This window comes from Salvelinus namaycush, chromosome 25 (assembly GCF_016432855.1).
Source record: "Salvelinus namaycush isolate Seneca chromosome 25, SaNama_1.0, whole genome shotgun sequence".
Taxonomy (NCBI): domain Eukaryota; kingdom Metazoa; phylum Chordata; class Actinopteri; order Salmoniformes; family Salmonidae; genus Salvelinus; species Salvelinus namaycush.
Window position 1 is genome coordinate 38991547 of NC_052331.1, and position 70673 is coordinate 39062219.

General features: G+C 42.7%; 7 protein-coding genes across 8 annotated transcripts in view; 4 read left to right on the plus strand and 3 right to left on the minus strand.

Moving 5' to 3' along the window:
• The first annotated feature begins 539 nt into the window (after positions 1-539).
• On the plus strand, positions 540-8362 carry LOC120020710 (zinc finger protein 2-like). The gene is made up of 2 exons (XM_038964430.1): positions 540-784; positions 6893-8362. Exons 1-2 carry the CDS (start codon positions 619-621, stop codon positions 8209-8211), a joined length of 1485 nt encoding a protein of 494 aa, XP_038820358.1. The 5' UTR covers positions 540-618; the 3' UTR covers positions 8212-8362.
• A 1997-nt stretch (positions 8363-10359) lies between these two features.
• On the plus strand, positions 10360-22035 carry LOC120020711 (dnaJ homolog subfamily C member 1-like). Its single transcript, XM_038964431.1, has 12 exons — positions 10360-10669; positions 11906-12007; positions 17077-17123; positions 17517-17682; positions 18218-18315; positions 18559-18652; positions 18876-18975; positions 19497-19669; positions 20068-20187; positions 20363-20411; positions 20810-21255; positions 21562-22035. Exons 1-12 carry the CDS (start codon positions 10514-10516, stop codon positions 21628-21630), a joined length of 1620 nt encoding a protein of 539 aa, XP_038820359.1. The 5' UTR covers positions 10360-10513; the 3' UTR covers positions 21631-22035.
• Positions 22036-25178: 3143 nt separating this feature from the next.
• On the minus strand, positions 25179-34652 carry riok1 (RIO kinase 1 (yeast)). The gene is made up of 17 exons (XM_038964433.1): positions 34525-34652; positions 33384-33582; positions 33045-33135; positions 32240-32309; positions 32075-32117; positions 31346-31438; positions 30894-31006; positions 30353-30433; positions 29084-29170; positions 28480-28617; positions 28053-28156; positions 27451-27557; positions 27174-27239; positions 26915-27034; positions 26637-26690; positions 26240-26359; positions 25179-25855 (listed from the first exon to the last, which is right to left on the minus strand). The coding sequence occupies exons 1-17, from the start codon at positions 34578-34580 to the stop codon at positions 25745-25747; spliced, it is 1653 nt and encodes a 550-aa protein (XP_038820361.1). The 5' UTR covers positions 34581-34652; the 3' UTR covers positions 25179-25744.
• A 10207-nt stretch (positions 34653-44859) lies between these two features.
• lyrm4 (LYR motif containing 4) lies at positions 44860-46708 on the plus strand. Its single transcript, XM_038963500.1, has 3 exons — positions 44860-44961; positions 45665-45785; positions 46193-46708. The coding sequence occupies exons 1-3, from the start codon at positions 44876-44878 to the stop codon at positions 46262-46264; spliced, it is 279 nt and encodes a 92-aa protein (XP_038819428.1). The 5' UTR covers positions 44860-44875; the 3' UTR covers positions 46265-46708.
• Positions 46709-49297: 2589 nt separating this feature from the next.
• On the plus strand, positions 49298-59560 carry rpp40 (ribonuclease P/MRP 40 subunit). Of its 2 annotated transcripts, XM_038963430.1 has the most exons (8): positions 49298-49529; positions 49764-49908; positions 50032-50100; positions 51598-51693; positions 51845-51970; positions 52234-52432; positions 58670-58804; positions 59184-59560. In XM_038963430.1, the coding sequence occupies exons 1-8, from the start codon at positions 49413-49415 to the stop codon at positions 59380-59382; spliced, it is 1086 nt and encodes a 361-aa protein (XP_038819358.1). In that variant the 5' UTR covers positions 49298-49412; the 3' UTR covers positions 59383-59560. The 2 variants fall into 2 exon arrangements, with proteins under 2 accessions (XP_038819358.1, XP_038819359.1); XM_038963431.1 differs by lacking the exon at positions 51598-51693.
• A 6222-nt stretch (positions 59561-65782) lies between these two features.
• LOC120019937 lies at positions 65783-69885 on the minus strand. Its single transcript, XM_038963348.1, has 4 exons — positions 69868-69885; positions 67693-68885; positions 67127-67604; positions 65783-66996 (listed from the first exon to the last, which is right to left on the minus strand). Exons 1-2 carry the CDS (start codon positions 69883-69885, stop codon positions 67968-67970), a joined length of 936 nt encoding a protein of 311 aa, XP_038819276.1. The 3' UTR covers positions 65783-66996; positions 67127-67604; positions 67693-67967.
• Positions 69886-70494: 609 nt separating this feature from the next.
• The window catches only part of LOC120020062 (chromodomain Y-like protein), a 9819-nt gene continuing 9640 nt past the window's right edge, over positions 70495-70673 (minus strand). The window contains exon 7 of the mRNA XM_038963498.1: positions 70495-70673. This exon is cut by the window's right edge and continues 331 nt beyond it. The gene's annotated coding sequence lies outside the window, so the exon portion shown is untranslated.

A 70673-nucleotide genomic window follows, 5' to 3' on the forward strand; every position in this document is an offset into this window, starting at 1 on the left:
GTTGGGATAGAGAAGGCATCGTGTGTCAACTGGGGATCCGAAGTGCCCTGTGAGGAAGCGACAGGTTGAAATTGCGAGAGTTCGAGAGGGGCAGAACGTTTCCTATGCTGAGGCAGTGAAGAGAGTTTAAGATAGCCAAAGGGTGAGTGATTCGCCTGGGAGCACCCCAGTGAGTAGGCCTGAAGAGAGACATACAGGGAGGATAAGTTTTTAGTAAGGTTGAATTTCTTGCGTTTATAGCCATAACATCAACTTTACTGCACTGATGGAGCGGAAATCACAGAAGATAGCTTTGTTAGTTGCAGCAGCAGAACTATTTGGGTGTGAGAGATTGTAGTGCAGAACGTCTACAGGGAGTTTTGAGAAAAGGAATTCCAAAGTAGTTGGATGATGGGGTTAGATGTTGGTGCAATTTAAGATTTTCCCCATTTTTGTGACCAAATACTTCATCCGCACTCCGACCAACGAAAGGCAGCACCGCATCTAATCTGCCGGAAAAATCACACAAAGAAGAAGACAAACACAGGATTGTGGGAAATTTCGCACCTTGCGAAATGTAGGCTACATGCACAATTTGAACGGAATATTACATATTTATCGACTTTCATTTCTATCAAAATGTCTAAACTACAGTTGTTCAATGCGTATCTGACTGAACGTTTAACAGCAGCTGCTACAGAGATATCAGTGGCAGTAGAGAGAACGATAACAGATTACCAGGAAGAGAACGAACGTCTGCGTCGATTACTTGATTTGTTAACCAAGCCAAAGTTTAACAGAGCAGGTCTGTATTGAATCAATGGGACAGCTAACTAAATGTGGTATCATAACATTTTAAATAAGGCACACTGCCTATGTAAGCTAACGTTAGCTAGCTAGACCCAATGAGGCGTATTAACCCTGGATTGTTGATGCTATGAATTGGACAATGACGGGCTTTGAAGGGTCATGGCTAGAAGGGATCCAGGTTTTGTTGAAGGGTCACGGCTAGAAGGGTTACAGGTTTTGTTCAATTAACGTCAGATTTTCGTACCAGGTTAGGATAACTAACGTAGTGGGTTAGGATAATTGGGTTAAGGTTAGGGATAGCCAAAATGCAAAAAAAAAAATTCAACGTTTGACCTTAATTTGTCAAAAGCTGGATCCCTTCTAGCTAGCCATGCTGCTGGCTAGAAGGCCTCCCCTGCTGTTGTTATCCCAGAAGGAGCAGTTCTCGAATGAATGGAATTCTACATTATATCAATAAAAATACATTACATGTATTTAAGTATTTATTTGTTGTAGTGGGGACAGTAACATTACTACTCAAAATAACTGTTTCAAAGAATAGGTTTTTATATATATTTTTTTTTAAATAACATTTTAATGTTAAGTTCAATTAGGGCTCAGACACAACAATAGCATTTGCTGGCCGAGAGTACTATGCACCTCTGAACGTAACTTGCGAAACGAGTGCACACTGATTTTTACATGTAGAATCGTGTGAAAATTTCGGCAGTCGGTGGTCCCTAAAACACAGCGCGCTGAACGATCCGCAGACGCCAGAATCACATTCGGTGCGATGTGTAACTGTTACTAGCCTTTAAAGGCGCCCACCAGAGGGCAATGCTCAAATCAAATTGTATTTGTCACATGCGCCGAATACAACAGGTGTGACCTTACAGTGAAATGCTTACTTACAATCCCTTAACCAACAATGCATTTTTAAGAAAAATACAACCAAAAAAAGTAAGAAATAAAAGTAACCAATAATTAAAGAGTAGCAGTAAAATAACAATAACGAAGCTATATACAGGGGGTACAGGCACAGAGTCAATGTGCAGGGGAACGGGTTAGTCGAGGTAATTGAGGTAATATGTACATGTAGGTAGAGTTATTCAAGTGACTGCATAGATAATAACAGAGTAGCAGCAGCAGCAGTGTAAAGGGGGGGCAATGCAAATAGTATGGGGGTAACCATTTGATTGGAGTCGTATGGCTTTGGGGGTAGAAGTTGTTTAGAAGCCTCTTGGACCTAGACTTGGTGCTCGGGTACCGCTTGCCGTGCGGTAGCAGAGAGAACAGTCTGACTAGGGTGGCTGGAGTCTGACAATTTTCAGGGCCTTCCTCTGCCTGGTATAGAGGTCCTGAATGGCAGGAAGCTTGACCCCAGTGATGTACTGGGCTGTACGCACTACCCTCTATAGTGCCTTGCGGTCGGAGGCCGGGCAGTTGCCATACCAGGCAGTGATGCAACCCGTCAGGATGCTCTCGATGGTGCAGCTGTAGAACTTTGGGGCAGCAGGTAGCCTAGTTGTTAGAGCATTGGGCCAGTAACCAAAAGATTGCTAGATCAAATCCCTGAGCTGACAAGGTAAACATCTGTTGTTCTGCTCCTGAACTAGGCAGTTATAACCCACCCTTCCCCGGTAGGCCGTCATTGTAAATAAGAATTTGTTCTTAACTGACTTGCCTAGTTAAATAAAGGTTAAATAAACCTGTTGTATTCAGCGCATGTGACAGATAAAATTTGATTTGATTTTAAATCAGTATCTCCGACTTCTCCATCTATTGTTATCTCCAAAGTTTTAGCATCTTCCATAAGAGACATGCGTTTTTCTACATTGTAATTGACGGTGCAACCTTTGGTAGGTAGGCTGCTGGCAGGCTGCGGTACAGCAAAGCTAAGTCAGCCCGATCTCATGGTTCTCACAGGGGAGGTGAAATGATAGGCTACAATGACTTTGCTCTTGATGCACGTCACAAATGACATGAAACAACAACCCTGAGTGCATCAGACACAACAAAATAGATAAGTTCCTTTAATTTTCTTTCGCGGTACCTGTTCATTATAGGATAGACACCTTGTGGTTTAGCTGCACTAATCAAAGCAGTGAAGCGTGTGAGTGAAGCAAGACTTTAATGATCAAAACCATTCATCTTGGGGCGACGGGTGGAGCAGGGTTGCAAAATGCAATCATATCACGCAATTATAGTATTTCTATAATGGTTGTGTGTGTGTGTACACACACACACACACACACACACACACACAGAGAGTATACAAAACATTAAGAATACCTGCTCTTTCCATGACACAGACTGAGCAGGTAGAAGCTATGATTGGGGGTTGCACATTTTGAGGAATATTCAGCGATTGAAACTTTCCATGGGAATTAACGGGAATATATGGGAATTAACGGGAATATATGGGAATTAATATTAATACCATTTAAATGTAGATGTTTTTTTGCATTGGATATATTTACCATGTCATATGGAGACACAAACCTTTTACCTTATCATAAGTAGACAATTGCAAATTATTAAATCCTTCCAATAGAAATCCAAAAAACAATTTAGTTACGAATTGAACTTTAATTAAATGAGTTGACTCTTCACATGGGATGATTTCACTGAACAACAAAAGAAAGGGGAATATTTGAATGATGCCCAATAATCCATCGCATCTCCCAAAAACATTTTCAACGTACAGCTGTAAAATGATAGTCTAGAAACTAAAGCTTTGGTTGTCTTCCTCTCAGGCTTCCATGTCTTCTCCCTGGACCTCCTCAATGTCCACCTCTTGAACATCAGACTCTGAGGCCTCATCTTCATTGTCACTTTCCAACCTGGTTGAGGATGTCTTGTTGTCAGGCTCAAAAAGCCTCAAATTTGCCCGGATGGCCACCAATTTTTCAACTCTTGTATTGGTCAGCCTGTTGCGTGCTTTGGTGTGTGTGTTCCAGAACAAGGACCAGTTGCGCTCTGAGGTGGCTGATGTTGGTAGGATTTGGAGGATAATGGAGGCAACAGGGGAAAGAGCCTCAGATCCACAAAGTCCCTTCCACCAGGTGGCTGATGAGATATGTTGGCACGACTGCCAAGAACCTTGCCCTCATCCATGCCTTGTTGGTCTCTGCACCAGACAGGATGCTCTTGCCAGCATACTTGGGGTCCAACATGTACGCTGCGGCTTGTATGTGCTTCAGGCAGAAGTCTTCACACTTTTTGATGTATTTCAGAACTGCAGTTTCCTCTGCTTGGAGCAATAGTGAAGTGGGCAGGGCAGTACGGATTTCTACTCTTACATCTGCAAGCAGAGTCTGAACATCAGACAGGATGGCATTGTCTCCCTCAATCTGTGCAATGTCTACTTCTATAGATTTTAGGCTGCTTACCACTCTCCTAAAATACATCATCCAGGAGGATCCTCTTGATGGGGCTGTCTATATTGGCAGACTGTGATATGGCCATTTCTTGGAGAAACTCCTTCCCCTCCAGGAGACTGTCAAACATGATGACAACACCACCCCAACGGGTGTTGCTGGGCAGCTTCAATGTGGTGCTCTTATTCTTCTCACTTTGCTTGGTGAGGTAGATTACTGCTATAACTTGATGACCCTTCACATACCTAACCATTTCCTTGGCTCTCTTGTAGAGTGTATCCATTGTTTTCAGTGCCATGATGTCCTTGAGGAGCAGATTCAATGCATGAGCAGCACAGCCAATGGGTGTGATGTGAGGGTAGGACTCCTCCACTTTAGACCAAGCAGCCTTCATGTTCCCAGCATTGTCTGTCACCAGTGCAAATACCTTCTGTGGTCCAAGGTCACTGATGACTGCCTTCAGCTCATCTGCAATGTAGAGACCGGTGTGTCTGTTGTCCCTTGTGTTTGTGCTCTTGTAGAATACTGGTTGAGGGGTGGAGATGATGTAGTTAATTATTCCTTGCCCACGAACATTCGACCACCCATCAGAGATGATTGCAATACAGTTCGCTTTCTCTAAGATTTGCTTGACCTTCACTTGAACTCTGTTGAACTCTGCATATAGCAAATTAGTAAATAAAGCATGTTTGGTTGGAGGGGTGTATGCTGGGCAAAGAACATTCAGAAATCTCTACCAAAACTCATTGCCTGTGAGCATCAGAGGTGAACAGTTACACAGCTCGAGCAAGACATTCATCAGCATTTCTCTGACTACGTTCCTCCATTGAGTCAAAAAAACTTCTGATTCCAGGAGGACCATGAGCGGTTGCTATCGATAAGGTGTCTGATTCATCATTTTCACCTCGAATAGAAGTAGAGGGACTTATGTCAGAGGTTGCTTGTTGTGAGCGATGAGGGAACTTTATGCACTTGGCCAGATGATTCTGAATCTTTGTTGCATTCTTCACCTATGATTTGTCACAGTATTTGCAAATGTACACAGCTTTTCCTTCTACATTAGCTGCAGTGAAATGTCTCCACACGTCAGATAGTGCCCGTGGCATTTTCCTGTAAAGATTAGGAAAAAAATACAATTCCATGTATAGATAAATAGTTAAGCAGTTAGATTAAACAACTCCTTTGTAAGAAATGTTTTAAAATGAAACATGCAAGCTAAAACACACATGGTAGCAAAAACTAACTAGCAGAAATTGTTAACAAGTTAGAAAGGATTTAAACACACTTTGCTGTAGGCTACTATATACTAGTTAACAAAAAATCATGTATGTTATATAAAATATATACACCCCACCCTGTATTGTAATCAAAACTTACCAGAAAGCATGTAGTCCTTGCCTCAGACAGTGTAGAAGTGTGGGCTCAATAGCATCTCATTAGTGTGCAAGATCGTAAGAATCAGCTGCACATTTGGTGGAAGAATGCACTGCACATGCAGAGGGTTGCAATTCCATTGAATTGGGGATAGTTTAACCAAAATATGCCACAAGACCTAGAATTGCTTTATGTGTATCCCACAAAAAAAGGTTCACTGTTATAAATTCCCGGGCTTATCTTCCCATGGAAAAATTCTGGAAATTTACCGGAAAGTTTCCGAACCTTTGCAACCTTAGCTATGATCTCTTATTGATGTCACCTGTTAAATTCACTTCAATCAGTGTATATGAAGTGGAGGAGACAGGTTAAAGAAGGATTTTTAAGCCTTGAGACAATTGAGACATGGATTGTGTATGTGTGCCATTCAGAGGGTGAATGGGCAAGACAACAAAATGTAAGTGCCTTTTTGAACGGGGTATGGTAGTAGGTGTCAGGCGCACTGGTTTGAGTGTGTCACGAACTGCAACACTGCTGAGTTTTTCAAACAGTTTCCTGTGTGTATCAAGAATGGTCCCCCCCCCCCCCCCCCCCCCCCAAAGGACATCCAGCCAACTTGGCACTACTACTGTGGGAAGCATTGGCGTCAAAATGGGCCAGCATCCTTGTAGAACGCTTTCGACACCTTGAAGAGTCCATGCCCATGTTAATAAACAATGCCATGCTGATGGGTGGTAACATTAAAATAAAACTCAGTCCTGAACAGAAACGTCGACTGAAAAGTATTAGCGTGTCATATGATAAGGGAAACACCACATTGACACACACACAAAAAAAAAATCCCCACTCGGATTTCCCACTTCAAACCCAGCTATATCATACTCTGACTAAAACAATGACTTATTGACTTCAATCTTTGTGCAACGTCATGGGTAAGCTCTGGGGATCATCTTTCAGTGGGGGGGAAAAAGTGAATTTCTGCTCTTGTGGTACCTTTAATATAATTGTAATGTATGCATTAAGGTGTCTAGTAGAATACACCTGTCAAAAAAAGAAGGTAGACATTAATAAATGCATTTCAATAGCTTCCCAAAAACGTTTTTTTACAATGGAGTACCTAAAATATTATTAATGTATGCATTCAGTACTGCTAAATGAAATGGCTGCTAAATGAAATGGCTGCGAAATGATGTCTGTCCGGTTAATACATAGCATTGGCTACACAACTAGCTAGCTTACAGCTAGCTACAGACTGTAGTGATGGCACTAGTACATTTCTTCTGCAGGGCATAAGGGAACTGGATGATATACTTATTATATTTTAAAATATGAAATTATACAGCAATATTTCCCGTCTGTTTTCTTTTCAGACCCCCAGCAACTCACTCTCCTTGTATCTGAAGAGGAGGAACACTGTGAGCAGGAGTGGAGCCCAAGTCTGGGGCAGGAGGACCCAGAGCCCACACACATTAAAGAGGAACACGAGGAGTTCAGGACCAGTCAGGAGGAAGAGCAGCTTCAAGGGCTGGAGTCTGACACCAAAGACTCACTTTTCACACAGGCAGGAGTGAATGTTGACTGCAATGATCAGGGCCCACCTCAGCTCTCACATCTTTACCAAACTCAAACTGTGGAGAACAAAGAGAAGCACTCTATAGCCACCAACACAATTGAAGAGATCAAAACAGAACCTAATGGACAGGACTATGGAGTACCAGAACCAACTGGTGACTCTCATCTCCTCTCTGCAGTAAATCCTGGTTGTTCTGCAGCTCAGAGTGAAGCCAATGACAATGGAATGGAAAGTGAAGAACAACTGCCAGGATCTACACTGCTCGAATCAACTAGAACATGGCTAAAACAAGGACAAAGCTCCCATACCAGTACTGATGACAAGACAGCCAAACAGTTGCCCCAATTTAAATCCCCCAGTCAAAGAAATTCTGTTCCTTTTTCTTGCAAGGTGTGTGGAGAGACTTTTGTTTTCATGGGCCATTTTGTCCATCATGTGCGAGAAACACACACAAAGAATCAAGACTACCTGTGTGGTGTGTGTGGTGAAGAATTTGAGTCCACAGAATGTATGATCGATCACCTGCAAACACACACTACAGAAATATATTACTGTGATGTTTGTAGCAAACGCTTCTCCTTTGAGTCTCATCTGAAACAACACATGTTGGTTCACACTGGGGAGAGGCAATACCAATGCAAAGAATGTGGCAAATGCTTCATTCATAGTGGACAGCTGAATACACATATGAAGATTCACACACGGGAGAAAATGTATCAGTGTAAAGAATGTGAAAAATGTTTCCCCAGTAAGCATAACCTGGACAGACATATGGTGATTCACATATATTCTAATCTGAAAATGCATAAGACTCGCACAGGAGAGAAACGATATCAATGCAAAGAATGTGGGAAATGCTTCCTTCATAAGGGACACCTGAATACCCATTTAAGAATTCACACTGGAGAGAAACCATACCAATGCAACGAATGTGAGAAATGTTTTGGCCGGAAGGAAAACCTAACCGCACATATGAGGGTTCACACAGGGGAGAAACCATACAAGTGCCCAGTGTGTGGGAAATGCTATAGCACTGCACAAGTTTTAAAATTGCATCAACTTCAAAGTCACTATCTAGGTTTCCATCCAATTGGTGATGGATTTTCATGCGAATAGTCCATATAGAAAGAATATGGCCATTTTATCACCAGAGGTGTGTTTCCAACAAACTGAATTTTTAGCAGATAAAATGCTGTGCGTGATGTAGTTAACTTAAGCGCAAAAGTACTTTTATGTTTTCATATACCAAATAAATGTTTCCATTGCATTTTCAACTCTACGAATGGTTTTGTCACAAACTGTTGCGATAAATGATATTACTTGCCCAATCTGGTTTTGGCACATGCTCTATAAACAACAGTCTGCTGATAAAGTGGACGAGGTAGGTTATATGATGAGATATGGATAAAATCAATATCCTTTTTTGATTGTTATAATTGGCAGCTATCAAGTCACCAGCATCATTGGACATTTGCATGAAACTCATCACCGTGCACTTAACCACCATAACTTATACCATCTGCCAATAAACTGCATGCTTTTCCATGTGGCGGTAGTAGGCTACAACATCATTGTGTGACTAGGAAGTTTAATGCGACATGGTGGTTTTTCCACCGCAATTGTTGCGTGATCTATTTAATCGACCCCAAAAAATAATAATATCCCACCTTGTCTAGCATATTTAGTTGACATTAGAAAGTTTTTCAAAAGGCCTGTCGTGACTTTTTTTTTTATGCATCAGGTCATTGTCCTGTAGATCACTTCATTATTCCTTTGTGTTTACAAAGCGACTTTCTGACTTACCCAACTTTTCTGTTAAAATATAAAAACATGAGAAACCAAACCTGTTCACAAGGTTGGTTAACTCTTGAGGTTTCCTCGGGTCTCCACCGAACTAGGTGAATCCGCTTTTAGTTATAAAGCACCTCGTTGCTGGAACCAACTACAAAATACTATTACAATAGGATGTTCTGGTGCCACTCGGGCAATTCAAAATATTGATTAGTGACTGTCTTATTGAGGAATGTAATGGTTTTTTTTTCTTGAATATTTGTGTTGTACTGTATTTTACTGGTTTTATATTGTATTTGATTTGTATTATAAATTGTATATGCAGGGCTCCTTTTGGAAAGAGACCCTTGTCTCAATGGTGACTCCCTGCTTAAATAAAGGTAAATAAGATTCATCTGCATGAAATGGTTGGATGAAACCCGGTTACTGTGAGGAATGTTCACGTTAGTATGTAGTAGGACTACACATACTAGTGCCTTTTTGAGTAGTGCTTTAATCCCAAATGGTGACAATCAAAAACCACCATACTTTCCCGGCCTTGTGGTTGGAAGTATTTTTCTTTGGTGGTGCTAAGCACATACAATCTAAAATCTAAAAATGATATAGTCTGAATGTGGGGGGGGGAGGGGTACTTCATTTATTCATTTGTGTTGCTTTATAGCAAAAAGTGACCTTCCCAAATGTTACATCATGGTCCCTTCTTTAGCTTGGAGGCTGCTGAGGCGAGGCGGCTCATAATAATGGTTGGAACGGAGCGGATGGAATGGCATCAAACACATGAAAATGTATTTGATACCATTCCACTGATTCCGCTTCAGCGATTACCATGAGCCCATCCTCCCCAATTAAGGTGCCACCAACCTCCTGTGTCGGAGTGTTTTTCAATCAGAAGGAATGAATGGTCTTTTCCAAATGAACACATCAGAAATGTGTTGATTCCTGTATATTTCATTTTTCCATGACGACCTACTCAAGGTTTACTCCAAAGTAGATATTTTAAGGAGATCCAAATAAAATACATTAAACTTGTCATTACTTAAATGTCCCTCTGTTTTCCATAAACCTTCAAGATCCAGTATAACAGAATCACAGAAGTTCATATTCCAAAATGTAGTTTGTTGAAGTGTTGCCTTTCTCTAGGGTTGCAAACTTCCTGGTTATTTAACAAAGTTCCACGATTTTTTTTTCAGATACTATGTTAATTAACGCGTACATTTGGAAATATCGAATGTTTGGGGAATTTATAATTATTACTTCTTTTTTTTAAAGTATATGAGCTCTAGTAGACAGACCACATGGTTCCTGAGAAAATAGCCTATTCTAAAAACATCTAATCAACAAAGTAATTTCACTGGGTTCAAATCGGGGACACGCTGGATTGAAATCGGACTCGGAGGGATATCATGTGCATCAATTGGTGCTTTTATGTTGAAGGCAAAAACTCTACAAACCGGTGTGACACGTGTGGAAACCGGAAGAGGTGACCAACACAGGATTGTGGGAAATGTAGCAAATCTTTAGCGCAAGCAGCCTGTTGTAAGGGTGGTAGCCGCGCTAGGTGTATATCAGCAGGATTTAAAAAAAAATCGCGGTACAATATTGCCGCCAACATTATCAAAGCCTGATAATGACCTCAGCTTCATGGAGCCTCTCGTTTATTGCTGCCGTCAGTATTCTTATTGCCTGCCCAAGACCCTCTCATTCCTGGGATTCAGACATTGAGCTCTACGATCTAGTGGAGGAAATTCAACAAAACTTTTACGAATTCCTGTCTGTTGAGCAGGTAAGTCGTAACTAGTTGTTGTTGTTTTTTTTTACCTGTAAACGTTTACTAACTAGCATTTTCTTTTTAAAGTCCTAAATAGAGATCTGTTCCCATGAGGCCTGTTGTATTTTTTTTTAACTAGCTAGCGAACTAGCTACGTGTAACTAGACTACCGGGAGACGAGCAAACCATGACGTGTCACGTTGCTTCCCCTTATTTTGTATCATAACCCCTGATGGAAGTTAAGGTAGGTAGTTAAATACCGTTAGCTAGTTGTTCATCTTGCAAGGAACACTTGCTGGGACACTGTTGCTTCACCAGCCAAAGTTTACTGGTCTGGGGCAAGCTTTTGCTCCAGCCCTGTTTTAACACATACGATTTTTACTCATCTGATTCAGCTACGCATCAGGACCTTGATCACCTGAATGAGGTGTGTTGAAATAGGGCTGGAACAAAAGCCTGCATGCATGTCAGCTCTCCAGGAGGAGGGTTGGCCACCATATGGACACACTTAGTACAGGATAGTGTTGAATACAGTGTCGTCCTGCAATGGAGTCATCTGAGTGCCATGTCTTTGTAGGACTCTGTTAGCACTGGAGGTGATTACTGTCATCTGGATAGGATGGAGAAGCGTAGGCCCCTGGTAACCTTGGGGTGGTTACTGTCCTCTGGATAGGATGGGGAAGCGTAGGCCCCTGGTAACCTTGGGGTGGTTACTGTCCTCTGGATAGGATGGGGAAGCGTAGGCCCCTGGTAACCTTGGGGTGATTACTGTCCTCTGGATAGGATGGGGAAGCGTAGGCCCCTGGTAACCTTGGGGTGGTTACTGTCCTCTGGATAGGATGGGGAAGCGTAGGCCCCTGGTAACCTTGGGGTGATTACTGTCCTCTGGATAGGATGGGGAAGCATAGGCCCCTGGTAACCTTGGGGTGGTTACTGTCCTCTGGATAGGATGGGGAAGCGTAGGCCCCTGGTAACCTTGGGGTGGTTACTGTCCTCTGGATAGGATGGAGAAGCGTAGGCCCCTGGTAACCTTGGGGTGGTTACTGTCCTCTGGATAGGATGGGGAAGCGTAGGCCATGTCAGGTAGAATGAGAGCGTACAGACTGATTTAGTGCCGTAGACTAGTTATTATGTTTGTAATAAACCATGTGTGATATATCACCACACACAATACTCTCTGAAATGTGTCATATACATGTCGTTTTCCTTCTCACCTCTCTCTCTCTCTCTCTCTCTCTCTCCTGAGTGCAGGATGCCTCGTCGACGGACATCAGAAAGGCCTATCGCAGACTGTCGCTCACGCTGCATCCTGACAAGAACAAAGATGCAAATGCTGAAACCCAATTCAGACAGGTCAGCTCACTCACAATTCAGACAGGTCAGCCCACTCACAATTCAGACAGGTCAGCCCACTCACAATTCAGACAGGTCAGCCCACTCACAATTCAGACAGGTCAGCCCACTCACAATTCAGACAGGTCAGCCCACTCACTTAACATTTCGTATTTATTATGGATCCCCGTTAGTTCCTGGCAAAGCAGCAGCAGCTACTTTTCTTGGGGTCCAGCAAAATAAAGGCAGTTTATACCATTTTAAAACATTACAATACATTCACAGATTTCACAACACACTGTGTGCCCTCAGGCCCCTACTCCACCACTACCACATGTCTACATTACTAAATCCATGTGTATGGATAGTGCGTGTATGTGTCTGCCAATGTTTGTGTTGCTTCACAACTCTGTTCCATAAGGTGTTTTTTAATCAGTTTTTTTTAAATCAAATTTTACTGCGTCAGTTACTTGATGTGGAATACAGTTCCATGTTGTCATGGCTCTATGTAGTACTGTGGAATACAGTTCCATGTTGTCATGGCTCTATGTAGTACTGTGGAATACAGTTCCATGTTGTCATGGCTCTATGTAGTACTGTGGAATACAGTTCCATGTTGTCATGGCTCTATGTAGTACTGTGGAATACAGTTCCATGTTGTCATGGCTCTATGTAGTACTGTGGAATACAGTTCCATGTTGTCATGGCTCTATGTAGTACTGTGGAATACAGTTCCATGTTGTCATGGCTCTATGTAGTACTGTGGAATACAGTTCCATGTTGTCATGGCTCTATGTAGTACTGTGGAATACAGTTCCATGTTGTCATGGCTCTATGTAGTACTGTGGAATACAGTTCCATGTTGTCATGGCTCTATGTAGTACTGTGGAATACAGTTCCATGTTGTCATGGCTCTATGTAGTACTGTGGAATACAGTTCCATGTTGTCATGGCTCTATGTAGTACTGTGGAATACAGTTCCATGTTGTCATGGCTCTATGTAGTACTGTGGAATACAGTTCCATGTTGTCATGGCTCTATGTAGTACTGTGGAATACAGTTCCATGTTGTCATGGCTCTATGTAGTACTGTGGAATACAGTTCCATGTTGTCATGGCTCTATGTAGTACTGTGGAATACAGTTCCATGTTGTCATGGCTCTATGTAGTACTGTGGAATACAGTTCCATGTTGTCATGGCTCTATGTAGTACTGTGGAATACAGTTCCATGTTGTCATGGCTCTATGTAGTACTGTGGAATACAGTTCCATGTTGTCATGGCTCTATGTAGTACTGTGGAATACAGTTCCATGTTGTCATGGCTCTATGTAGTACTGTGGAATACAGTTCCATGTTGTCATGGCTCTATGTAGTACTGTGGAATACAGTTCCATGTTGTCATGGCTCTATGTAGTACTGTGGAATACAGTTCCATGTTGTCATGGCTCTATGTAGTACTGTGGAATACAGTTCCATGTTGTCATGGCTCTATGTAGTACTGTGGAATACAGTTCCATGTTGTCATGGCTCTATGTAGTACTGTGGAATACAGTTCCATGTTGTCATGGCTCTATGTAGTACTGTGTGCCTCCCATAGTCTGTTCTGGACTTGGGGACTGTGACCTCTTGTGGCATGTCTTGTGGGGTATGCATGGGTGTCAGAGCTGTGTGCCAGTAGTTTAGACAGACAGCAAGGTGCATTCAACATGTCAATACCTCCCATAAATAAAAGTAGTTTTGAAGTCAATCTCTCCTCCACTTTCAGCCAGGAGAGATTGACATGCATATTATTAATATTAGCTCTCTGTATATCCAAGGGCCAGCCGTGCTGCCCTGTTCTGAGCTAATTGGAATTTTTCGAAGTCCTTTTTTGTGGCACCTGGCCACAGGACTGAACAGTAGTCAAGGTGCGACAAAACTAGGGCATGTAGGACCTGCCTTGTTGATAGTGTTGTTAAGAAGGCAGAGCATCGCTTTATTGTAAACAGACTTCTCCCCATCTTAGCTACTACTGCATCAATATGTTTTGACCATGACAGTTTACAATCTAGTGTTACTCCAAGCAGTTTAGTCATCTCAACTTGCTCAATTTCCACATCATTTATTACAAGGTTTAGTTGAGGTTTAGTGAGTGTTTTGTTCCAAATACAATGCTTTTAGTTTTAGAAATGTTTAGGGCTAACTTATTCCTTGACACCCATTCTGAAACTAACTGCATCTCTTTGTTGAGTTGTTGCAGTCATTTCAGTCGCTGTAGTAGCTGACATGTATAGTGTTGAGTCATCCGCATACATAGAAACTCTGGCTTTACTCAGTCAGTGGTATGTCATTAGTCAAAATGGAAAAAACAGCTACCCCGGGGAATTGCTGATTCTACCTGTATTATGTTTGAGAGGCTTCCATTAAAGAACAACCTCTGTGTTCTGTTAGACAGGTAACTCTTTATCCACATTATAGCAGGGGGTGTAAAGCCATAACACATACGTTTTTCCAGCAGCAGACTATGATCGATAATGTCAAAAGCTGCACTGAAGTCTAACAATACATCCCCCATAATCATTTTATCATCAATTTCTCTCAGCCAATCATCAGTTATTTGTGTAAGTGCTTGTTGAGTGTCCTTCCCTATAAGCATGCTGAAATTCCGTTGTCAATTTGTTTACTGTAAAATAGTATTGTATCTGGTCAAAATCAATTTTTTCCAGAAGTTTACTAAGGGTTGGTAACAGGCTGATTGGTCGGCTATTTGAGCCAGTAAAGGGGGCTCACTATTCTTGGGTAGCAGAATGACTTCCCTCCAGGCCTGAGGGCACACACTCTCTAGTAGGCTTAAATTTGAAGACGTGGCAATATCGTCTGCTATTATCCTCAGTAATTTATATCCAGATTGTCAGACTGGTGGCTTGTCATTGTTGATAGACAACAATAATTTTTTCACCTCTTCCACGCTGACTTTGCTTATCTTGCCAATGGAAAAGGTCATTAAAGTAGTTGGCAATATCAGTCCCTACTCCCCGTGGGGTTTAACACTCCCTACCTGCTCCCCGTGGGGTTTAACACTCCCTACCTGCTCCCCGTGGGGTTTAACACTCCCTACCTACTCCCCTCGGGGTTTAACACTCGCTACCTGCTCCCCGTGGGGTTTAACACTCGCTACCTGCTCCCCGTGGGGTTTAACACTCCCTACCTGCTCCCCGTGGGGTTTAACACTCCCTACCTGCTCCCCGTGGGGTTTAACACTCCCTACCTGCTCCCCGTGGGGTTTAACACTCCCTACCTGCTCCCCGTGGGGTTTAACACTCGCTACCTGCTCCCCGTGGGGTTTAACACTCGCTACCTGCTCCCCGTGGGGTTTAACACTCGCTACCTGCTCCCCGTGGGGTTTAACACTCGCTACCTGCTCCCCGTGGGGTTTAACACTCGCTACCTGCTCCCCGTGGGGTTTAACACTCGCTACCTGCTCCCCGTGGGGTTTAACACTCGCTACCTGCTCCCCGTGGGGTTTAACACTCCCTACCTGCTCCCCGTGGGGTTTAACACTCGCTACCTGCTCCCCGTGGGGTTTAACACTCGCTACCTGCTCCCCGTGGGGTTTAACACTCGCTACCTGCTCCCCGTGGGGTTTAACACTCGCTACCTGCTCCCCGTGGGGTTTAACACTCGCTACCTGCTCCCCGTGGGGTTTAACACTCGCTACCTGCTCCCCGTGGGGTTTAACACTCGCTACCTGCTCCCCGTGGGGTTTAACACTCGCTACCTGCTCCCCGTGGGGTTTAACACTCGCTACCTGCTCCCCGTGGGGTTTAACACTCGCTACCTGCTCCCCGTGGTGTTTAACACTCCCTACCTGCTCCCCGTGGGGTTTAACACTCGCTACCTGCTCCCCGTGGGGTTTAACACTCGCTACCTGCTCCCCGTGGGGTTTAACACTCGCTACCTGCTCCCCGTGGGGTTTAACACTCGCTACCTGCTCCCCGTGGGGTTTAACACTCGCTACCTGCTCCCCGTGGGGTTTAACACTCGCTACCTGCTCCCCGTGGGGTTTAACACTCGCTACCTGCTCCCCGTGGGGTTTAACACTCGCTACCTGCTCCCCGTGGGGTTTAACACTCCCTACCTGCTCCCCGTGGGGTTTAACACTCCCTACCTGCTCCCCGTGGGGTTTAACACTCCCTACCTGCTCCCCGTGGGGTTTAACACTCCCTACCTGCTCCCCGTGGGGTTTAACACTCCCTACCTGCTCCCCGTGGGGTTTAACACTCCCTACCTGCTCCCCGTGGGGTTTAACACTCCCTACCTGCTCCCCGTGGGGTTTAACACTCCCTACCTGCTCCCCGTGGGGTTTAACACTCCCTACCTGCTCCCCGTGGGGTTTAACACTCGCTACCTGCTCCCCGTGGGGTTTAACACTCGCTACCTGCTCCCCGTGGGGTTTAACACTCGCTACCTGCTCCCCGTGGGGTTTAACACTCGCTACCTGCTCCCCGTGGGGTTTAACACTCGCTACCTGCTCCCCGTGGGGTTTAACACTCGCTACCTGCTCCCCGTGGGGTTTAACACTCGCTACCTGCTCCCCGTGGGGTTTAACACTCGCTACCTGCTCCCCGTGGGGTTTAACACTCGCTACCTGCTCCCCGTGGGGTTTAACACTCGCTACCTGCTCCCCGTGGGGTTTAACACTCGCTACCTGCTCCCCGTGGGGTTTAACACTCCCTACCTGCTCCCCGTGGGGTTTAACACTCCCTACCTACTCCCCTCGGGGTTTAACACTCGCTACCTGCTCCCCGTGGGGTTTAACACTCACTACCTGCTCCCCGTGGGGTTTAACACTCCCTATGTTTTTTTTTTTAAGCCCAACTTCGTCTTGTTTGATCTCCATCTTACAAGTAGTCTATGGACACCTTACAGAGAAATTTCAGCAACAAATAGAAAAGTTAACATTTAAGTGGAACACATGCAGTGTTTTGTGGCAGTAAAAGTAGTTTGTGGGGTATAGTCATTTTCATACACTGCAATCTAACTGATTAGTTGGAAGTGTTGATTGCCATTTCTGTCTATTGCCTCACTGATCATTTTTCTCTCTCCCATAGTTGGTGGGCATCTATGAAGTACTGAAAGATGAAGAGAGGAGACAGAGGTCAGCCCCCCCCCCCCCCCCAACCTTCTCTCACTACTTCTGAAAGTGGGAGGAGTCTGTCACATTCACAATTTCAGAGAGAACTTTGCAGTATTCTGTCATTATTAGGTATATTATATTCTCACCATGTTATTCCCCAGTGTATTAATTTAGTATGTATTTCCTATGTTACCCATCACATCAGTGGGACAAAAATGAGGAAAGCACTTAAAAAAACAAATACCATTTTCACACTGCCGGGCTAAGCCAAGCTGTTCTGCTGCTTATCACTGCTAGAAAAAAAATTGGTCACAGTATGGTTTGGGTCGGCACGGTAGTGTGAACCACCCCTTAAAATTTGCCATCTGGGAAATCCTCAAACCACCCTTTCGTTTTGGTTCCTCTCAACTACAGGTACAATGATGTCCTGGTCAACGGGCTACCGGACTGGAAGCAGCCAGTGTTTTACTACAGGCGAGTGAGGAAGATGAGCAATGGGGAGCTGGGCTTCCTGCTCTTCCTCATCCTGACCGTGTGCCACTATGTAGTCATCTGGTCTGTCTACCTGGAGAAGCAGCTGGTGAGGGGACCGTGCATGACCTTTCACCCTTCTGTTTTTTTTAAACTGTTTAACTGTAATCCAAGTTTGATGTAATCCAAGTTTGCTGTAATCTGTTACACAGCTTCAATTCTATTAACTTTGTTTTCCCCCCCAATGGGCAGTTATTGCTGTGCTGAAAAAAATGGGTTTAAAAAGCTTTTTTCTGTGTTTGGAAAGCATAAATACACCGGTGCAATTTAAGACCGGGTTTCTCAGCCTCGGCGTATTCAGGATTTTATCATAACCAATTACTCCCATTTAACAATGCTCAATTAAGTAGTCCAAAAAGGTAATTTATTGAATTATTCAAACTGAATATGTAAGAGATGTCACATTTCTCCCTCTGTCATATAATAAATGTAAGTGATTTGCAGTAAAATGTTTCCCCTTGAACCAAGTAGATTATGCAAATAAAAAGTTTTTTTTTGTGTGTGTGTGTGTGAGCAAAGTGGAGCCCATAGATTTCTAATAACCTGCGTGACCTCTTCATTCCACACGGTGCTTCTCCTACTAGGACGAACTTCTGAGCAAGAAGAAAAAAGAGAAGAAGAAAAAAATGAGTATCAAGAGTGCTGAAGAATCGCGTTTTGTTGGACAGGAAAAAATAGAGAGGTGAGTGTCACAAGGCGTTCCTAATTTCACAAGTAAATATCATATTGAATAATAATACAGGACTGCTTCTTTTTTTGCTGTGAAAGAGAACGGCAACATTTGTCGCACCATGCCTAACTTCTCAAGCAGTGGAACTGTATTATTATTGTATTATATTGCTCCTTTTTAAGCATGTAGTGTGTAGCCTATTCATGTGTGTTGTAATGTACACTTCAGCATGGTCACATGTCCTTTTCCTTTCAGGTCACATGACAAACCTCATTGGCAGGATATCCTGCCACTCAAGCTGAGCACCTGGCTGTATCTCTCTGTCAAGTCCCTCCCTCATGTCATACAGGTAGTCCTCCCAACTAATTAACCCAAACCGAATTCTCTTACCTTCAGTCTAGGAACAACCCTTAGCTGTGGTATATTGACCAACATATACAGAGCCTAGTGAAAGTATTCCCTCTCATTGCACAGTTTCTATCACTGTATTGTATTTTTTTATGGCAATTGATAAGATCCTATCAACATCCTCAGCGAGCGACAAATTATCTTTCATTTTGTCTGTGTTACAGGACGCCAAACAGTATTACGAAGATTATAAGGAGATGAAGATCAGAGAGAAAGAGGAAGTGGAAGCCATGGCACTGGCAGAACAGGAAGCTACTACAATAAGTAAGGACTTGTAGAAGATTGAAGTAAAAAACTTAATTATCTGCCTAATTATGACTGATTGTTCACTTTTGCCTGGTCTTTATTTAAAAGTAAGATTTATTTTATTAACCTGCCTGGATAAATAAAGGTTAACTGGATCAAACAAGAAAATGAAACATAATACATTTTATTTGTAGAGCAAAATCGTTTTTCTGAAATAATTCAGTAACTGGGTTTGAATGTAAAAAAATATATATATTTAACCTTTAACTAGGCAAGTCAGTTAAGAACAAATTCTTATTTACAATGACTGCCTACACCGGCCAAACCCGGACGACGCTGGGCCAATGATACGCCGCCTTATGGGACTCCCAATCACGGCCGGTTGTGATACAGCCTGGATTCGAACCAGGGTGTCTGTAGTGACGCCTCACGCACCGAGATGCAGTATCTTCGACCGCTGTGCCTCTCAGGAGCATCAGTTGTATTGTCCCCAGCCGTGTACCGTGCTCTTGTCTTATCACATTCCTCACTTCCCACAGAAGAGAAACGATCCAAAGTGAAGAAGCCGAAGTTTGAGTTCCCCGTTTATGTGCCTTCCCTTACGGTCGCAGACAGCGCAAACTCACTGGCGTACGACCAGGGAATGTCTATCGAGGAGATCGAAAACCAGCTGGACGACTGGCTCGAGGATAAGAAGTCTCAGAAGAAAAAGGTGGGTCCACAATATTTTCCCTCTGTGGAAAGGTTTGTTCCCATGACATTAGTAAAGCTCTGCTCTTTTAATTCAGCCAAATATTGGATTATAAAGTTCATGTTTTATTTGCCATTTGTAGGTATAGTTGGACAGTTACCAGAGTTTGATATGTCTAATAGATCCTATTCTAGGATCAAGTAAGGTAAATTGCATGAATCTGAGGCAACAAGCGACATGGAATAGATTTTGGATGGTCATTATAGAGTTATGTTCACCAAAATACCTAAAATTGACGCCTTTTTTCCCCAACACGGATTTGCGTAAAACCTGGGAATTTTGGGAACATTTCTGGAATTTTGCAGCTTTAAGCCAAAATGGCCTGGTCTTTGATCTAATCTTGTTTGTCGTTTCCTCAGGCTCCAGAGTGGTCAGAAGAGGACATCACTCTTCTGACAAGGAGTATGGCCAAGTTCCCTGGGGGAACACCTGGACGCTGGGAGAAAATCGCCCACGAACTAGGAAGATCAGTGACCGATGTGAGTATACATTGGGAATGGGTGGTGCATGGAAAACTCTGGACTTAAATGGAGGGAATGTGAATGTTTTGTCAGTCTTAGAAAAATATATAGCAAAATTAACTATTTGTGTTTAGAAATTTAGGAGAATAGTAACTTGTCAAAGACAAATTCCAAATATTGTGATCCTTTGCAGGTTACTGCAAAAGTCAAACAAGTTAAAGATGGTCAAACCAACACATCAGGTAAGTCAGTTTCTTTTCACTTTAACCCTTTTGACCTTTGCAGTAACCTGCGAAGGACCACTTTATTGTTCAGTTTTTGCCTTATCATGCATGGCACATTTTTTTTATTTCTTCTACAATCATCTACAATCATGTAATAAGAGATATAAATGTAACGTATACAGCTGAATCCATGATATTATTCCCAATACTGAAGCATTTGTATTATAGATGTCCATGAGGAGACGAGGGTATGATGTTCGGGAATATAGCCGTTCCAGTTTAAACTTGTTCTGAAATGACAACTGCACTATTTAGTTTTTGTTGCGTTTAGAAAAATGTCCCTTTTTTTTATTGAATACTTTATTCATCAGCAAAGAGACAGCATCTTAACTTGTACCTCTTTCTCTCTGATGCAGGGCTGGTGAAGCTCTCGGAGCTCAAGGCCCAGGGCAGCAGCGCTCTCCCAGGAAAGGGCTCCAAAGCTGGGGCCGGAGCCGTACCTGACAGCCTCATGACCCAGCGTGAAGACCCCCAGCCTCCGGCAGAGGGGACAGAACACAGCGGCGGAGGGGATGAAGAAGAGGGCATCCAATCAGGTGGTGTCAGGAGGAGAGGTAAAAAGATTGGGGGTGATGCCAAGGGACACAGACAGAGGGACTTTGACTCAGCTGCAGCCGAGGACAGCGGGGAGGAGCAGAGTCCTCCCCCCTCTTCAGTCCCACAACCGTCCAAGGAGAAGGCGACTGATGACGTCTGGACCCAGAACCAGCAGAAGCTTCTGGAGCTGGCCCTACAGCAGTACCCACGAGGCACCACGGAGCGCTGGGACTGGATTGCCAAGGTGGTCCCGGGGAAGAGAAAGGTGAGAGATTACCCCCCACAATGCAACATTGCACGAGTGTGTCAAAATGTTTGGCCCGACCCCAGTTTAAGTCGTGTGTACAGTTTGCCTAATCTATATTGTCTGTGGTAATTGACATGATCTGTTAGCTTTTTTGTACACTTATTTATAATTGAAATACTTTCCTGAACCTGAAGCAATTTCGATGAGTGTTAGATGTAGGTAGGTAGAATAATATGGAAATAACCTAACTTAAATTGTCATGAATAGCTGAGATGATAAACATGATTTAATTTTGGATGGTGATGGACCTATACTGTTTTTCAGGAGGAGTGTATGATCCGTTACAAACTTTTGGCTGAGCTGGTGCTGAAAAGGAAGCAGGCCAAGAGCTGACTCCCCCCAGAGACCGCCATCTTGAAATCAGTTTTCTTTTGGATCCCCCACAATGCAACATTGCAGGGTGTGTCAAAACGTTTGGCAGACCCCAGTTTTAAGTAATGTGTACACAGTTTATTGCCTAATCTAGCCCCTTTTCCTGGCTACCCTTCAATGTGATCTAAAAGGATGGAAGAAGAGGACCTGGGAGAAGGGACTAGGGCCTATGGTCTCATGTCTGTCATGTGCCTTAGCTCCGCCCAAAGCATGCCATCCAGCCTCCTCTCTATGGACTGCCATGTGAGGAGTGTTCAGCGCACCAACAAAAAAATATCAATATTTTTTTTTGCTGTGTCATTTTAAATCACACATGTACTGGAATATAACTTGTTGGAAATAAATGGTTTTATTTATTTACATGGATCCATTGATATGCACTGCTTGAACTTTCAATTTGACCCCCAAAAATATATAAACTAGCGGTCAAACAGCGAAATGGTTCCAATTGTTTTTCCAACATAAGTGTTCCTAAAAATTCCCTATGTTGGAAAATTTAAGGGCTGTGTTTTGTGTAGGCTTATCCTGGCATGACGTTTTGATAACCATGTAATTCTAAGACACGGTGGTTTTTATCAATATATTCAGCTTTATTTACACTTGATTCGAAAATGCTACTCAGCATCAAAGTAGACATCATACAAATCTCTGCTAGCTCCTGCACCTCATCTCTAGCTGACACATTTGCTAACAGGTATTGTGTCAATTTAAAACTTGCCTAAGACAGTTCACAGAATTGTCAATTTTTTTTAAAGAAATGTAGCCAATTTATTCATTACTAACTTTAGTTAACGTTGCAAGAACTAGAGATATTTACCCTTTTCCTCGATGCGGCAGTCTTGTCCAGGTCATCATGGCATTTGTATTTCTTTGCGATAGCCATATTAGCGTTTCATTTTGGGGGGGGTAAATACAGGCGAATATATTAAGTCACCTTGTCCGAGATAGATTTACAGTTATCAAAACGTCACGCCAGGGTAAGCCTACACAAAATAAAGCCCTTTATTTAAAGTGTTAGTCATTTTTCCCGGTGGGGGATTTTAATGGTGGAAAAACGATTGGAACCATTTTTGTTTGATCGCTAGGTATGACTCATACTGTGGTACTCGTATGGAGACAGCTGCATGTAACAGTGTCGAGAAACATTTTAGCCTCAGGTGCTGACGAACAGACCATTTAATCAATAAGGTTGACTCGGTTTTAAAGAGCTTTACTTACTTTCGTCTACATAGGGAAATCATAAACCAATTTTTAGACAGTGTTCCCTTAAAAACCTCTAAGGATCCGCCCCTTTCTTTAAATTTTCCTAAAATGACATACCCAAATCTAACTGCCTGTAACTCAGGCCCTGAAGCAAGGATACGCATATTCTTGGTACCATTTGAAAGGAAACAATGTGAAATGAATGTAGGAGAATATAACACAATAGATCTGGTAAAAGATAAAGAAAACTTTTTTTTGTACCGTCTTTGAAATGCAAGAGAAAGGCCATAATGTATTTTCGAGCGCATTTCTGTTAAATTTTCTATCAAGACTGCCCAAATATGCCTAATTTGTTTATTAATAACTTTGTTCAAAACTGTGCACTCTCCTCAAACAATAGCATGGTATTCTTTCACTAATAGCTACTGTAAATTGGACAGTGCAGTTAGATTAACAAGAATTTAAGCTTTCTGTCAATATCAGTATGTCTATGTCCTGGGAAATGTTCTTGTTACTTCCAAATCACATTAGCCTACGTTAGCTCAACCACCGTGGAAGGGACACCGATCCCGAAGGAGCTAGCCTGTTCAACCTCTCTTTCGTATCGTCTGAGATCCCCAAAGATTGGAAAGCTGCCGCTGTCATCCCCCTCTTCAAAGGGGGAGACACTCTAGACCCAAACTGCTACAGACCTATATCTATCCTATCCTGTCTTTCTAAGGTCTTCAAAAGCCAAGTTAAACAGATCACCGACCATTTCAAATCCCACCGTACCTTCTCCGCTATGCAATCTGGTTCCCGAGCTGGTCATGGGTGCACCTCAGCCACGCTCAAGGTCCTAAACGATATCATAACCTCCATCGATAAGAGACAATACTGTGCAGCTGTATTCATAGACCTGGCCAAGGCTTTCGTCTGTGTACTCATCACATTCTTATCGGCAGACTCAACAGCCTTGGTTTCTCAAATGACTTCCTCGCCTGGTTCACCAACTACTTCTCAGACAGAGTTCAGTGTGTCAAATCGGAGGGCCTGTTGTCCGGACCTCTGGCAGTCTCTATGGGGATGCCACAGGGTTCAGTTCTCGGGCTGACTCTTTTCTCTGTATACATCAATGATGTCGCTCTTGCTGCTGGTGATTCTCTGATCCACCTCTACGCAGACGACACCATTCTGTATACTTCTGGCCCTTCTTTGGACACTGTTAACTAACCTCCAGACGAGCTTCAATGCCATACAACTCGCCTTCCGTGGCCTCCAACTGCTCTTAAATGCAAGTAAAACTAAATGCATGCTACCAGCACCTGCCCGCCCGTCCAGCATCACTACTCTGGATGGTTCTGACTTAGAATATGTGGACATCTACAAATACCTAGGTGTCTGGTTAGACTGTAAATTCTCTTTCCAAACTCACATTAAGCATCTCCAATCCAAAATTAAATCTGTAATCGGCTTCCTATTTCGCAACAAAGCATCCTTCACTCATGCTGCCAAACATACCCTCGTAAAACTGACTATCCTACCGATCCTTGACTTCGGCGAAGACATTTACAAAATAGCCTCCAACACTCTACTCAGCAAATTGAATGCAGTCTATCACAGTGCCATCCGTTTTGTCACCAAAGCCCCATATACTACCCACCACTGCGACCTGTATGCTCTCGTTGGCTGGCCCTTGCTTCGTATTCGTTGCCAAACCCACTGGCTCCAGGTCATCTATAAGTCTTTGCTAGGTAAAGCCCTGCCTTATCTCAGCTCACTGGTCACCATAGCAACACCCACGGGCTCCAGCAGGTATGTTTCACTGGTCATACCCAAAGCCAATTCCTCTTTTTGCCACCTTTACTTCCAGTTCTCTGCTGCCAATGACTGGAACAAATTGCAAAAATCACTGAAGGTGGAGACTCATATCTCCCTCACCAACTTTAAGCACCAGCTGTCAGAGCAGCTTACAGATCACTGCATCTGTAAATAGCCCATCCAAATACTGTTATTTATCTTGCTCCTTTGCACCCCAGTATCTCTACTTGCACATCTATCACTCCAGTGTTTAATTGCTAAATTGTAATTATTTTGCCACTATGGCTTATTTATTGCTTTACCTCCCTTGCACACTATGTTTGTATATTCCACGTGTAACTGTGTTGTTTGTGTCGCACTGCTTTGCTTTATCTTGGCCAGGTCGCAGTTGTAAATGAGAACTTGTTCTCAACTGGCCTACCTGGTTAAATAAAGGTGAAATAAAATAACGCCTTGGATTGGATTCAAATGCAGGCAATTGGTTTCCAGAAGAAATACACTTTCCCTATGGGCACAATAAAATTAAGTATTTAATGTTAAATAAAAATGTACACTACAAACATGAGGTAAATAATATTTAATTATTTCCATCCCTATAAAATGTGAGGACTGGCTGGTTGCAAGCCACAATTTTCATGTGGTTATTTTGGTTTCGTAATGGCTAGCTTTAGTACATCCCTGCAAGCTGTTGCAGTAACTGTACATAGAAGAGCCTTAACCTCTTTAGTAAAATGTTTCAAGGTAAAGTACAACTTCATTTAGACTTATGTATTTATAATTATTTTTTACATTTAATAGAACTGCTTTTCTATAGCGATTATCATAAAATACTAAAGCATTGTGCATGACATGGTCAACAATATTTTCCCCCACATACTTCTTATATAATAAACATGTCATATTTTTTCACTGTCTGTTAGTGTGGCCTAATACTGCACTTCTGTTCACCAGTTTCACTACAGTGTTACTGAAGGCCTGTGTGTGTTGAGCATGGAGGTTTACATCAGTTCATAAAGTCACTGGGATAAAAGTTCATGTTTAGGTCTGGCGTATTCCTGATTCCTGGGTCTACTCATTTGCCTTTCTTCATCTTTGAAACCCTCTCCTTTCTCTTCTTCACGTGTTTCGGTGTTTTGTTTTTTCTCTTTTCCCTCTGGACCTCCTTGGCCAGTTTCTTCATCTCCTAAGAAACGCAGAAACAGGTTTGGGTATAGAATGTTAGATTAAAACAAACCGGTTTGGGTATAGAATGTTAGATTAAAACATTGATGTAATTTTAGGTGACTTAAATTCAGACTGAAAGAAATCCAAATAGTTTGGGATATTTGCAGAACATGCTCCAGATTTAGTTTTGTATAGGCCATGTAATAACCTAAAAGTAGTGGGCACAGTTGCAATCACCACAAGGTGCTCACTCCCTCTGGTGGTCAATTTTGTAATTTCCTTATTTATTTTTTATTCATACCTCCAATGCAATAAGATTTTTTTTTAAATTATTTGCTGATCGCAGTAAAATATTGCAAGATTACTTGACAAATTCACCTTCACAGCCTTAATAGAAACATACCTTCTTGTCAATCTGAGACTCCTCTCCCAAAGACTCCTTTTTGCCACCATCCTCATCTTCATCTTCATCCTCTGAACTTGAGCTCTCCTCCACATCACAGTCTTGCAGCAGGGCAGGTACCTACAAATGGAGGGACGAAATAACAGTCAACAATTAAACATTTACAACAGTCAATAAACAATCATATTTACCCATTCCTCAACTCATGCAGGGTCATGGTAAAAATATTCACAACCACACATTACTTTATTCTCAATAGAAGCCATTATTAAAATCTGTTTATTTCAGTTGACAGTCGCCACAGAAAGCCATACCTCTAAAAAAATATCAACCTCTCTTTAATGTAACCTTTGCTGCCAATTCACAAGGGAAAATGGTGGCATTGAGTATGACTTACTGTCTGAACTCCAGACAGATCCTTCTTCAGGCCCGTCACTGTCTGGTAGAGGATCTATATCACAGCCATCAACACGGAAGAGCCAGATTAATAAATCACACAGTGTAGGGGTTGGATCAGTCACATTGCTACTGAAAAAAGTAACAATAAATATCAGGAAGTAGAGAAACCTGTAATTGTGCATACGTTTAATTGAACCATGAGTTAGGGGGTTGTTGACTACTTTGGTATCAGAATGGTGTGTTTGAGTGGTTACACCAGGGTTTTAGTCAACTCACGTTGTCATTCTGCATGTTGCGCGAGGACTCGTCGTCTTTCATGTTTGTCATGGCATCCACGTCACGTTCGTAGTGGCTCACTTCTGTAAGCGTGCGTGGGATGTAGGCGTTCTTAAACACCTGTCACAGTTCAACAATAAACCAAAACAGAGAGAACGTTAGAATATCGTGGAGGAGCCCAAAAAACATTTCACCTTCATGGTTATCAGATCTTTAAAAAAATAAAAAATAAAAAAAAAAATTTAAAAACAGCCCTTACCTCCTCATTCACACTATCCTGATTGGACCTCTCCTCTGCCGTCCTCTCAGAAGCAATGTCCATCGCCTACAATGAGAAGAGAGCCATCATGAACACAGACATATCAAATAGCCACGCTCGCTGAGTACTGAGCGTGCACAGAAACACACTGAGCTTGCACAGTGCAACTTTTGACTTGACAAAACAAATACAAAAAAAACAGCATAAGGTTATGATTCAATCGTGTAGATAAGCAAACTTCACATCAAATGAAACATGCCCCCCCCCCCCCCCTTACCTTTTCCAAGTAGAGGTTGATGTTGCTGCTGGTGATGGAGGGATCGGTGACAAACTCAAAGAGCTCGCGCAACGTCATCGCCGCTACACCTCGTTTCAGGAAAAAGTCTTGAGGAACACAGGACCAAATCTCATTGAGTCTTTCATTCAAACTCATAGCCTCATACTTCAACAGAAACCATAGGCACTGGACACTCCCTAGTATATGCACTGCCTCTTGTCTTATAACCTCTGTCTACATTAACCTCTACGTTTCACATACTACGTGCATGTCAGGTTGGAGTGACGGCAATCTCAGATCAAATGTAGCACCATTTGACGATATTAAACAAATACATGTTTTGTTGCGAAAACCTTTTAGAATATTAGAATGTTATGGCTAAAGAACGCTTTGTCAAATAATAAAGAAAGAATCTGCGATTTAGAAATGCAATATTCTATTACCCACAAGCATTAAGGCTGTGGTTGGTTGACAACGTCACCGAGCACTGATCTAGGATCTCCCCCTAGCCATATGTACTATGATGGTAAAAGGCTAAACTGATCTGGTATCAGAACTCTTTCTCTAGCGACTATGTGAATACGGGCCTGGGCCACACGTACCATTGACATTGGTACAGTCTTTGCGCAGGAACTCCAGAGCGTGGGGGTGGTCGTGCTCCACAGACTGGGACACGTCGATTATGTAGGCGTCACCGTCGTTGTACCTTGAAAGATAAGCAATAATAAAAAAATGTAAAAGATATATATTCAAATTAATACAATTGAATGTATCAATTTAGTCAACCCCAGTATCTGACAAAATTACACTTGCAGCGAACGGAACTTCCATAATTGCACCAATGGAAGGGTTTTTACTTAAAGGCACAATCAGTAATATTTCCTGTTGTTCAATTCAAATGGTAATTTCAATGTATGATACAACACCATTGATTCTCTATGAATATATAACGAAGAAGAAACGCCTTATGAATATAACTAATAAGCTTAGTTCACACACACACACATCAGATAACAGGAGGGAACTTACAGCATGTTGAACTCACTGAGGTCTGAATGGACCAGCCGGGCATCCTGGTACATAACCCTCATGTTGTGTATCACCTGGAGGTACAGCTCACGCGCTTTGGACTCGGACAGGGAAGCGTTCTTCAACAGAGGAGCAGGTCTGGGACCAGAGATACAGATTAAAACAGATCTTTAAAAGCCCGGAGAAGCATCCACGTTCATCAATTTGCTATAGTAAACGTAGATTTGTGTGCAGACCTGCGTAGAATGTATCTCAAACACCACACACACTGCTATAACACAACACAGCAGCAAAAACAACAATGTTCAACATTGACATAGAAAAACATAGCCTTAACAGTAGTTACCAGAAGTTCCAGAACAAACCCCCTATTGAACCCATTTGCTCTCAATTCATCACATTAGCAATGACTACAGTTGAATAAGTTAATTGTTTATTGTCCTTCTTGAGAGAATTAATTTGGACCACAACTTCACTACACACATACAGGCTAGATAAAACCAGAACTTACACATAGAACTAGGAAACAACCTTTAAGCCAGACATACAAACCGGTATATAATATTGACATGTTAAAACAGAAACGAAGCCTGATCATACTCACATGTCATCCTTGCCGATGAAACTCATAAGGAGCACGTGGCTACGCAGCATGATTGGCTCTGGACTCGGGATGCCTGCCGTCTGCAACCTGGAGACAGGAAGTAGGGAGAGACAAGCAAAAACGCAGGGTCGTAAATTCTTTCGGGCACACCGCAGAGTGTTGCAAGTGAAACGGAAAACAGGCGTTTCTTATTGGACAAGTCCAAGTAGTCCCTCCCCTTTTTCAGTCAGTTTTCAAAACGAATTAAAATTTGTTAATTTAGGGTCAAAGGTTATTCATTGACACAAGCGTAGGCTTGTACCATTTGGTGCCAGGTAGTTACCCAATGGTGCCAGGTAGTTACCCAATGGTGCCAGGTAGTTGTTGAATTATTTGATGTTCCAGAAGGTGTCTAGTATAGGTTCTTAACCATTTACACTAAATTAAAATGTTTCTTACAGAAGGAACATAAAAAGTACATGCATAAGCATGGTAGCAATTGAAACAGTTTGGAGATTATGGAAAAATGATTAGACCAAATGTGAGGACGACAGTTCACCTGACAAGACTGAATTCAAACATTACACTTGGTTTTATGCGCATTTTACATTTACTGTACTTTTCGCTGCATTTTGTTGATAGCGAAATCTGAAAACCCTCTGGATACCTTCAGTAACATGATGAGAAAATTCCTGGACAATGTGTTGTAGGTGCAACATAAGACAAGAGAATGACAAGGGTTTGAGACAGAGGACTAACTGGTGTCTCCAAGTGGATACACACACCTCTCCAGTGTGCATATTTCCTAAGAATATTGAACAACAATATAAAAGCAACATGTAAAAAAAAAAAAGTGTTGATCCCATGTTTCATGAGCTGAAATAAATGACAAAAAGTCCATATGCATAAAAAAAAAAAAATCTTTCAAAATACATAAGGTTCTCTTAATTTACAGCATTCCCCTCACTCAGACAAAACATTTAGCAAAAGCCCAATTATAGCGGGAGGGACTGGCGCAACTTCTTGTCGCGCTCAGTGCTCAAGTTCAGATTGTCTGTCAGTCAAAACCCACACAGAGCTGTGAAGCGCAGTCTGAGCTCTGACGTCATGTACAGCATGTTACTGTACAGCCACCGCGTTCCAATTTAGGCTCTTATTAGTGCCCAAATCTGCAATTTTCAACCAGTATACGGGTATGAGTGTAAAGGGGGTAAATACCACCTTAAACCGGGCATAAAATAAAGCGTAACCAAGGTTACTTTTCCCATGGCTCATCTTGGGGCTGCTCACCTGATGAGGTTTCTCATCTCCTTCTCGGCCCAGGTTCGCACCATCTTCCTGGGGTTTCCTTTACAGTAGCCATGGCGGAACCTGGAGGGCAGACGACAGACTTCATCAGCTTTAAACATGGCTGATGCAATCCAAGTCTACTGTACGCTAGGGATGGGGGTGAGTACTCGATTAGTTTATATTGGATGAATAATCCCATACAGGTACTCAATATAAAATTGCAATTATTTAGCAGGTTACATTTCTAAGCACTGACAAAATCAACTAATATGCGTTTGTTTGTAGAGTAGGTAAAGTGCAGTAAAAACATTTTTTTTTAACTTTCAGCCCTATTTCACATTTAAAAAACGCTAACATGTGAGTACTCAAATATTTTTCAATGCGAGTAAATCCAACACGGAATCTTTCAAATGCCCATTCCTACGGTACACAACAGACCTCACCAAATAGTTAGTTCCACATTGACCCCTTCTGAAATACAGTTACTTTTAGGTCTTGGTTTTATAACGCCATCTTAGACAAGCCAGGAAATGCTGTTCACCTGAATTCCCCACTAACATATTTGTCACGGTCCTTGAACAGTAAGATGGAGGTCTTGTAGATCTTGATGGCTCTGCTCTCACCATTGGCAGTGGTTGCGTGGTAAACATTTGCCTGTTGGTAAAAAGCACTTTGAAATAATGAAACTGAATATGCCATTCGTAGGACAATATGTTGCCCACATTTTAAAAAATATATATAACTAGGCAAGTCAGTTAAGAACAAATTCTTATTTACAATGACGGCCTACCCCGGCCAAACCCTGACGACGCTGGGCCAATTGTGCACCACCCTATGGGGACTCCTGATCACGGCCGGATTGTGATACAGCCCGGGATCGAACCAGGGTCTGTAGTGATGCCTCTGGCAATGAGATGCTGCGCTACTCGGGGAGGCCCGAGTGTTCCACAGTGGTGGATACGTTTGCCTCATGACGTTGTGGGATCAACTTGCCTCTTTGCCTGTGCTGATACATCCATTGATCTCTGAAATGACACCCCTGCTGAGCATCTTAAACAGAATCATTCGCGTCCGCGGGTCCAACACCTTTCAAACAAACAATACAAGGAAATCAATTCACTGTTGATTTTCTGTTTCTCAGGCTTACGCTTACACTGAAATCAGGTATGAAGCCCAAACAGAATGCCATCACCACATAAAATAACATGCCATTTTCATCTCTGATTTAGTACTATTGATTCAATTGGTTTTTCTCTCATCAATCTACACACCAGTATACGTGTTTCTCTCCCCCATAATGACAAACCAAAAACAGGTTTAGAAATGTTTACTAATTTACAAAAAAATTAAAAAACTGAAATATCACATTTACATAATTATTCAGACCCTTTCACTCAGTACTTTGTTGAAGCACCTTTGGCAGCAAATACAATCTTAAGCCTTCTTGAAAAAAAATAAAAAAATGTGTTTTCACTGTCATTATGGGGTATTTTGTGTAGATTGATGAGGGTGAAAATGATTTTATACATTTTTGAATAAGTCTGTAACGTAACAAAATGTGGGAAAAGTCAAGGGGTCTGAATACTTCCCAAAAACACTGTATGCATGTATGTATGTATGTATGTATGTATGTATGTATGTATGTATAATATATATATATAAACACACACACACACACACTATAAAACGCCAACGGGAATAAAACTATTTTTAAAAGCACACCTGCTCAACTGTAGCCCGATCAGATTTGTCTTTCACTCGAAACCTAGCGGAAGGAACCACAAACAGCCAACAAAATGTTTTATACTATAACAGAAATAAAAGTACTCTTTATTCCAAGCAGTGCAATGTCATGATGAATGTCATGTTCAGTGACAGGTTACGTACGTGTCAGCATTTTGTTGTTTCTGCATCACGGTCACTTTGTTGATCACAGAGTCAGCATAGTTGAGCTTATCTACAGTAAAACAAAATAACACATTCAGAGCTCTATACAGTTACTTCTCACATTGTATTATCCATCTACCCAGCTAAAATACTTAGTGCTGAGCGATTGGTGCTTTGAGGTCGGTTCGGTTCCGGTTCGATTATCAAAAAAATACCACGGTTTGCGATTATTTGGGTTGAATGCTGTAACACAGAATAAAACAAATAATAAAAGTCCCATGATAGTATTAACCATAATTTATCCACATTAATAAAATATTTCACTTGTGTATATTATTTGATTACTTTTATTATTTCACTCCAAGTCATCTCTATAGAGCTACTGCCTATGCTGTCTGACAAATCCCTATTTTGTAGTAAATAAGGCATGCTGAACACCAACTATCAATCACTTTCATCATTTCAGGTAGAGACGTCGCTAAGCAACAGCTGCTCTCGATATGACCTCACAATCGTGCATGCTTGTCTCTTCCGTAGCAGGCGTAAAAGAAACAGACTGTACAAGTAGATGTGCAATGGATTATGGTCATTGTAGTTAATTACCACATTTTATGCGCCAAACTATGTAGAATATTGGCCTGTTGTAGTTTCTCTAGAGAAACTGAAATGTGCGCATTGAGCTCAGAAAGAAATACAGAACGAAATTGAATTAAAATAATTGAACAGTCGTCAATTAGTTTAAAAAATGAAAAATTGCCAAAATGTCAGTTCATCGCTCAGCACTAAAAATTCTACTTGAACTCACCTAAATTAATTTTGTGTTCAAACTTCCTCAGAGCTTTGTCAGTGGGGGTTGACAGTTTCTGTGATTTGTTACTAAGATTTTGTTTATTTGCCTGAAAAAACAAAAACAAACAGATGACATCAGTTTGCTTCATCGTCTCATATACCCAATATTGGCTCCTGCTATGGGAGCAGATTATTATCAAACTCCACTAGAACATGTACATTCTGAAATAATGATTGATTTTCTGATAGTCTATAAAGTTCAGTTTTGGGCTGCCTGGGACTCAACACCACATCAGCCTGGGACATGGCCCAGAATAGGACGATGTGGAGATCTATGTCGAGGTCCTGAACTTACCTGGTGATTCATTCCTGTTCTATTAGCCATGTAGCGTTTGGTCAAGTCCCCAGTCTCATCCCAGTCCCAATCATCATCCTCTTCTTCCTCCTCCTCATCATCATATTCACACAAATCATGATATTGTGTGTCCAGGCTAACTCCACTGACCTGGCCCTCTACTGCAAGCATCTCCTCGGCTGGTTGGGTGATGGCAACACTATTTAACAGAAACATAGCTAGTGGTCAGGCTCTGTACATTGAGACAGTGACAGAAAAGGAAGCAAATAATTGACTTAGCTAGCTACATGAACAAAGGGAGAGGGGAAATACATGACACGCAGTGTGCTGTTTGTCTTGAGTCATTACATACGTTCCTTGAATAACCTTTGCTAGATTTGCCATGCTAAATGCAATGTAAAGAAACATGGGCTACTTTGTTTTATAGACAACGTTTTATACTAGCTAGCCAGCCCAAAGACCGGCAGATGGCGATATTCTGGCGCATGATTGTGGGAAATTGTGTTTCATAAGGAAAGTATACATATTTTCCCCGTTTTCTCAGCCTTCTCGCCATTAAATTGAGTTAGGGAGGAAATCAACGCAATTTGTAACCTGAATGGAGAATGTTACGTACGAACCGGTCCACAGTGGATATGAATGTATAAACTGGCTGCGTACAACAATATCGCCAGCCTTTTGAATACTAACTAACACTTGAGTAGGCACAGGACATGGGCACAACTCTACTAGCGTTATAATTAATTTATTTAACTAAGCAAGTCAGTTAAGAACAAATTCTTATTTACAATGACGGCCTACACCTGACAAATCCGGACTACGCTGGGCCAATTATGCGCCGCCCTACGGGACTCCCAGTCACGGCCGGTTGTGATACAGTTAGTTGGTTAAAGTAGCTAGCTAGATCATTTAGTCAACACTCATGTTGTGAAATACAAATTCAACACGCTTTTTTTTAACATATCCAATAAGTTGTTCAAACAATGAAATAGTTAAATACTTAGCTATAGCTAGCTACATGCCTGTGGTGTAAGTGGTTAGTAGCTAACGTTAGCTAGATAACGTTAATGCCACGCATGCTAGCAACAACAAACAAGGATATAAGTACGACTAGCAGTAAAGGGCTACAAATAAAGGATACCTGTTTGATTCATCCGCATCATCAAACTGTCCTGGTACAATCTGGGCCATGGACATTTCAATTCAGTATTTCACTCCAATGTGAGTAGCAACTCGTGTAAGAAGCTTGTCTGTTTCTACACACTTCCTTCTATATTTCTTCTTCTTCGATGAGGTTTAACAGCGGTTGGCATCCAATAAATGTTGCATTACCGCTACCTGCTAGACTGGAGTATAACTACTTTATACTTTGCTTGAATAAAAAATATATATATACCTTGCCATCTAACACTACACTCACAAAGAAATAAGACCACCCTACTCCACTATTCAAATATATTAGTCCTACCTCAGTCCAACAACCTGAAAGGATGGGACACCACCCCTTAACACATCCTGTGACTCTTCTGATGTCAAGTCTCCGCACACCCAAATACTTCTCTGCAGCTGCCATCACAACCTCAATATTCTGCGACTATTCGGAACTCTGACATTTCTGACTTGCTAACTCATTGAAAGTGGAATGCATTATGCATATAACTACAACCAGTTAGCAAGTCAGACATGTAGACATTTAAATCCAACTGAAGGAGTACGGGTTTTTAGGGTAGTAGAGGGAATTTTGGTTAGTGTTTCTTGTTTTTGGTAATTAGTATGAATTTTTTCAACCAAAACAGCTTTTGTTTTTTGGGATGTTTGTTTTTTACTACCTCATACAGTATGTGGTGGAAATACACCTTATGAGTGTAGTCTGCCTACAAACTTAAAAATATATATATAAAAATGTCCAAAATGTCAGAGTTTCCTAGTTCGGTCCAGCACGTGAATGTGGCATTACCCCTGGTTGAATGCAGGGTGCAACATCAGGAAGTAGCATTAGCCACTGTAGCATGGTGGTGTAAAATTGTGTTTTATTAAGACAGTATGCATATTTTTTCCTTTTTTTGTTGTTGGGCGGCACGCCATTAAAGTTAGTTAAGGAGGAAAGCGATGGCTTTGCAGCCTGAATGGAGGATGTTTTATGTAAGAACCGGTCACTGGGGGACACTAGTGTATTACCGGCTAGGCACAAGCCCAGACGATAGTGGTGACCCATAGTGCCCACAATGACCCGACACACCTCAAAGCTGTGTAAGGGCTATTTGACCAAGAAGGAGAGTGATGGAGTGCTGCATCAGATGACCTGGCCTACACAATCACCTGACCTCAACCCAATTGAGATGGTTTGGGATGAGTTGGACTGCAGGGTGAAGGAAAAGCAGCCAACAAGTGCTCAGTATATGTGGAAACTCCTTCAAGACTGTTGGAAAAGCATTCCTCATGAAGCTGGTTGAGAGAATGCCAAGAGTGTGCAAAGCTGTCATCAAGGCAGCTTAGAATAATTTGTTTAATACTTTTTTGGTTACTACATGATTCCATATGTGTTATTTCATAGTTTTGATGTCTTCACTATTATTTTACAATGTAGAAAAAAAAGAAGAAAAAAAGAATAAACAATGAATGAGTAGGTGTGTCCAAACTTTTGACTGGTACTGTGTATATATATATATATATATATATATATATATATATATATATATATATATATATATATATATATATATATTATAATTGTTTTTCTTTCTTTAAAACAACAATACAGTACACTGACAATACAAATGGCTGCTCCCATCAGTGAGTGCTCTGGTCAGTGGGTGCTCTGGTTAGTGGGTGTTCTGGTCAGTGGGTGCTCTGGTCAGTGAGTGCTCTGGTCAGTGGGTGCTCTGATCAGTGGGTGCTCTGGTCAGTGGGTGCTCTGATCAGTGGGTGCTATGGTCAGTGAGTGCTCTGGTCAGTGGGTGCTCTGATCAGTGGGTGCTCTGGTCAGTGAGTGCTCTGGTCAGTGGGTGCTCTGATCAGTAGGTGCTCTGGTCAGTGAGTGCTCTGGTCAGTGGGGCGCCCCAAAAGGGATTTTCCAAGGGCGGGAAAAACCAAGCTCCGCCTGACGCCCGTGCAGGCATGGAAGCGAGCGCACCTATAACTACGAGGACCAGCACACACACCGCTTACAGCACGAAACCAAACCACAAAACATAAATAACGAAACGCAAAACATAAAATAATCACATCCCCCACCCTCACCCCTGATTGGAGAACCTCAAACATTTATACTGTACATTTGTGTATATAATTATTCCAACACTCATCAATTCCACCCTTCAGACAGCCACAGATCAGCCCATCTTTCCCAATGAATCATCATTTTTATTTGATTTTATTTAACCTTTATTTAACTAGGCAAGTCAGTTAAGAACAAATTCTTATTTACAATGACGGCCTACCGAAAGGCTCCTGCGGGGACGGAGGCTGGGATTAAAATAAATAAATAACATAAATATAGGACAAACCACACATCATGACAAGAGAGACAACACAACACTACATAAAGAGAGACCTAAGACAACACCAAAGCAAGGCAGCAACACATGACAACACAGCATGGTAGCAACACAATATGACAACAACATGGTAGCAACACAACATGGTAGCAGCACAAAACATGGTACAAACATTATTGGGCACAGACAACAGCACAAAGCGCAAGAAGGTAGAAACAACAATACATCACGCAAAGCAGCCACAACTGTCAGTAAGAGTGTCCATGATTGAGTCTTTGAATGAAGAGATTGAGATAAAACTGTCCAGTTTGAGTGTTTGTTGCAGCTCGTTCCAGTCGCTAGCTGCAGCGAACTGAAAAGACGAGTGACCCAGTGATGTGTGTGCTTTGGGGACCTTTAACAGAATGTGACTGCCAGAACGGGTGTTGTATGTGGAGGATGAGGGCTGCAGTAGATATCTCAGATAGGGGGGAGTGAGGCCTAAGAGGGTTTTATAAATAAGCATCAACCAGTGATGACCAGTTTACAGAGGAGCATAGAGTGCAGTGATGTGTCCTATAAGGAGCATTGGTGGCAAATCTGATGGCCGAATGGTAAAGAACATCTAGCCGCTCAAGAGCACCCTTACCTGCTGATCTATAAATGATGTCTCCGTAATCTAGCATGGGTAGGATGGTCATCTGAATCAGGGTTAGTTTGGCAGCTGGGGTGAAAGAGGAACGATTACGATAGAGGAAATTAACTTTAGCCTGCAGCTTTGATATGTGCTGAGAGAAGGACAGTGTACTGTCTAGCCATAGTCCCAAGTACTTGTATGAGGTGACTACCTCAAGTTCTAAACCCTCCGAGGTAGTAATAACACCTGTGGGATGGGCATTCTTCTTACCAAACCACATTACCTTTGCTTTGGAGGTGTTCAGAACAAGGTTAAGGGTAGAGAAAGCTTGTTGGACACTAAGAAAGCTTTGTTGTAGAGCATTTAACACAAAATCCGGGGAGGGGCCAGCTGAGTATAAGACTGTATCATCTGCATATAAATGGATGAGAGAGAGCTTCTTACTGCCTGAGCTATGTTGTTGATGTAAATTGAGAAGAGCGTGGGGCCTAGGATCGAGCCTTGGGGTACTCCATTGGTGACAGGCAGTGGCTGAGACAGCAGATTTTCTGACTTTATACACTGCCATCTTAGAGAAAGGTAGTTAGCAACCAGGCCAAAGACCCCTCAGAGACACCAATATTCCTTAGCCGGCCCACAAGAATGGAATGGTCTACCGTATCAAAAGCTTTGGCCAAGTCAATAAAAATAGCAGCACAACATTGCTTAGAATCAAGGGCAATGGTGACATCATTGAGGACCTTTAAGGTTGCAGTGACACATCCATAACCTGAGCGGAAAACAGATTGCATAGCAGAGATAATACTATAGACATCAAGAAAACCAGTCAGTGTATTATTGACAAGTTTTCCAACACTTTTGGTAAACAGGGCAAAATAGAAATAGGCCTATAACAGTTAGGATCAGCTTGATCTCCCCCTTTAAATAATGGACAAACCGTGGCTGCCTTCCAAGCAATGAGAACCTCCCCAGAAAGAAGAGACAGATTAAAAAGGTTGGAGATAGGCTTGAGTCTAAACCATCTGACCCAGATGGTTTTTTGGGGTCATGTTTCAGGAGCTCCTCTAGCACCTCGGACTCAGTGACTGCCTGCAGGGAGAAACTTTGTAGCGGGGCAGGGGAAAAAGAGGGAGAAGCATCAGGGATAGTCACATTAGAAGGGGTGGGAGATGAGGAAATGTTGGACGGGCAAGGAGGCATGGCTGAGTCACATAGGAATCCTGACTTAATGAAGTGGTGATTAAAGAGCTCAGCCATGTGCTTCTTGTCAGTAACAACCACATCATCAACTTTAAGGGACATTGGCAGCTGTGAGGAGGAGGGTTTATTCTCCAGGTCTTTTACCGTTTTCTAGAACTTCTTGGGGTTAGACCCACAGAGAGAGAACTGCTCCATAAAGTAACTAACTTTGGCCTTACGGATAGCCTGAGTGCACTTATTTCTCATTTGCCTGAGCTAGAGCCAGTCAGCCTGAGTGTAAGTGTGCTGAACCTTTCCTCAAATGTAATTCTTGAGGTGGAGTAACTCTACAAGATCACGGTCGAACCAGGGGCTGAACCTGTTTTTAATTCTAATTTTCTTTATGGGGGCGTGTTTGTTAACAATACCAATGAAAATAGGTCCAAGCGTCTTCCACAGAGGGGATCAAGCTGATTCTAAACCATTTTACAGAGGCCAGTTCATGAAGGAAGGCTTGCTCATTAAAGTTTTTTAGCAAGCGTCTATGACAAATCAGGACAGGTCGTTTCACTGAGCAGAGGCTGTAAAACACAGGCTGTAAAACAGTGATCACTAAGGTCATTACAAAAAACACCAGACAGATACCTATCAGGATTATTTGTGAGGATAACATCAAGAAGAGTAGCCTTTTCTAGGTGTTTGGAGTCATACCTTGTGGGATTGGTAATAATCTGAGAAAGATTTAGGGAGTCCCATTGCTTTAGGACTTGGTCAGGTGGTTTAAGCATGTCCCAGTTTAGGTCACCTAGCAGGACAAATTCAGACTTGGTGTAAGGGGCCAGGAGAGAGCTTAGGGCAGGTAGGGTACAGGCCGGTGCTGATGGAGGACGATAGCCCCCAGCAACAGTCAACAAAGAGCTATTTGAAAGTTGAATACTTAAAACCAGCAAATCAAATTGTTTGGGGACAGACTTGGTGGAGACAACCGAGCACTGAAGGTGATCCTTGGTAAAGATTGCCACTACCCCACCTTTGGAGGATCTGTGAAAGAAAGGTTAACATCAGTATTCAAAACGCTCTTCCTTAACCACGTCTCAGTAATGACCAAAACATCTGAATTGGAGCTGTGAACCTACACTTTCAATTGATCCATTTTAGGTAATAAGCTTCTAGTATTAACGTGCAGAAAACCCAGGCTTTTACGGGAGCAGAAATCGGTGAAGCAGATATCAGAGCACAAGTCAGAATTGGGGCTATCAACAGTAGATGGGCAAGGGTGTACATGCACATTTCCAGATATCATCAACAGTAATACAATCAGGGCACGGCAGAGGACAGGGAGAGCTCTGCAGTGCTGATTTATGACATCTGAATGTGCATCAGATGGCAACAAGATCATATTGTACAGCAATTTCATCAGGTAACATGAATACAAAGCCGGCGAGAGGTGTTTAGAATGGGATGGGAGGCCAAAAGTCAGTGTAACCAATAGAGAGTCAGAGTCCCGAGTGTGGGAACAAACATAGTCTGTCCCACGGTTTGTTAAAGAAAGTTTATAGTCAACAAAGCATGCAGGAGTCATGAGGCAAATACCAAAATAGCAAAATGCACAAGAAAAAAATTAAATATATAACGACTTGGGGCTAGCCATTGTAAGTTCAGAGTCACTCGTCCCAACTGTGCATGTGTGCTGGAGGCGAGCGAAAGCGGGGGGGGTACAGGCCAGGGCAGACGGTGAACAGATCGCCAGGTGGAATTCAAGCAGCAGTGCAACAGGCAGTGGGAGTAGGTGGGAGATGGGAGCAACTTGGGAAAAGCTTTTATTTCTGGAGGCAGATTTCTTGTAGAAAATGCCAGTGGATGGTCTTTGAACAGCAGGAGGCGGCTTCAAGAACTCTGGATCTGGGTGGGGTAGCCTACCATTTGTTGGGCTCAGAGGCTTCGACACCTCTCTCTTTACACGTCAGTGCTAATTGAAGTTGTATCTTTTTGTCCTAGCAAAGCTTGGTAGCCTGAGCATTCAGTCCTTATTAAGTAAAATATATAATTGTAATGTATTTTTCTTCTTGGCTTTTGAAAGTAAAAGAAAATTGCTTCAGACTAAGCATTACTCACTCAGCTCCAGGTTGGATGGGGTTTTCAGGTCTCTGCTTGTTTGCCAGAGCATTTGATGTTTGGGAATAATAATCCTTGAATGTAGGAAGCCTTTCAAGAAAATTCCATCCAAAATCAGGTTGTAGGTTTGGAGTTTCGATTTGGAGTGAAGGTTATGTTGTTTAGGGTAGAATCCTGTATTTGTCCTGGTGACATAGTGAAGGTTATGTTGTTTAGGGTAGAATCCTGTATATGTCCTGGTGACATAGTGAAGGTTATGTTGTTTAGGGTAGCATCCTGTATATGTCCATCCCCCCCAAAATCTAAGTTTGTCTAACTCTAAATCTATCTATTTTTAAAAACATGCTGAAAAATGTGGGAGCTCATCTGCTCATGACCTCTCTCTCTCTCACATGTTATCATTCTACCATTTCCTATCGCAATTCATCCCTCCATTCTCCCATTGTGTCTCACTAGGGACTTGAACCTCTCCCAATACATTCTCCCATTGTGTCTCACTAGGGACTTGAACCTCTCCCAATTCATCCCTCCATTATCCCATGGTGTCTCACTAGGGACTTGAACCTACCCATCTGCAACATTTTACCCAAGAGCACAATGATCAAAAATCAAATCAAATCAAATGTATTTATATAGCCCTTCGTACATCAGCTGATATCTCAAAGTGCTGTACAGAAACCCAGCCTAAAACCCCAAACAGCAAGCAATGCAGGTGTAGAAGCACGGTGGCTAGGAAAAACTCCCTAGAAAGGCCAAAACCTAGGAAGAAACCCAGAGAGGAACCAGGCTATGAGGGGTGGCCAGTCCTCTTCTGGCTGTGCCGGGTGGAGATTATAACAGAACATGGCCAAGATGTTCAAATGTTCATAAATGACCAGCATGGTCAAATAATAATAATCACAGTAGTTGTCGAGGGTGCAGCACCTCAGGAGTAAATGTCAGTTGGCTTTTCATAGCCGATCATTAAGAGTATCTCTACCGCTCCTGCGGTCTCTAGAGAGTTGAAAACAGCAGGTCTGGGACAGGTAGCACGTCCGGTGAACAGGTCAGGGTTCCATAGCCGCAGGCAGAACAGTTGAAACTGGAGCAGCAGCACGGCCAGGTGGACTGGGTACAGCAAGGAGTCATCATGTCAGGTCGTCCTGAGGCATGGTCCTAGGGCTCAGGTCCTCCGAGAGAGAGAAAGAAAGAGAGAAAGAGAGAATTAGAGAGAGCATACCTAAATTCACACAGGACACCGGATAAGACAGAAGTACTCCAGATATAACAAACTGACCCTAGCCCCCCGACACAAACTAATGCAGCATAAATACTGGAGGCTGAGACAGGAGGGGTCAGGAGACACTGTGGCCCCATCCGATGATACCCCCGGACAGGGCCAAACAGGAAGGATATAACCCCACCCACTTTGCCAAGGCACAGCCCCCACACCACTAGAGGGATATCTTCAACCACCAACTTACCATCCTGAGACAAGGCCGAGGATAGCCCACAAAGATCTCCGCCACGGCACAACCCAAGGGGGGGCGCCAACCCAGACAGAAAGATCACGTCAGTGACTCAACCCACTCAAGTGACGCACCCCTCCTAGGGACGGCATGAAAGAGCACCAGTAAGCCAGTGACTCAGCCCCTGTAATAGCGTTAGAGGCAGAGAATCCCAGTGGAGAGAGGGGAACCGGCCAGGCAGAGACAGCAAGGGCGGTTCGTTGCTCCAGAGCCTTTCCGTTCACCTTCACACACCTGGGCCAGACTACACTCAATCATAGGACCTACTGAAGAGATGAGTCTTCAATAAAGACTTAAAGGTTGAGACAGAGTCTGCGTCTCTCACATGGGTAGGCAGACCATTCCATAAAAATGGAGATCTATAGGAGAAAGCCCTGCCTCCAGCTGTTTGCTTAGAAATTCTAGGGACAATTAGGAGGCCTGCGTCTTGTGACCGTAGCGTACGTGTAGGTATGTACGGCAGGACCAACTCGGAAAGATAGGTAGGAGCAAGCCCATGTAACGCTTTGTAGGTCAACAGTAAAACCTTGAAATCAGCCCTTGCCTTAACAGGAAGCCAGTGTAGGGAGGCTAGCACTGGAGTAATATGATCAAATTTTGGGGTTCTAGTCAGGATTCTAGCAGCCGTATTTAGCACTAACTGAAGTTTATTTAGTGCTTTATCCGGGTAGCCGGAAAGTAGAGCATTGCAGTAGTCTAACCTAGAAGTAACAAAAGCATGGATAAATTTTTCTGCATCATTTTTGGACAGAAAATTTCAGATTTTTGCAATGTTACGTAGATGGAAAAACGCTGTCCTTGAAACAGTCTTGATATGTTTGTCAAAAGAGAGATCAGGGTCCAGAGTAACGCCGAGGTCCTTCACAGTTTTATTTGAGACGACTTTACAACCATCAAGATTAATTGTCAGATTTAACAGAAGATCTCTTTGTTTCTTGGGACCTAGAACAAGCATCTCTGTTTTGTCCGAGTTTAAAAGTAGAACGTTTTCAGCCATCCACTTCCTTATGTCTGAAACACAGGCTTCTAGTGAGGGCAATTTTGGGGCTTCACCATGTTTCATTGAAATGTACAGCTGTGTGTCATCTGCATAGCAGTGAAAGTTAACATTATGTTTTCGAATGACATCCCCAAGAGGTAAAATATATAGTGAAAACAATAGTGGTCCTAAAACGAAACCTTGAGGAACACCGAAATGTACAGTTGATTTTTCAGAGGACAAACCATTCACAGAGACAAACTGATATCTTTCCGACAGATAAGATCTAAACCAGGCCAGAACTTGTCCGTGTAGACCAATTTGGGTTTCCAATCTCTCCAAAAGAATGTGGTGATCGATGGTATCACTGAGGACAGATGCAGAGCCTCGGTCTGACGCCATTAAAAGGTCATTTACCACCTTCACAAGTGCAGTCTCAGTGCTATGATGGGGTCTAAAACCAGACTGAAGCATTTCGTATACATTGTTTGTCTTCAGGAAGGCAGTGAGTTGCTGTGCAACAGCTTTTTCTAAAATGTTTGAGAGGAATGGAAGATTCGATATAGGCCGATAGTTTTTTATATGTTCTGGGTCAAGGTTTGGCTTTTTCAAGAGAGGCTTTATTACTGCCACTTTTAGTGAGTTTGGTACACATCCGGTGGATAGAGAGCCGTTTATTATGTTCAACATAGGAGGGCCAAGCACATGAAGCAGCTCTTTAAGTAGTTTAGTTGGAATAGGGTCCAGTATGCAGCTTGAAGGTTTAGAGGCCATGATTATTTTCATCATTGTGTCAAGAGATATAGTACTAAAACACTTAAGTGTCTCTCTTGATCCTAGGTCCTGGCAGAGTTGTGCAGACTCAGGACAGCTGAGCTTTGGAGGAATACGCAGATTTAAAGAGGAGTCCGTAATTTGCTTTCTAATGATCATGATCTTGAATATTTCCTATTGACTGACTGTTGTCCTTCAAATCCCCCAGCAATACAGTTTGCAGGTCCAACAGCACCCTGCCATTATGGCATAACAACCATTCCTGGACCAGACTCCAAAAACAAGCCACCGATGGACAGTACTAAAAGAGATGCTCTATTGATTCTGTTTCTGTATTCTCCAGAGACTGCACTGGTCTGACTGTTGAAGACCCCATATACTGAGCATTCTTTTTGTAGTGAGAATGTTATTTAATAGTATAAATTGAAAATAATGAATTGATGCATCAATTGTTGTTTTGTATATCAGTTCATAAACCTGATGCCATGGTATCGGGACATCAAAAATCTGTTCCCAACTATCTCGAATTTTATGTGGCATAGTTGTCACTCCTCTTCACCATAAGTGAAACTGATACGATATATTTTGCGATTTATATTAGTCATTTTAATCCATTTATGATTTTTAATTGGTGGCAGACAAACTAATTCATTCCTTTCTCTTTTGAGAAACATCCTGTCGGACTGTATCACCGCCTGGTACTTCTCAAAACCGATTGGAGGAGATGGTGAGAGGGGCAGGACATCTGACTTTCTTATCCAATGGGTTTTGAGAAGGAGGCGAGGAGTCAAGGGAACGCAATCATAGTTTTTACATTAACCAACATGGCGTCATGCAGCAGAACGCAGGTGATCTCCTTGTACAGGATGCTTATAAAAGAGAGCAAGAAATTCCCCTCTTACAATTACAGGTAAGGGATTTAATGTAGCTACACTGGGTGGAATTATATGTGTTCAATCTAATGTTGATATAGCTAGCTTACAGTAAGTTCGAAATGTCTTTCACAACGTCGTTAGCCAGTCGTTAACATTTCCATTGCTAGAAGTTGTGGAAATCACAACTTCTTAGTGTGAGTTTCTAGTACCACCTTTTTATATAATATATACTTTATTTTATTGTGCTGTAACGTTACAGGTAGCTAGCTAACTAGGTTTTTTTATGAGGTGTAACGTTGCTAGCTAGCTCACGCTGGCGAAAGTAGTGAACGTATTCAAACAAAACACTTTGGGCTTTGCAAAGATCTGACACCAATGATATGATAGCTAACTATCTAGTGGTTGCCCTGACAGGATCTAGCTATGTGGACCAAGCAATTAAACTAACCTCGATAAACTGCTAGTGGTCGCAGTTTTTCCTATCTTTTCCACTTGCCTAAGTCAAGACAGGAACAACAGCGTCCGCTAGCGCCCTCTCGAGGCTACAATCAAATGTAGGTATGAGTCGCATGATTTTATACTGCACAAAAACAAACCCGCAAGGCGATCATACAGTAGGCTTTTCTTTATTACCGTCTGAAATGTTTGTTGAATGACAATGCAAGTAACGCAACTTATATAACATTTTTCTCCAGCAGATTTAAGATGTATTTACTTTTTGCTCCTGCCTTCTTTCAGAACATATGCCCTGCGCAGGGTAAAGGATAGCTTCAGGGAGAATCTCCATGTTGACAACCCAAAAACTCTGGATATGCTGCTCAACCAGGCCAGAGAGAACCTTGCTGTCATCAGGAGACAGGTGAGTGACTCTTCAGTAGTGTTGATTTAGATGTGCATATTATGGATGTTAATTGTTAGTAGACTAGCCTATTCAAATATTCAGTAAGACTGTGTACATGAGTTAGGCAATGCCTTGTGAATTGGGAAATAGTCATTTATCAATATTCAGAAATATTTGTCTCAAACGCAAGGGTTCAGTGAGTACAAACACATTTCTCTACCTGACGATGGCCCAACGTCCAAGTGTTGCTCTTGTTTCCTCTAAATGAAACAAATAGCATAAACAACTTTGAAAATCTAATTTTTGAGGGCAGACCTTATACAAATCCATCTACTCTAGTCCATTCAACCTACTACAGGCTATAAAAAGTCAGAAAATGTCTGTGCATTGTCATGTAGAGACTGATTGTTCTCTTTCTATTGCAGGTGTCCATTGGACAGATGTACACTACTCAGAGGACCATTGTTGAGGAAACTGGAGTGCACAGAGACCTCTGAGTTTGTAGTGGTGTTGTTGTGATTGTTGTTATCATAGCATGTCTTGGGCCACATTTTGGACAGTTAAAGTCACATTTTGCTATGGTAACAGCACTGAGGAAAGACTTTAGTCCCAGAAAGCACTCACACCAGACAACATTTCTCTCTGATGTATTGAAATGTATGACCTCTTTTTAAAACTCTTAACTCATGTTATCATTTATATGTATTTGTAACAGCTTGTAGTGATATGTAATACCCTTTTGTTGCAATGATGGCAGTATCTCAATTAAACAGTAATATATGAAGTATGTAGTTTTTAGAGTTTGGCCCGGATGTTTTTTTATAATACTATTTTATAATTTCACATGATTTACTCTCAATGTTTAAATTTCACTAGTTCTGGTGTCTAAGCCACAGATTCTTATAAATTCATGCTCGTTGAGTCGAGCCTTGATGATCACAGAAGACACCGTTTGTGTATGTTCTATGCAGATGTTGAACTTGTGCAGAAAAGCTTTTTCCAAACCGCTGTTGTTGAAGCTCAGATTAGAGAAACTAAGGGTGATAAACATGAGCGCAAATCTGGCCTGAAAATTAAGCGGATATCAATGAATATAAAATGTATTATTAGCTTTGTATCTAATGAAATAACTAAAGCTTAAAGGGGTTAATCTACGTTTCAAACACCAATACAAATATCTCCAGCCCCATCCCTCACAGCTGAGGGATGGGGCTGGAGAAATCGAACCACTCTCAAATTCATAGACGGGGCTATGGAGGCAAGGACTGACCATTCATCAAATCAAAATGAAAGTTTGTAAACAGACACTGTATAGCTTCAAAACAGTAAGACGGTTGAACTTAACTCATTGGGCATTTATAAATATTCTTCAAGAATCAATGGCAACAGTAAGTCCATTGATGCAGCACTTGCTGATTGCCCCTTTAATAATACATTTTAACATGACAAATTATAAATATGGAACTGATAGACTTCTCTGACAAGAACTGCCGTAAAGCACTCTACTCTTAACACTGCTCAACCCTTGTAGTATTCGTCAGTCTGTTATTGTTTGTTCTCACATAAATGACCACAATCTAATACAAATAAATGGGAGAGTGCTCTGATGAGATATTCAGGTAAGGCACAATGAATGTGAACCTCCTCTCCTACCAGATACACTTTCCCTATCCATCACAAGCAGTGGGGGTTGCTGAGGGGAGGACGGCACGAATGGAATGGCATTGATACCTTTCCACCTCTACCACTCCTGCCATTACCACATGCCCATCCCCAATTAAGGTGCCACCAACCTGTGATTTATAAGTACATTTTGTGTATCCGGAAATGTCTGCTATAAATGACTACTCGTGGATTCACCAGCATGCAGTACTAATTTCCATTTCCATTTCATACATTTACCTTTAAGTAATTTAGCAGACGCTCTTATCCAGAGCGACTTACAAATTGGTGCATTCACCTTATGATATCCAGTGGAACAACCACTTTACAAGGGGGTGGTTAGAAGGATTACTTTACGTGGTGCCAAATTCTCTATAATGATGTTGAATTGCGGCTTATGATAGAGAAATGAACATTAAATTATTTGGCAACATCTCTGGTGGACATTCCTGCAGTCGGCATGCCGATTACACGCTCCCTCAAAACTTGAGACATCTGTGGCAATGTGTTGTGTGACCAAACAGCACATTTTAGAGTGGCCTTTTATTGTCTCCAGCACAAGGTGCACCTGTGTAATGATCATGCTGTTTAATTAGCTTCTTAATATGCCACACCTGTCAGGTGGATGGATTATCTTGGCAAATGAGAAATGCTTACTAATAGGGATGTAAACAAATTTCTGCACAACATTTGAGAGAAATAAGCCTTTTGTGCGTATGCAACATTTCTGGGATCTTTTATTTCAGCTCATGAAACATGGGGCCAACACAAAATGTGTTTAGATTTTTTGCTCAATGTAATTGAAGGTCCTTCATATTTTATTAATGTGGATACATTGATTGGTATTTTTTTTATGTGTATTTTTTATTACCATCACATCACATTTTAGGGCTCCCGAGTGGCGCAGCGGTCTAAGGCACTGCATCTCAGTGCAAGAGGCGTCACTACAGTCCCTGGTTCGATTCCAGGCTGTATCACATCTGGCTGGGATTTGGAGTCCCATAGGGCAGTGCACAATTGACCAAGCATCGTCCGGATTTGGCCGGGGTAGGCCGTCATTGTACATTAGAATATGTTATTAACTGACTTGCGTAGTTTAATAACGTTTTTTTTTTAATAAGCTTTTAAACAAATGTGTAACTTCAACTGCACAGAGTCTCCACACCTTAGAACACATGCACTCACTCACCCACACATCACAACTGCTGCTACAAGACTCTTATTTACTATTGCTAAATACTGCACAATTTAAACACTTGCCCCCCCAATCCCCCCTTCCCCAAAATGTGTAAATATTAGACTATAAATTGTGTATTCTACTGAGCCATTTACTTTACGTTCGTATTCTTATCTTTTATTATTTCTTATTGTTGTTGCATTGTCGAGAAGGAACCTGCAAGTAAGCATTTGGTTGAACAGTGTATACCATGTGTATCCTGTACATACGACTAATAAAACTTGAAACTGATGTTTCAGAATAAATGTTGCTCTCATGAAATGTCATTCCTTGACCACTACAGATCTTACGTATGGAACATCTCATCAAATGCAAATTTCTGTTGGCAGGCCAGGGCCACGTTTGGTTGCCAAACTTTCTCGAACGTTGCAGATAGAAATGCTGTCATGAGAGATTATGTGATTCCTTATACTACATGTAAGAGAGGTATGTTTGTTCTACATAGCATATTTCTATCTGAAAGTTACAAAACGTCGCGTCCTTCTGAACGAGCCCAAGGCATATTTGATGGTTTGGACAAAGACTACAGGTTTCTAAACTGTGGTTTAGATTTTTGCTACTGTTTTGCTATTGGCTACTTTAAACACGTGACAAACAAGCACGCTGGCTCTCTAGCCGGAAGTAGTTTACACGTTCAGAGAGGAACATACTGTATTTCACATGTTTGATTCACAAGTGTGTGCATAGCTAAATGTCTTTGGTTTAAATGTGTTTAGATTTGTTGTTGTTGATACAAGTCTAATAAAATGTACCAGGAGCTAGACAAGTGTCCAAGAAGTTTACTTGTTTGCGAGAAATCGAACTTTGAGCATGAAAAGTCTAGACACGACACTCACGTGTCAAAACATTATTTTAACCACAAGGTAAGCAATTTTATGGTTCTGTGGTAGCTAACGTTAGATGGTTTAGATTATCTGCACGGAACCTGCTGCCACTTCGTTTGCTTTGCCACTTGTTTGACCTACGTGTTAAATCTTAACAACACTGTTTGCTAACTAGCCAGTCTGTGGATTAAGCAAATTACCAATGTAATGTGTGACACTATAGATGCATGTGATGTGAACTAAAAACATGAGGTAATTAATTAATCCTCTCAGGTGTCGGTTGTAATACCGGAATGTGGTGCCCTTTCTTCCCGGCTGGCCAGTGTCATAAACAATTTCAGCAAGTATTTTCTGGTGAAGAATTTACCAGTCTATGAGTTTTTGGATAAAGACTTCTTGAAGAATGTTGTGTGGAATGGTAAGTGTATAGAAGGAGAACACTATTGCATGCACTATTAAATTGGGTAAATGAAACAACTACCATTAAGTAAAAAAGTGTTATTTTCATGCTAGTTTAAAGTATGCCTATTTGTTTTCCCAGGGGCTCTCTATGCTCTTTCCTACAAGACAAGCATTGACCAGGATAACACCATTGCACTTCTCCCTAACAGTGAGTTCCCTTACCACTGTGTTCTACCTATTATCATATTATTACAGGACATGACTCACACTGTAGTCCTATCGCTGTAGTCTTAATAAAAGACCACTGGCAACTTTAAGCCTGTGTGTAGAGTAGTAGCCATGGTCCAAAACAGGCTAGAAAGTACACTACCGGTCAAAAGTTTTAGAGCACCTACTCATTCAAGGGTTTTTCTTTATTTTTACTGTTTTCTACATTGTAGAATAATAGTTAAGACATCAAAACTATGAAATAATACATATGGAATCATGTAGTAACCAAAAAACTGTTAAACAAATCAAAATATATTTGAGATTCTTCAAATTGCCACCCTTTGCCTTGATGTCAGCTTTGCACACTCTTGGCATTCTCTCAACCAGCTTCATGAGGTAGTCACCTGGAATGCATTTCAATTAACAGGTGTGTCTTCTTAAATGTTAATTTGTTTAATTTCTTTCCTTAATGCATTTGAGCTGATCAGTTGTGTTGTGAAAAGGTAGGGGGGGTATACAGAAGATAGCCCAATTTGGTAAAAAACCAAGTCCATATTATGGCAAGAACTGCCAAGAGTCCATCATTACTTTAAGACATGAAGGTCAGTCAATATGGAAAATTTCAAGAACTTTTAAAGTTTCTTCAAGTGCAGTTGCAAAAACCATCAAGCGCTATGATGAAACTCTCTCATGAGGACCGCCACAGGAATGGCAGAGGATAAGTTCATTAGAGTTACCAGCCTCAGAAATTGCAGCCCAAATAAATGCTTCCCAGAGTAGTGTATAATATTGGGACCAGAAGACATTACAAAATTGCGGTCATGTTGTCCTGGGCAATAGAATCAATGAAAAAGCCAGGCGTGTATTCACTAGGAAGCAAAGTGGCCGAAAACAGGGCGGGACTAACCTAAATTTGTTTAATAAGAAACGCTCATTTTTTGTTGCAAACGTTTTGCTACAGTGTACACTAATGAATACACCCTAGAGCTCCCCTGCCAGGCTGCCACATTGGTCAGTGGAGATTATTTATTTGATTTAACCTTTAACTAGGCAGGTCAGTTAAGAACAAATTCTTATTTACAATGACGGCCTACACCGGCCAACCCCGGACGACGCTGGGCCAATTGTGCACCGCCCTATGGGACTCCCAATCACGGCTGGTTGTGATACAGCCTTGAATCAATGCTAGTTCTATTAAACTAACTCCACTACCATCGAAACTGGTTGTATTTTGACTTCCAATACTAGTACAATGTACTACAAGAAAGGAGGCCCCATGTTACATTGACTGGTCAGTAAATAAACCTCTGCTCTGTCTGAATCCACACACGGGTGGTCCCGTGTGGCTCAGTTGGTAGAGCATGGCGCTTGCAACGCCAGGGTTGTGGGTTCATTCCCCACGGGGGACCAGGATGAATATGTATGAACTTTCCAATTTGTAAGTCGCTCTGGATAAGAGCGTCTGCTAAATGACTTAAATGTAAATGAATCCAAGGTCAGCTGATCCTCTCTGTGGATAAGGACACGTATGAACAGCTGGGTCTGGAGGGAAAGCCGTCACAGTACAATCACAGACAGCCCATGAGATATGGTGAGAAAGGATCACGTATCTTTTAATATTATGTTTTGATATTTCATTGCTCCACACCTCACCTGGTTTCTTACCTGCAATTTTTGTTGTTGTGCTGTTCGAAATGAAATCTAACCTGGTTTAATTGAATAACAATGATGATGTTCTGCAGTCGTGACCATTGACCTGACGAACAAATCCATGGATCCGGAAGGGAAACGCTACCAGCGAGTTCTCTCCGGCCTTAAAGAAAGGGTGCCTCTGAAAAGTGACTTCCTGCTAGGACGGCACAATTCAGGTAGGAGAACCTTTTATGTTTGTTTGCACTGTTGAGTCTGAGGCATGTAATGTCTAGTCTGTCCAAGTCCTGGGTTGTTTTCACTAGACTAAATGGAAGAAAACAGACTGAAACAGAGAGGGGACCACCTGAACTTGTCCAATAAGAAACTCTCGTTTTTTTGTTGGCTACAGTATGCGCTTATGAATACGACCCTGAACTTCCGTAAGCTGACCAATGTTTTCTTTCAAAGCATTTCTAAAATTGCGTCTGTCGACTTCAAGGGGCGGATGGGGATAGAGCGCTGCAGAGTCTTCTGTCCCGTTACCAGTGGAAAGAGCACAGACCAGTGGTCAGTAGCCACACCCTGAAGGATCTGCCATGTCCATCCCTGCACGCTTTGGACCTGCGCGGGGACCAGCGGTCTTGTGACCCCCACAGCTTCCTGGAGTGGCTTGGAGCAGTGAGCGCTGGTGTCAGTTGGTACGTGCACAACCATATAGTTCTAATGGATATAAATACAGTGCTTTCAGAAAGTATTCTCACACCCTTTGACTTATTCCACATTTTGTTGTTACAGCCTGAATTTAAAATGGATTAAATAATAGGTGGCATGCACTCACTGTGGGCAACAAGTGTTTAACATGATTTTTGAATGACTACCTTAATCGCTGTACCCCACACATACAATTATCTGTAAGGTCCCTCAAACGGACACTCAATTTCAAATACAGATTCAACCACAAAGACCAGGGAGGTTTTCCAATGCCTCGCAAATAAGGGCACCTATTGGTAGATGGGTATAAAAAAACAAAGCAAACATTGAATATCCCTTTGAGCATAGTGAAGTTATTAATTACACTATGGATGGTGTATCAATACACCCAGTGACTACAAAGATACAAGCGTCCTTCCTAACTCAGTTGCCGGAGAGGAAGGAAACCGCTCAGGAATTTCACCATGAGGCCAATGGTGACTTTAAAACAGTTCGATTTTAATGGCTGTGTTAGGAGAAAACTGAGGATGGATCAACAACATTGTAGTTACTCCACAATACTAACTTAATTGACAGAGTGAAAAGAAATAAGCCTGTAAAGAACACAAATATTCCAAAACATGCATCCTGTTTGCAAAAGGGAACTAAAGTGATACTGCAAAAAATGTGGCAAAGAAATTTACTTTTTGTCCTGAATACAAAGTGTCATGTTTGGGGCAAATACAACACATTACTGAGAACCCCTCCATATTTTCAAGCATAGTGGTGGCTGCATCATGTTATGGGTATGCTTGTAATTGTTAAGGACTGGGGAGTTTTCAGGATAAAAAATAAATGAAATGGAGCTAAGCACAGGCAAAATCCTTGAGGATAACCTGGTTCACTCTGCTTTCCCCACACACTGGGATATTAATTCACCTTTCAGCAGGAGAATAACCTTAAACACAAGACAATCTACACTGCAGTTGCTTACCAAGAAGACAGTGAATGTTCCTGAGTAGCCGAGTTACAGTTTTGACTTAAATCTACTTGAAAATATATAGCAAGACGTGAAAATGGTTGTCAGGCAATGATCAACCAATTTGAATAATATTTTTTTTGGGGGGGGGGGGGGGGGGGGGGGGGGGGCAAATGTTGCACAATCCAGGTGTGGAAAGCTCTTAGAGACTTACCCAGAAAGACTCAAATCAATCGCTGCCAAAGGTGCTTCTACAAAGTATTGACTCAGGGGTGGGAATACTTAGGTAAATTAGATATTTCCTGTAGGAGAAAAAGAGGAGGAAGGGAAGCGTTGCTAAGGTACACAATAGTAGATTTTGGTAGACAGAAGGTGCTCTTTGGTAAAAGGGGTAAATTGGTTATCAAAAAGAACATGCCATACAAATAAAGGCATTTAAATTAATTATATGAAGAGTGCCTTGGTCCTCCCTTCTTTTTGAAATTAGATTTTTCTATTTAATTTTCAATAAATGTACAAAAACGTCTAAACATTTTCACTTTGTCATTATCAAATCAAACTTTGTCACATGCGCCGAATACAACAGGTGTAGACCTTACAGTGAAATGCTTACTTACAAGCCCTTAACCAACATTGCAGTTCAAGAAGACTTGAGAAAAATATTTACCAAATAAACTAAATTAAAAAATAATAAAAAGTAACACAATAACAACAATAACGAGGCTATATACAGGGGGTACCGGTACCGAGTCAGTGTGCAGGGATACAGGTTAGAGGTAATTTGTACATGTAGGTAGGAGTGAAGTGACTATGCATGGATAATAAACAGCGAGTAGCAGCAGTGTACAAAACAAATGGGGGGGTCAATGTAAATAGTCCGGTGGCCATTTGATTCATTGTTCAGCAGTCTTATGACTTGGGGGTAGAAGCTGTTAAGGAGCCTCTTGGTCCTAGACTTGGCGCTCCGGTACCGCATGCCGTGCGGTAGCAGAGAAAACAGTCGGTGACTGGAGTCTCTGACAATTTTATGGGCTTCCCTCTGACACTGCCTATTATATAGGTCCTGGATTGCAGGAAGCTTGGCTCCAGTGACGTACTGGGCCGTACACACTACCCTCTGTAGCGCCTTACGGTCAAGATGCCGAGCAGTTGCCATACCAGGCGGTGATGCAACCAGTCAGGATGCGCTCGATGGTGCAGCTGTAGAACCTTTTGAGGATCTGGGGACCCATGCCAAATCTTTTCAGTCTCCTGAGGGAGGAAAATATTTTGTTGTGCCCTCTTCACGATTGTCTTGGTGTGTTTGGACCATGATAGATAGTTGATGTGGACACCAAGGAACTTTGAAACGCTCAACCCACTCCACAACAGCCCTGTTGATGTGAATGGGGGTGTGTTCGGTCCTCCTTTTCCTGTAGTCCACGATCAGCTCCTTTGTCTTGCTCACATTGAGGGAGAGGTTGTTGTCCTGGCACCACACTGCCAGTTCTCTGACCTCCTCCCTATTGGCTGTCTCATTGTTGTCGGTGATCAGGCCTACCACTGTTGTGTTACCAGCAAACTTAATGATGGTGTTGGAGTCGTGTTTGGCCACGCAATCATGGGTGAACAGGGAGTACAGGAGGGGACTAAGTACACACCCCTGATGGGCCCCAGTGTGGAGGATCAGCGTGGCAGACATGTTTTTGCATACCTTTACCACCTGGGGGAGGCCCATCAGGAAGTCCAGGATCCAGTTGCAGAGGGAGGTGTTTAGTCCCAGGGTCCTTAGCTTTGTGAGGAGCTTCGTGGGCACTATGGTGTTGAACGCTGAGCTCTAGTCAATGAACAGCATTCTCACATACAGTGAGGGGAAAAAGTATTTGATCCCCTGCTGATTTTGTACGTTTGCCCACTGACAAAGAAATGATCAGTCTGTAATTTTAATGGTAGGTTTATTTGAACAGTGAGAGACAGAATATCAACAAAAAAATCCAGAAAAACGCATGTCAAAAATGTTATAAATTGATTTGCATTTTAATGAGGGAAATAAGTATTTGACCCCTCTGCAAAACATGACTTAGTACTTGGTGGCAAAACCTTTGTTGGCAATCACAGAGGTCAGATGTTTCTTGTAGTTGGCCACCAGGTTTGCACACATCTCAGGAGGGATTTTGTCCCACTCCTCTTTGCAGATCTTCTTCAAGTCATTAAGGTTTCAAGGCTGACGTTTGGCAACTCGAACCTTCAGCTCCCTCCACAGATTTTCTATGGGATTAAGGTCTGGAGACTGGCTAGGCCACTCCAGGACCTTAATGTGCTTTTTCTTGAGCCACTCCTTTGTTGCCTTGGCCGTGTGTTTTGGGTCATTGTCATGCTGGAATACCCATCCACGACCCATTTTCAATACCTTGGCTGAGGGAAGGAGGTTTTCACCCAAGATTTGACGGTACATGGCCCCGTCCATCGTCCCTTTGATGCGGTGAAGTTGTCCTGTCCCCTTAGCAGAAAAACACCCCCAAAGCATAATGTTTCCACCTCCATGTTTGACGGTGGGGATGGTTTCTTGGGGTCATAGGCAGCATTCCTCCTCCTCCAAACACGGCAAGTTGAGTTCATGCCAAAGAACTCCACTTTGGTCTCATCTGACCACAACACGTTCACCCAGTTGTCCTCTGAATCATTCAGATGTTCATTGGCAAACTTCAGACGGGCATGTATATGTGCTTTCTTGAGCAGGGGGACCTTGCGGACACTGCAGGATTTCAGTCCTTCACGGCGTAGTGTGTTACCAATTGTTTTCTTGGTGACTATGGTCCCAGCTGCCTTGAGATCATTGACAAGATCCTCCTGTGTAGTTCTGGGCTTATTCCTCACCGTTCTCATGATCATTGCAACTCCACGAGGTGAGATCTTGCATGGAGTCCCAGGCCGAGGGAGTTTGACAGTTCTTTTGTGTTTCTTCCATTTGCGAATAATCGCACCAACTGTTGTCACCTTCTCACCAAGCTGCTTGGCAATGGTCTTGTAGCCCATTCCAGCCTTGTGTAGATCTACAATCTTGTCCCTGACATCCTTGGAGAGCTCTTTGGTCTTGGCCATGGTGGAGAGTTTGGAATCTGATTGATTGATTGCTTCTGTGGACAGGTGTCTTTAATACAGGTAACAAACTGAGATTAGGAGCACTCCCTTTAAGAGTGTGCTTCTAATCTCAGCTCGTTACCTGTATGAAAGACACCTGGGAGCCAGAAATCTTTCTGATTGAGAGGGGGTCAAATACTTATTTCCCTCATTAAAATGCAAATCAATTTATAACATTTTTGACATGTGTTTTTCTGGATATTTTTGTTGTTATTCTGTCTCTCACTGTTCAAATAAACCTACCATTAAAATTATAGACTGATAATTTCTTTGTCAGTGGGCAAACGTACAAAATCAGCAGGGGATCAAATACTTTTTTCCCTCACTGTAGGTGTTCCTTTTGTCCAGGTGGGAAAGGGCAGTGTGGAGTGCGATTGAGATTGAGTCATCTGTGGATCTGTTGGGGCGGTATGTGAATTGGAGTGGGTCTAGGGTATTTGGGAGGATGCTGTTGATGTGAGCAATGACCAGCCTTTCAAAGCACTTCATGGCTACCGACGTGAGTGCTACGGAGTGGTAATCTTTTAGGCAGGTTACCTTCGCTTCCTTGGGCACAGGGACTATGGTGGTCAGCTTGAAACATGTAGGTATTACAGACTCAGTCAGGGAGAGGCTGAAAATGTCAGTGAAGACACTTGCCTGCTTTGAGTACACGTCCTGGTAATCCATCTGGCCCTGCGGCTTTGTGAATGTTGACCTGTTTAAAGGTCTTGCTCACAACGGCAACCAAGAGCGTTATCACACTGTCATCCAGAACAGCTGGTGCTCTCATGCATAATTCAGTGTTGCTTGCCTCGAAGCGAGCATAAAAGGCATTTAGCTTGTCTGGTAGGCTCGTGTCACTGGGCAGCTCGTGTCTGGGTTTCCCTTTGTAGTCCGTAATAGTTTTCAAGCCCTGTCACATCCAACGAATGTCAGAGCCAGTGTAGTAGGATTCAATTTGAATCCTGTATTGACGCTTTGCTTGTTTGATGGTTCGTTGGAGGGCATAGCGGGATTTCTTATAGGCTTCCGGATTAGTGTCCCGCTCCTTGAAAGCGGCAGTTCTAGCCTTTAGCTCGATGTGGATGTTGCCTGTAATCCATGGCTTCTGGTTGGGATATGTACGTACGGTCACTGTGGGGACGACGTCATTGATACACTTATTGATGAAGCCGATGACTAAGGTGGTATACTCCTCAATGCCATTGGATGAATCCTGGAACATATTCCATTCTGTGCTAGCAAAACAGTCCTGTAGCGTAGCATCCGCACCATCTGACCCCTTCCGTATTAAGCGAGTCACTGGTACTTCCTGCTTTAGTTTAGCAGGAATCAGGAGGATAGAATTATGGTCAGATTTGCCAAAATGGAGGGCGGGGGAGAGCTTTGTATGCATCTCTGTGTGTGGAGTAAAGGTGGTCTAGAGTTGTTTTTTTTCTCCTTTGGTTGCACATGTGACATGCTGGTAAAAATGTGGTAACTGATTTAAGTTTGTCTGCATTAAAGTCCCCGGCCACTAGGAGCGCCGCATCTGGGTGAGCATTTTCTTGTTTGCATATGGCCTTATACAGCTCGTTGAGTGTGGTCTTAGTGCCAGCATGGGTCTGTGGTGGTAAATAGTTGGCTACGAATAATATAGATAAGAATTCTCTTGGTAGATAGTGTGGTCTACAGCTTATCATAAGGTACTGTACCTCAGGCGAGCAATAACTCTAGACTTCTTTAATATTAGACATGGCGCACCAGCTGTTATAGGGTATTGAGTGTAGATGGGTGAGAAAAACACGGTGGTCCCGTGTGGCTCAGTTGGTAGAGCATGGCGCTTGCAACGCCAGGGTTGTGGGTTCATTCCCCACGGGGGGACCAGGATGAATATGTATGAACTTTCCAATTTGTAAGTCGCTCTGGATAAGAGCGTCTGCTAAATGACTTAAATGTAAAAAAAACTATTTAATATTTATTTTTTATCAGGCTGTAACACAACAAAATGTTGGACAAGTCAAGGGGTATGAATACTTTCTGAAGGCACTGTACGTGGCACTGGGTACTAAGAGAGATGGAAATCTGTCATGGTATTATTAACATCTCCCTTGTGGCTAATCTCTCTCTCATAACACACATACACTCATGCAGAAAGCTAGTGAATATGTTGTTCGTTGTTTAGTGACAATACAGCAGCCAGCTTCCTTTCGACATACGTCTGTCCAGAGCCCCAAACACTGGTGAGCCAAGCCCTGCATTGCACAGTGTCTGGCCTGCTGCTGCCCGAAGACATCTACTCTCTGCTGCAGGAGCTGCGGTAAGTTCACCTTCTGCAACACATGATTGTATCGGTCCTTCTGAACACCAAAGAACGTGCGATCTTTATACAGTTGACTCCTATGACACTTAGTTCTACCATTTTAATTATCTGGTTTAGTGAAGGCTTTTACCAAAGACCCAGGTCATCATATACAGCTGTTACAGAGAGCCTGCAGAGCCGCGCGGTCTACAGTGACACGCGACTCGATAAAAGCTGAGGACTCCGAATTGAGCTTGTCAACTGTATTGCCCCAAAAATTGCTCACCTTTTTGATTTTGTTCAGTGTTTGGAAATTCACTCATGAAATAAGTTATATAAAAAAAAATCTAGTCTTAAATATATACTCATTTACTATGTGGTCTTCTCTTAAACCCAGGCGGTACTTTGACGAACCCAAATTCACGTCCTGGCTGTCACTGACTGTGCACGGCTTCATGGACAGTCCCGTTTCCTGGGGAGACGCAGAACACGGGTTTCACAAGGGTGGCGAAAACTTCTACAACCTCGTGCTCTTCAAGAACCAGGACTACTGGTTGCACATGGGCACTGGCTCTCATGATAGATGCCCCCCATGATGACCACATACCAAAAGTTTTTTTTTTTTTTTTTTTCAGCTTGGTTTTAGGAAAATAAGGTATTATGTGTACAAAACTGTTCACAAAATTTACTGCTTATCAATTGTGGCTTTTGTAAAGAAAACGACTAATTTGCTCAATTTTAATTTGTCTTTGCCATCTTCAATAAAAGAATTAAGTCCAACTGAAGTGCTCATAGTAAGTTATTCTGTGTTGTTTTTATACATTTCAGGAAACATGAAAATCATTTCATCCAGTCATTTCAAGGGATTAAATAGAAATTCAAGTGAAGGTGCTACACAGGATTTTAAAAAATTAAAAGAAATCTGGATAAAAAAAAAAAGTGCATTGTCATTTCAAAACATTTCCATAATATACTGAACATAAACATAAATGCAACATGTAAAAAGTGTTGGTCTCATGTTTCATGAGCTGAATTAAAAGATCCCAGAAATGTAACGTACGCACAAAAAGCTTCTTTCTGAAACATGTTTTGGTTTATATCCCTGTTAGTGAGCATTTCTCCTTCGCCAAGACAATCCATCCACTTGACAGGTGTGGCATATTAAGAAGCTGATTTAAACAGCATGATCATTGCACAGGAGCACCTTGTGCTGGGGGACAATAAAAGGCCACTCTAAAATGTGCTTTTGGTCACACAACACAATGCCACAGATGTCTGAAGTTGAGGGAGCTTGCAATTGGCATGCTGACTGCAGGAATGTCCACCAGAACTGTTGCCAGAGAATCTAATGTTAATTTCTCTACCATAAGCCATCGTTTTAGAGAATTTGGCAGTACGTCCTACCGACCTCATAACCGCGTGTATGACGTCATGCTGTTAGCCGTTTGCTGATGTCAACGTTGTGAACAGAGTGCCCCATGGTGGCGGTGGGGTTATGGTAAGGGCAGGCATAAGCTACGGACAACGAACACAATTCCATCTTATCAATGGTGATTTGAATGCACAGAAATACCATTACGAGATCTTGAGGCCCATTTCTTAAGGTATCTGTGACCAACAGATGCATATCTGTATTCCCAGTTATGTGAAATCCATAGATTAGGGCCTAATTTATTTCAATTGACTGATTTACTCATGAACTGTAACTCAGTAAAATATTAGAAATTATTGCATTTGTTTTTGTTCAGTATACAGTACCATTCAAAAGTGTGGAGACCTACTCATTCAAGGGTTTCTTTATTTGTACTATTTTCTACATTGTAGAATAATGGTGAAGACAACAAAACAATGAAATAACACATGGAATCATGTAGTAACCAAAGAAGTGTTAAAAAATCCAAATAGATTTTATATTTGAGATGCTTCAACGTAGCCACCCTTTGCCTTGATGACAGCTTTGCACACTCTTGGCATTCTCTCAACCAGATTCATGAGGTGGTCACCTGGAATGCATTTCAATTAACAGGTGTGCCTTGTTAAAAGTAAATTTGTGGAATTTTTCTTAATGCGTTTGAGCCAATCAGTTGTGTTGTGACAAGGTAGGGGGGTTATACAGAAGATAGCCCTATTTGGTAAAAGACCCAAGTCCAAATTATGTCAAGAACAGCTCAAATAAGCAGAGAGAAACTAGAGTCCATCATTACTTTAAAGACATGAAGGTCAGTCAATAAGCAAAATTTAAAGAACTTTCAATCATACTTTCAAAATCTTAGCTAGCAGTCATCATGAATCAAGTCAACAATCTACTGGCAAATCCTTTTTAAGCCTTGTCATATGAAGAGAAATTATAGATAAAACGTATTTGGTGCTCATCGGCCATTGGACATAAACATTACACAACAAGTTGGACATCACAAATTCAACTGAGAGGTTTGGAAGGAATCAGTGGCTAACTGCAAGCATTGCACTAGCCTGCTCTTCAGTAGAGTGGATGTGTGGTTCCAAGTCTGGGTTTAAGGGTCTCTTTTCCCAGCTTAAAAGGATAAACATTCAACATTGGCCATGGTGTCAATCCAGCATGACTTCTGCAACGCTCAAAACAACTGGAAACTCAGAACTGGAATATCTGACACCTGAAGATCACGGACATCGTCATGATTCTACCTTGTTTTTTCCGAGTTTCCAGTTGTCTTGAAAGCACCATAAATCCAGAAAATGCCGACTGATGAAAGTTTGATGACATTTGCCCACGAAGGACCGCCACGCCACCTTCCTGTTCAAGTGAGCACAGCACAAGGTGAGTCCAAAAATGTCTTGTATGCTGCTGTATAAATGATGTAATATGCCAGGGAGATACAGTGGGGAGAACAAGTATTTGATACACTGCCGATTTTGCAGGTTTTCCTACTTACAAAGCATGTAGAGCTCTGTAATTTTTATCTGGGTACACTTCAACTGTGAGAGACGGAATCTAAAACAAAAATCCAGAAAATCACATTGCATGATTTTTAAGTAATTAATTTGCATTTTATTGCATGACATAAGTATTTGATACATCAGAAAAGCAGAACTTAATATTTGGTACAGAAACCTTTGTTTCCAATTACAGAGATCATACATTTCCTGTAGTTCTTGACCAGGTTTGCACACACTGCAGCAGGGATTTTGGCCCGCTCCTTCAGGTTTCGGGGCTGTCGCTGGGCAATATGGACTTTCAGCTCCCTCCAAAGATTTTCTATTGGGTTCAGGTCTGGAGACTGGCTAGGCCACTCCAGGACCTTGAGATGCTTCTTACGGAGCCACTCCTTAGTTGCCCTGGCTGTGTGTTTCGGGTCATTGTCATGCTGGAAAACCCAGCCACGACCCATCTTCAATGCTCTTACTGAGGGAAGGAGGTTGTTGGCCAAGATCTCGCGATACATGGCCCCATCCATCCTCCCCTCAATACGGTGGTCGTCCTGTCCCCTTTGCAGAAAAGCATCCCCAAAGAATGATGTTTCCACCTCCATGCTTCACGGTTGGGATGGTGTTCTTGGGGTTGTACTCATCCTTCTTCTTCCTCCAAACATGGCGAGTGGAGTTTAGTCCAAAAAGCTCTATTTTTGTCTCATCAGACCACATGACCTTGTCCCATTCCTCCTCTGGATCATCCAGATGGTCATTGGCAAACTTCAGACGGGCCTGGACATGCGCTGGCTTGAGCAGGGGGACCTTGCATGCGCTGCAGGATTTTAATCCATGACGGCGTAGTGTGTTACTAATGGTTTTCTTTCATTGACCAGGTCCTGCCGTGTAGTTCTGGGCTGATCCCTCACCTTCCTCATGATCATTGATGCCCCATGAGGTGAGATCTTGCATGGAGCCCCAGACCGAGGGTGATTGACCGTCATCTTGAACTTCTTCCATTTTCTAATAATTGAGCCAACAGTTGTTGCCTTCTCACCAAGCTGCTTGCCTATTGTCCTGTAGCCCATCCCAGCCTTGTGCAGGTCTACAATTTTACCCCTGATGTCCTTACACAGCTCTCTGGTCTTGGCCATTGTGGAGAGGTTGGAGTCTGTTTGATTGAGTGTGTGGACAGGTGTCTTTTATACAGGTAACGAGTTCAAACAGGTGCAGTTAATACAGGTAATGAGTGGAGACCAGGAGGGCTTCTTAAAGAAAAACAGGTCTGTGAGAGCCGGAATTCTTACTGGTTGGTAGGTGATCAAATACTTATGTCATGCAATAAAATGCTAATTAATTACTTAAAAATCATACAATGTGATTTTCTGGATTTTTGTTTTAGATTCCGTCTCTCACAGTTGAAGTGTACCTATGATAAAAAATTACAGACCTCTACATGCTTTGTAAGTAGGAAAACCTGCAAAATCGGCAGTGTATCAAATACTTGTTCTCCCCACTGTATGTATACTGTAGCTAAGAAAGTAATACTAAGTGTATGTTGTGTAGTAAGCTGTTAGTGGCCCATGTGCCTCACCCTAATAATTTGGTCCCTTTTCCCCTCCTAATTTCACCTACAGTTCTGACTTGGTGGTGCACATGTAGCCTATAGCCTGTTTAAGAGAAATGTAATCATCGAATATTGTAAGAGCCTTCATTGTCTGCTTATATCCCCCCTTTAATTTATCCTACGGTTCTGACTTGGTGTACAGGGAGAATACTGTAAGAACGGCCCATGTTCTGAATTGTCGCTGTACATTTCAAAATTGCTGAACAAATAGTTATATTTACTATGTCCATCCTAGCTCGCTCATAATCAAAATTATGGATTGCCTCTTATCCGCTCGTTGTCCCCTTATGCCATAGTTTGTACATCTCAATTGTCAGTAAAAACACTTTTTAAATTAAGTCAGCTGTCATTCAGTAAATGAGGCTGAATGAACTGTTTCGCTGCCAGACAAGCCTCTGCTGATAGTAAGGTGTGGGTAAGGTGTTGGGACAGCTTAATGTAGGCCCCAATAGTGCGATTTGTATATTATTTAGTGTTGTGTAGTGGGTTTACTGGCATGAATCAACATATTTATTTATATTTTTTGCCCCACCAAGATTTACATGCTAAAATCCCCACTGCTTATGTAAATATTCAGACGCTTTGCTATGAGACTCGAAATTGAGCTCAGGTGCATCCTGTTTCCATTGATCATCCTTGATGTTTCTATAACTTGGAGTCCACCTGTGGTAAATTCAATTGATTGGACATGATTTGGAAAGGCACACACCAGTCTATATAAGGTCCCACAGTTGACAGTACATATCAGAGCAAAAACCAAGCCATAAGGTCAAAGCCTAACCCATAAGGCCCATAGAGCTCCGAGACAGGATTGTGTCAAGGCACAAATCTGTGGAAGGGTACCAACACATTTCTGCAGCATTGAAGGTCCCCAAAAACAGTGACCATCATTCTTAAAATGGAAGTTTGGAACCACCTCTTCCTAGAGCTGGCCGCCTGGCCAAACGGGGGAGAAGGGCCTTTGGTCAGGGAGGTGATCAAGAACCCAATGGTCACTCTGACAGAGCTCCTCTGTGGAGATGGGAGCACCTTCCAGAAGGACAACCATCTCTGCAGTACACAATCAGGCCTTTATGGTAGAGTGGCCAGATGGAAACCACTCCTCAGTAAAAGGCACGACAGCCCACTTGAAGTTTGCCAAAAGGCACTTAAAGGACTCTCAAGAGTCAAGACCATGAGAAACAAGATTCTCTGGTCTGAGGAAACCTGACACCATCCCTATGATGAAGCATAGCAGCATCATGCTGTGGGGATGTTTTTTTCAGTGGCAGGGAGACTAGTCAGGATAGAGGGAAAGATGAACAGAGAAAAATATAGAGATCCTTAATGAAAACCTGCTCCAGAGCACTCAGGACCTCAGACTGGGGCGAAGGTTCACCTTCTAACAGGACAACGACCCTAAGCACACAGCCAAGACAACGCAAAGAATGGCTTCGGTACAAGTCTCTGAATGTCCTTGAGTGGCTCAGCCAGAGCCCGGACTTGAACCCGAATACACATCTCTGGAGAGACCTAAAAATAGCTGTGCAGCAACGCTCTCCATCCAACCTGACAGAGCTTGAGAGGATCTGCAGAGAAGAATGGGAGAAACTCCCCAAATACAGGTGTGCCAAGAAGACTCTGTAATCGCTGCCAAAGGTGCATCATCAAAGTACTGAGTAAAGGGTCTGAATACTTATGTAAATGTGATCGGTTTATTTTTTATAAATGTGCAAACATAAAAAAAACTTTACCTTTTCATTATGGGGTATTGTGTGTGGATTGATGAGGGGGAAAAACGATTTAATACATTTTAGAATAAGGCTATAACGTAACAAAATGTGGAAAAAGTCCAGGGGTCTGAAAACATTCCCGAATGCACTGTATAACCTAACCAACACAATATTACTTTAACAGGTTCACACCGTTTATTTTCACAGCGAGTATATATTTCAGTAATCTATATATATATATAAAAAAACACTTTCAGATTGTACAGCATGTATATTTATATAAGTACAACTACAAAATAGGTCACATGTATGCAAAAATGCTGTACCAGGATTTGAGTCAAGGCAGTTCACACAGTTCTTCAGAAGGGTTATGCGATTTCAGACTTTAAAATTATTTCGCTGCTGTACTAAAATGCGGTCAATTTCAACAACGCTTCTTGGAATCTTTCAACAGAATGAGTGAATTCTGTGTACACTAGACAAGCCTCATCATCATGATGTGTTAACAAGACAAATTATATATTTTTTTAAATACAGTAAATTTCTTCAATGAGAAAAACGTGTTGAGGACATTACATTAACTAAGCTATGGTCCAAGTGTTGAAGATGCTTGCTAATATTTCTAAATCAGCATTCAGTGAAACATGAAGTATGTTTAAAAAAAAAAAACATCTTTATTTAACTAGGCAAGTCAGTTAAGAACAAATTCTTATTTACAATGACAGCCTAACCCAGCCAAACCCGGATGACGCTGGGGCCAATTGTGCGCCGCCCTATGGGACTCCCAATCACGGCCGGTTGTGATACAGCCTGGAATCAAACCAGGGTCTGTAGTGACGCCTCTAGCACTGAGACGCAGTGCCTTAGACCCGCTGCGCTACTCTGGAGCACTCGAGGTATGACATGCTTCTCAGGCACAATTTGGGAAAACTAAGCAAAAGGACATGTTTTACAAAGAGCATCGCCTTATTGATACGCAATACCTCTTCGCCTTTGCTTACAGAAAATCTCAACCGAAATACTGACTTCTAACCCTTCTAGAAGAAAAAAAATATGCTAAGAAAACAATTTGACTGGTGCAGTTGCGGCGTTAACAATCTATGCGCGAAGGTCAAAAATGAATTCTGACGAAGATCGCGAAGAGGGCTGTAATAGACTAGAGCCGAAAGTAAAATCATACTATGTCCACGAGTAGACTGCCCCGAGAAGATACTTCACATTTCAATAAAATAAAATCAACTGTTAAACAAACCATGAGCAATGACTCAAAACAGACACTACTTTTGTCCAAACCATCTCAACTTTAAATATTTAAATACTCATAGACAATATAAATAATGACATTTTCCATAATTCTTTATGGAAATAGGCAAAGGTAACAGCAGTTGTCCAGATATTGGGCGCTGTCATCTGTTACCCCGTGCTCTGCTACTTTTATAAATCCAGTGAAACAAGGAATATGGCCAAATGATTGGTGAGGCCACAAAACATTGGTCAAGTCAGAATTCATATATAAAAAGACAAATACAAAACAAACTGTAGGCGAATAACGTTTTTGTTTTACAAATTCAAAAGCTGTACATCTTTTTTTTTCTTTCCGGGGCTTTGACTAATGTAAATAGAATGCCTCCACAGCATTTTAGAAGTAACCTTTGCTCAATGCAACAACAAAAAAACAGGGTGAGATATGCTGAAGCTGCAAACGTCCTATATCCATGGTACTGAGTGGTGAGATTAAAGGCTATTCTCACTGATAATCGCTCTTCAGATCAGAACACACATTTTGTCATTAGAAAATGGAGGAAAGAACAAGGCACTTGCTTTTAGCTAGAGCCTTGAACCGTGTACCCTAGCCTCGTCACAACTGAGCCTTGAACCGTGTACCTTAGCCTCGTCACAACTGAGCCTTGAACCGTGTACCCTAGCCTCGTCACAACTGAGCCGTGTACCCTAGCCTCGTCACAACTGAGCCTTGAACCGTGTACCTTAGCCTCGTCACAACTGAGCCTTGAACCGTGTACCCTAGCCTCGTCACAACTGAGCCGTGTACCCTAGCCTCGTCACAACTGAGCCTTGAACCGTGTACCCTAGCCTCGTCACAACTGAACCGTGTACCCTAGCCTCGTCACAACTGAGCCGTGTACCCTAGCCTCGTCACAACTGAGCCTTGAACCGTGTACCTTAGCCTCGTCACAACTGAGCCTTGAACCGTGTGCCTCGTCACAACTGAGCCTTGAACCGTGTACCCTAGCCTCGTCACAACTGAGCCTTGAACCGTGTGTCTCGTCACAACTTAGCCTTGAACCGTGTACCCTAGCCTCGTCACAACTGAGCCTTGAACCGTGTACCTTAGCCTCGTCACAACTGAGCCTTGAACCGTGTACCTTAGCCTCGTCACAACTGAGCCTTGAACCGTGTACCCTAGCCTCGTCACAACTGAGCCTTGAACCGCGTACCCTAGCCTCGTCACAACTGAGCCTTGAACCGTGTACCCTAGCCTCGTCACAACTGAGCCATGTACCCTAGCCTCGTCACAACTGAGCCTTGAACCGTGTACCTTAGCCTCGTCACAACTGAGCCTTGAACCGTGTACCTTAGCCTCATCACAACTGAGCCTTGAACCGTGTACCTTAGCCTCGTCACAACTGAGCCTCGTCACAACTGAGCCTTGAACCGTGTACCTTAGCCTCGTCACAACTGAGCCTTGAACCGTGTACCCTCGTCACAACTGAGCCTTGAACCGTGTACCCTCGTCACAACTGAACCGTGTACCCTAGCCTCGTCACAACTGAGCCTTGAACCGTGTACCCTAGCCTCGTCACAACTGAGCCTTGAACCGTGTGCCTCGTCACAACTGAACCGTGTACCCTAGCCTCGTCACAACTGAGCCTTGAACCGTGTGCCTCGTCACAACTTAGCCTTGAACCGTGTACCCTAGCCTCGTCACAACTGAGCCTTAAACCATGTACCTCATCACAACTGAGCCTTGAACTGTGTACCTTAGCCTCGTCACAACTGAGCCTTGAACCGTGTACCTCGTCACAACTGAGCCTTGAACCGTGTACCTCGTCACAACTGAGCCTTGAACCGTGTGCCTCGTCACAACTGAGCCTTGAACCGTGTGCCTTAGCCTCGTCACAACTGAGCCTTGAACCGTGTACCTCGTCACAACTGAGCCTTGAACCGTGTACCCTAGCCTCGTCACAACTGAGCCTTGAACCGTGTACCTCGTCACAACTGAGCCTTGAACCGTGTACCTCGTCACAACTGAGCCTTGAACCGTGTACCTCGTCACAACTGAGCCTTGAACCGTGTACCCTAGCCTCGTCACAACTGAGCCTTGAACCGTGTACCCTAGCCTCGTCACAACTGAGCCTTGAACCGTGTACCCTAGCCTCGTCACAACTGAGCCTTGAACCGTGTACCTTAGCCTCGTCACAACTGAGCCTTGAACCGTGTACCTTAGCCTCGTCACAACTGAGCCTTGAACCGTGTACCCTAGCCTCGTCACAACTGAGCCTTGAACCGTGTACCCTAGCCTCGTCACAACTGAACCGTGTACCCTAGCCTCGTCACAACTGAGCCTTGAACCGTGTACCCTAGCCTCGTCACAACTGAGCGTTGAACCGTGTACCCTAGCCTCGTCACAACTGAGCCTTGAACCGTGTACCCTAGCCTTGTCACAACTGAGCCTTGAACCGTGTGCCTCGTCACAACTGAGCCTTGAACCGTGTACCCTAGCCTTGTCACAACTGAGCCTTGAACCGTGTACCCTAGCCTCGCCACAACTGAGCCTTGAACCGTGCACCCTAGCCTCGTCACAACTGAGCCTTGAACCGTGCACCCTAGCCTCGTCACAACTGAACCGTGTACCCTAGCCTCGTCACAACTGAGCCTTGAACCGTGTACCCTAGCCTCGTCACAACTGAACCGTGTACCCTAGCCTCGTCACAACTGAGCCTTTAACCGTGTACCCTAGCCTCGTCACAACTGAGCCTTGAACCGTGTACCCTAGCCTCGTCACAACTGAGCCTTGAACTGTGTACCCTAGCCTCGTCACAACTGCATTCAGAATCTTGTAATTGTCTCTCCCTTGCGTGTATGTTTCATGGATGGAATAATTCAGGAGTTGCAGAATATTTAATGAAATTATATTGTAATAGTCTTAAAAAAAAAAAAAATCTGTTTACCATAGAAACTGTTTGGTGGAATATACAGTCCCCCAAGCCAAATAAGACGACAACAAAAAGATGACCTGGGTGAAATATCATCTACAGAAGATATCAGTTAGACAAAAAGTAAAAATACAGTCAGGAGCTGTGTTACAAATTAATATGACAGACTCTGTCCTGGATTCAATCAAAGGCTTGCTGTTCAAAAAGCACTGCACTGTTGACAATGAGTCTTTTAAAAGGCAATTTCCCTGACGTTCGAAGATGGTATTCATGGTGAACGCTACAGATGACGGCTCAAGCTTAAAACGACCTTTTAAAGTCAAGTGCAGTACATTTCTCGACAACGCGCCTTTAATTTAATCCCGGGGCCTCTATTCAGTTCAAATAGCAATAAGTCCTGTTTTGAATGGAAAGCTTTACTGGTGTCAATATGGAGAATCCAATAAGCCTCCCATCCACTGGGCTGCGCTGTTTTCCCAAGAGTTCAGAGTGTTAGATCTTATTGCAGGCTCCACAATGGAAAGTCGCCTAGGTGTTTGTCAAAGTTTTCAATGTGCACTTTTGTTGTGTCATAAATTCTGATCCATGTTGATACAACATCCCACCCAAATCAATCCTGAGGTGAGTAGGACAGACACCCCACTATGCAAGACACTTATGTGTATTCATCAATGTCTTCACCTCCTCCAATCTCTCCATCCCTTTCAATCTAGGCCACGTTTAGTTGAAACTGTAATGTGGAATGGTATTTCGCGCAGGCCAGGGCTATTGGGTAGAGCAGTGTTTCCCAACTCTGGTCCTCCAGTACCTTCAACGGTCCTCCAGTATCCCCAACAGTGTTTCCCAACCCTGGTCCTCCAGTATCCCCAACAGTGTTTCCCAACCCTGGTCCTCCAGTAGCCCCAACATTGTTGTCCAACCCTGGTCCTCCAGTACCTTCAACAGCCCAATCCTGGTCCTCCAGTACCCCCCAACATTGTTGTCCAACCCTGGTCCTCCAGTACCTTCAACAGCCCAACCCTGGTTCTCCAGTACCCCCCAACATTGTTGTCCAACCCTGGTCCTCCAGTACCTTCAACAGCCCAACCCTGGTCCTCCAGTACCCCCCAACATTGTTGTCCAACCCTGGTCCTCCAGTACCTTCAACAGCCCAACCCTGGTTCTCCAGTACCCCCCAACATTGTTGTCCAACCCTGGTCCTCCAGTACCTTCAACAGCCCAACCCTGGTTCTCCAGTACCCCCCAACATTGTTGTCCAACCCTGGTCCTCCAGTACCTTCAACAGTAAACAGTTTTGTTGTAGCCCTTGACAAACATACCTCATTCAACTCATTGAGGGCTTGATGATTCGTTTACAAGTTGAATCAAGTGTGCTTGTCCAAGGTTACAATAAACATGTGTATTGTTGGGGGTACTGGAGGACCAGGGTTGGGAACCACTGGGGTAAAGGGTCAAAGGCCGGGGGTTATTGGGTAAAGGGTCAACAC

Coding starts and splice junctions, on each gene's coding strand:
- LOC120020710 (XM_038964430.1), top strand. CDS start 619: ATGTCTAAACTACAGTTGTTCAATGCGTATCTGACTGAACGTTTAACA. Junction 785..6,892: donor GCCAAAGTTTAACAGAGCAG/GTCTGTATTGAA, acceptor TTTTCTTTTCAG/ACCCCCAGCAACTCACTCTC.
- LOC120020711 (XM_038964431.1), top strand. CDS start 10,514: ATGACCTCAGCTTCATGGAGCCTCTCGTTTATTGCTGCCGTCAGTATT. Junction 10,670..11,905: donor AATTCCTGTCTGTTGAGCAG/GTAAGTCGTAAC, acceptor TCCTGAGTGCAG/GATGCCTCGTCGACGGACAT. Junction 18,653..18,875: donor CCCTCCCTCATGTCATACAG/GTAGTCCTCCCA, acceptor TCTGTGTTACAG/GACGCCAAACAGTATTACGA.
- riok1 (XM_038964433.1), bottom strand. CDS start 34,580: ATGTCCATGGCCCAGATTGTACCAGGACAGTTTGATGATGCGGATGAA. Junction 30,434..30,893: donor TATGTTAGTGGGGAATTCAG/GTGAACAGCATT, acceptor TCTGCCCTCCAG/GTTCCGCCATGGCTACTGTA. Junction 26,360..26,636: donor ATCTGTCTGGAGTTCAGACA/GTAAGTCATACT, acceptor CTCCATTTGTAG/GTACCTGCCCTGCTGCAAGA.
- lyrm4 (XM_038963500.1), top strand. CDS start 44,876: ATGGCGTCATGCAGCAGAACGCAGGTGATCTCCTTGTACAGGATGCTT. Junction 44,962..45,664: donor TTCCCCTCTTACAATTACAG/GTAAGGGATTTA, acceptor GCCTTCTTTCAG/AACATATGCCCTGCGCAGGG. Junction 45,786..46,192: donor TTGCTGTCATCAGGAGACAG/GTGAGTGACTCT, acceptor TTTCTATTGCAG/GTGTCCATTGGACAGATGTA.
- rpp40 (XM_038963430.1), top strand. CDS start 49,413: ATGTACCAGGAGCTAGACAAGTGTCCAAGAAGTTTACTTGTTTGCGAG. Junction 50,101..51,597: donor CATTGCACTTCTCCCTAACA/GTGAGTTCCCTT, acceptor AATGAATCCAAG/GTCAGCTGATCCTCTCTGTG. Junction 51,694..51,844: donor CAGACAGCCCATGAGATATG/GTGAGAAAGGAT, acceptor GATGTTCTGCAG/TCGTGACCATTGACCTGACG.